General features: G+C 48.7%; 4 protein-coding genes across 8 annotated transcripts; all 4 read left to right on the top strand.

The window, feature by feature from the left end:
* The first annotated feature begins 5691 nt into the window (after positions 1–5691).
* Positions 5692–10621, top strand: LOC148813596 (uncharacterized). The gene is made up of 3 exons (XM_088908180.1): positions 5692–6662; positions 7573–7755; positions 9458–10621. The coding sequence occupies exons 1-3, from the start codon at positions 6524–6526 to the stop codon at positions 9757–9759; spliced, it is 624 nt and encodes a 207-aa protein (XP_088764306.1). The 5' UTR covers positions 5692–6523; the 3' UTR covers positions 9760–10621.
* Positions 10622–11629: 1008 nt separating this feature from the next.
* LOC148813597 (uncharacterized) lies at positions 11630–22628 on the top strand. 3 transcript variants are annotated; one of them, XM_088908163.1, is made up of 4 exons: positions 11630–11868; positions 18735–18798; positions 19446–19645; positions 20761–22628. In XM_088908163.1, the coding sequence occupies exons 2-4, from the start codon at positions 18746–18748 to the stop codon at positions 22626–22628; spliced, it is 2121 nt and encodes a 706-aa protein (XP_088764289.1). In that variant the 5' UTR covers positions 11630–11868; positions 18735–18745. The 3 variants fall into 3 exon arrangements, with proteins under 3 accessions (XP_088764289.1, XP_088764287.1, XP_088764288.1); XM_088908161.1 differs by lacking the exon at positions 11630–11868 and adding an exon at positions 17428–17512; XM_088908162.1 differs by lacking the exon at positions 11630–11868 and adding an exon at positions 18547–18607.
* On the top strand, positions 11796–16321 carry LOC148813598 (uncharacterized). 2 transcript variants are annotated; one of them, XM_088908177.1, is made up of 4 exons: positions 11796–11892; positions 13460–13501; positions 14146–14331; positions 15505–16321. In XM_088908177.1, exons 2-4 carry the CDS (start codon positions 13462–13464, stop codon positions 15849–15851), a joined length of 573 nt encoding a protein of 190 aa, XP_088764303.1. In that variant the 5' UTR covers positions 11796–11892; positions 13460–13461; the 3' UTR covers positions 15852–16321. The 2 variants fall into 2 exon arrangements, with proteins under 2 accessions (XP_088764303.1, XP_088764302.1); XM_088908176.1 differs by lacking the exon at positions 11796–11892 and having other exon boundaries at positions 12289–13501.
* A 3455-nt stretch (positions 22629–26083) lies between the features above and the next one.
* LOC148813599 (uncharacterized) lies at positions 26084–33682 on the top strand. 2 transcript variants are annotated; one of them, XM_088908164.1, is made up of 9 exons: positions 26084–26181; positions 26849–26928; positions 27776–27914; positions 28810–29727; positions 30340–30434; positions 30890–31039; positions 31840–31894; positions 32423–32605; positions 32941–33682. In XM_088908164.1, the coding sequence occupies exons 2-9, from the start codon at positions 26884–26886 to the stop codon at positions 33168–33170; spliced, it is 1815 nt and encodes a 604-aa protein (XP_088764290.1). In that variant the 5' UTR covers positions 26084–26181; positions 26849–26883; the 3' UTR covers positions 33171–33682. The 2 variants fall into 2 exon arrangements, with proteins under 2 accessions (XP_088764290.1, XP_088764291.1); XM_088908165.1 differs by having other exon boundaries at positions 30896–31039.
* Positions 33683–69455: the final 35773 nt, after the last annotated feature.

Consider the following 69455-nt stretch of genomic DNA (forward strand, 5'->3'; position numbering starts at 1 on the left):
TCCGAGGGGCAGGGCCAATCGCCCTGCTTGTGGGTAGAAGCTATTGAGGAGTCTGGTGGTCAGTGTCCGCATGCTCTTGTGTCTCTTGCCTGAGGGCAGTGGGCTGAAGGGCTCATGCCCGGGCTGGTGACGAAAGCATGTTTAGAGTTGTAGGTCATGTCGTGTCACCTAGGGTTCATATCGGTAAGACCACTAAGGTTACCTCCTAATTCACTACAGAGACGTGTTTCCTTCAGAGTCCTGTCCATCCTCTTCCTGGTGTACTCTAACCTTAGATCATCTCAGGACGCCACAACACTCCCAGTCCTACCCACTGAGAGACGGAGTCTGGGAACCAGTGACGGCACTGGGGTATTTGTAATGCTAAGCAGCAGAGATACATGTATTTAACCCAGCAGAGGAAGAGACGTACAGTACATATGCAGTCTAAAGAGTTCAGGAATACTGATCGATTGCTGAGAATACTGATATTCGCATGGCTTGCTGGTATTGTGCTACTGGAAAAGTCCCAGCGTGCACAGAGAGTGTTTAGTGGTCAGTGTGCTGCTTGTAGGATCTCTTCAGCGCATCATACAGTACGAGTTATATACAGAGGGGACGAGGCTCACTATGATGCTGTAGGCTGCACTGCGCACTGTTAGACACTGGGCCTGCTTTTCCCTTTTTCCCTTTTCTGGTTTTTCTTCCCACTTTTTTTAGGTTTTAAGGCTTTGGAGACCCATCTCACAGCCTGCTCATTGATGGGACAGCTGTCCAGCAGTCCCCCCACTGTCTCATGGAACAGACAGTCCACAGTCACTGTGTCTCTCCTGGTCACCAGTCTGCTGCTCTCAGCCACAACTGCCTCGGGGTTGTAGGTGTGGTGCATCACCACCAGGGCGGCGGGCTTGTCCCCTGTGGAGAGAGACAGAGACAGGGTCCTGATTGAGCACCTGCAGACTCTCCTGTCCTCTGAGAGCAGAGCTGTAGGACCTCAGAGCCCTGAGACGCAGACAGACGAGACTCTTCAACAGTGTCCACTCACCTGGCTCAGGTAAGTCCCAGGACACAGCACAGCGCCACGGTCTAGACAGGTGTGAGTCCTCACAATGGTCAAGATGGAGGGTTTCAATCTTGGAACCTCATTTTAATTGATTAGTCCCCCATCTGGATAATTAACCAAGCGATTAAAAGAACCACTTCACTAGGTGAAGGTTAAAAATGTATTTAATACGTTAAGTATGACGTCGCATCATCTAGGTGGGGCTGCACATTGGTGGAGACAGTGGGATCCCCGTCACCTGGAAAGCGCTTTGAGTGGAGTGTCCAGAACAGCGTGTATCTATACAAGTGTAAGACATTATTACTGCTATTAAGTAGTGCCCTCTTGGGGACATTTTGTGTAATGTTTGTGAGTCCCCATTTAATGCACTTTAATGCACAGACCTGCTGATCAGTGAACCTCATACCTCGTACACCTACAGCATTATCTGCTGAGCAGGCAGCAGCCAAGCTCTTGCAGTGCAGGGACTTTAGTTATGAGAGCAGGTTAGGGGTCTGGGCTCAGAACTGGAAAGCTCAAGTCCTTCACTCCAGGGAGGTGGGCGAATGATATCAGTCACTTTGGATAAAAGCGTCAAGCCGTTCAATTATCTTTATAGTGAAGGCATTTCTGTTTCCTGTCCATCACAGAGGAACACGTCTGTGCTTCTGTCTCTGAATGGGCAGAGAGCTTTCTGTCTTCTCCCATCTCTTCTAGAAAAGGGTCCCTGATCCCTTCGAATTCAATTTTACCTGGAATCATCTGGAGGGCGTGGTCGATATCAGTCCCTATCCGAGAGCTGAGAGGACAGAAAGTCACGATGGCGTCACACTGACTCTGAACTGAACATTCGCTTTCAATGAGTAAGTCTCAGCACACTCCTGCCCCTCACTGAGAGCAGCCCAACACCGACCTGCCCTGTAATCACACACACACACCTCGACCACAGTCACACACACTGCTGCTCACACACAGGTCCTGAGAGGAGCTGTCCTGTTAAACACACACACACCTCGACAACAGTCACACACACTGCTGCTCACACACAGGTCCTGAGAGGAGCTGTCCTGTTAAACACACACACACACACCTCGACAACAGTCACACACACTGCTGCTCACACACAGGTCCTGAGAGGAGCTGTCCTGTTAAACACACACACACACCTCGACAACAGTCACACACACTGCTGCTCACACACAGGTCCTGAGAGGAGCTGTCCTGTTAAACACACACACACACACCTCGACAACAGTCACACACACTGCTGCTCACACACAGGTCCTGAGAGGAGCTGTCCTGTTAAACACACACACACACACCTCGACAACAGTCACACACACTGCTGCTCACACACAGGTCCTGAGAGGAGCTGTCCTGTTAAACACACACACACACACCTCGACAACAGTCACACACACTGCTGCTCACACACAGGTCCTGAGAGGAGCTGTCCTGTTAAACACACACACACACCTCGACAACAGTCACACACACTGCTGCTCACTCACAGGTCCTGAGAGGAGCTGTCCTGTTAAACACACACACACCTCGACAACAGTCACACACACTGCTGCTCACACACAGGTCCTGAGAGGAGCTGTCCTGTTAAACACACACACACACACCTCGACAACAGTCACACACACTGCTGCTCACACACAGGTCCTGAGAGGAGCTGTCCTGTTAAACACACACACACACACACCTCGACAACAGTCACACACACTGCTGCTCACACACAGGTCCTGAGAGGAGCTGTCCTGTTAAACACACACACACACACCTCGACAACAGTCACACACACTGCTGCTCACACACAGGTCCTGAGAGGAGCTGTCCTGTTAAACACACACACACACACCTCGACAACAGTCACACACACTGCTGCTCACACACAGGTCCTGAGAGGAGCTGTCCTGTTAAACACACACACACACACCTCGACAACAGTCACACACACTGCTGCTCACACACAGGTCCTGAGAGGAGCTGTCCTGTTAAACACACACACACACCTCGACAACAGTCACACACACTGCTGCTCACTCACAGGTCCTGAGAGGAGCTGTCCTGTTAAACACACACACACACCTCGACAACAGTCACACACACTGCTGCTCACACACAGGTCCTGAGAGGAGCTGTCCTGTTAAACACACACACACACCTCGACAACAGTCACACACACTGCTGCTCACACACAGGTCCTGAGAGGAGCTGTCCTGTTAAACACACACACACACCTCGACAACAGTCACACACACTGCTGCTCACACACAGGTCCTGAGAGGAGCTGTCCTGTTAAACACACACACACACCTCGACAACAGTCACACACACTGCTGCTCACACACAGGTCCTGAGAGGAGCTGTCCTGTTAAACACACACACACACACCTCGACAACAGTCACACACACTGCTGCTCACACACAGGTCCTGAGAGGAGCTGTCCTGTTAAACACACACACACACACCTCGACAACAGTCACACACACTGCTGCTCACACACAGGTCCTGAGAGGAGCTGTCCTGTTAAACACACACACACACCTCGACAACAGTCACACACACTGCTGCTCACACACAGGTCCTGAGAGGAGCTGTCCTGTTAAACACACACACACACCTCGACAACAGTCACACACACTGCTGCTCACACACAGGTCCTGAGAGGAGCTGTCCTGTTAAACACACACAAACACCTCGACAACAGTCACACACACTGCTGCTCACACACAGGTCCTGAGAGGAGCTGTCCTGTTAAACACACACACACACACCTCGACAACAGTCACACACACTGCTGCTCACACACAGGTCCTGAGAGGAGCTGTCCTGTTAAACACACACACACACCTCGACAACAGTCACACACACTGCTGCTCACACACAGCCCCACTGCACACAGGTGCTGTCAGGACTGGGAGAAAAAGGCGATTTATTCCCAAGATCAGTAAAAACAGGAAGAAGTGAAGAATTTCCGCGACTCCAAACGAAAGTAAAACTTCAAGCCGAAGCAACAAGACGGACGACCCCCGCGTGTCTCTCCCGGTCACAGTCCCTGGAGGGACAGGAGCGCCGCCTGCCGGCCGAGCCGGGTCTCGCTTTCGGTTTCGCTCGGCTCGGCTCGGCTCGGCTCGGCTCGGCGGGGTGTCTGCGCAGGCGCAGCTGCTTCCGGGTCCCGGTCCGGCTCTGCGTGTTCTCGGCTGAATGACAGTGAGATTCGCTGGTTTACAGACCTCATCTGGCCTATAGACCTATCGACCGTGACCCCCCTCACGCCCGCTTAACCTCTGAACGACTGAGACGGTCGTTTTGGGTTTTTTTCCTGTGTCGTGACATCTGTCCCTGGACTCCCTAGTCTGTTCTATCTTCCCTGTTGTTTTTTTTTTATATAAAAATAAAGAAATAAAGATATTTTAAAAATCCGTATCCCACCTTCTACCCACAAGCGGGGCGATTGGCGAACACACCTGCACCCTCTCCCTCATGATGATCACATCTCCAGTCATTGTTTACGTTCAGGCTGTTTACTTGTTGACTTCAAGGTGCAGTATATAAATAGGACAGAAGATAAGACAGCAGACAGTAACACAATAGCAAGAACAGTAACATGTAATAACATAACATAAATAACATGTAATCAAGTCATCACAACTGTGCAAAATTCCGCAAACAGAGAAAATATAACAGGACAAAAACAGTGCAAGGTAATTCTTGGAACAGTGAAAAAATGTTTTTTTTTTTGCACCTTGTCTGCTGTTAGTTTGTCTGTTGTCTTGATGCGCTGTCTGCCCTCTGTGTTTTTACTCTTGTTTTAACAATCGGGAGACTCTCTGTAAGTAAGAATTCCATCGTACCAGCACACGTACCGGTTACATATGGCAGGAAAGTTCAAGTTCAAGTTGTGCGGAGAACTTTTTTATTTATCACTGTGTCGGAACCAGTCGGTCTCGGAACCGCACACACTCAGAGAGAGAGAGAGAGAGAGAGAGAGAGTCTCCCAATAATGCTCCAGCCGCCTACAGTATATGGCAATATTTTATAATATGTCTTTGTTGTAAATGTCTGTAACACGTCTGTAGATTTTATTTTACTTCTATTTTTTGTTGTGTTTAATGTAAATATCATTACTTTCATTTGCTTTGGCAACACTGATTGTACCCATCGGTCATGCTGATAAAGCACCTTGAATTGAAATTGAGAGAGAGAGGAGGGTGGGGTGCCCGTACCCGAGTCTGGTCCGGACGCCCTGTCGTACCCCAGAGCGAGCGCCAGGTGGCGCTGCGGAGCACGGCGTGAGGTGCCCGGGACTTCACCAGACTGGACGTGTCGCGGCCGCACCAGGCTCAGGTACGGGCACCCCCCCTCCGTCCCTTTCTCCCTCTCTCTCTCTCTGAGTGTGTGCGGTTCCGAGACCGACTGGTTCCGACACAGCCCGGCCCAAGAGGAAAGCCAGCCCGAGCGGACCGGCGCTCCCGGTTTCTCCTCCACAAGGAGCTCCGCCTCTGGCTGCGGTTTTCCACCGGTGTGAAACCCCCCGGCTCCTCGCTCCCGGCGCTGTCAGGAGACGGGTGGTTTTATTTTTTTTGGGGGGGGGGTCGTTATCAAGTGCTGAGGCACGAGTCTGTTTCCACTCATCCCGAAAGCTGGGCCGAAGTGGAAGTGAAACTGGCTCCCAGTCCGGTGGTGGTGGTGGTGGGGGGAGGCGGAGGCGTCCTTTCCAGAGTCGGGACGAGTTCAGAGACGTGGTTTGTGACGTCTCGGGCCGAGCGCGTGTTGGTTGGTTTGTTTGTTTGTTATTTTGTGTTGTTGTTGTTGTTTCTGATGACCGCTCACACTAGCCGGATTTGTTCCGCGCTGAATCCGAGTCCCGGTGGAGCTCCTTCGCCTCCGAGGACTCCCGCGGCGCCGAGCTCGTCGGCCTGTCGGGCTCCGGGGATATCGGGGTTCGGGGTTCGGGGTTCGGGCCTCCCCCCCCCTCCGTCGGAGGGCGACAGAGGGGTGCGATCGCGGCTCCGAGGACGAATCTCGCTCAGGCGCCCCGTGAGAGTCGCTGTCGTCCCGGTCCGAGAGCCAGTCGGTTTCCAGAAACACAAGCAGCACAGCCGGGAGGTGGAGACTGAGGAGGGACAGGAGAGACAGGAGACACATGGACCCAGGGGGAGAGACAGGAGACACAGTGGACACAGGGGAGTGACAGGAGACAGTGGGCACGTGGACACAGGGGAGTGACAGGAGACACAGTGGAGTGACAGGAGACACAGTGGACAGAGAAGAGGGACAGGAGACACACGGGATACGTGGACACAGGGGAACGACAGGAGACACAGTGGACACAGAATAGGGACAGGAGACACAGGGGAGTGACAGGAGACACAGTGGACACAGAAGAGGGACAGGAGACACACGGGATATGTGGACACAGGGGAACGACAGGAGACACATGGACACAGAAGAGGGACAGGAGACAGTGGGCACATGGACACAGGAGCGCAATGGGAGACACAGTGGACAGGGCACTGTGGTCTTCAGGAAGATTAAATCATCACCCTGGTTCACATCCCTCATTTTCCTCCTTCCCTGCTGTTCCAGAGTCTGCATCAATGTTCAGCTGTTGGAAGAAAAAATCAGCCCGTAAGTTACTCTTTTTCTGGCTGTTTCTCTGCTCTGTTTACAAACGTGCATTTGTACAGATATGCCTGAAAAAAAAATATCCAACTTACACTTTCTTGCAAAAATTCTAGTCCCTGCTCATCACACTGTTCCTAGAGGCGCAGCACTTTACAGACGCTGTGTAGTCAGGTGCCACTGTGTCAGTCTGTCACTTCACAGACGCTCCCTGACAAGGCTGGCCGCTGTGTAGTCAGGTGCCACTGTGTCAGTCTGTCACTTCACAGACGCTCCCTGACAAGGCTGGCCGCTGTGTAGTCAGGTGCCACTGTGTCAGTCTGTCACTTCACAGACGCTCCCTGACAAGGCTGGCCGCTGTGTAGTCAGGTGCCACTGTGTCAGTCTGTCACTTCACAGACGCTCCCTGACAAGGCTGGCCGCTGTGTAGTCAGGTGCCACTGTGTCAGTCTGTCACTTCACAGACGCTCCCTGACAAGGCTGGCCGCTGTGTAGTCAGGTGCCACTGTGTCAGTCTGTCACTTCACAGACGCTCCCTGACAAGGCTGGCCGCTGTGTTGTCAGGTGCCACTGTGTCAGTCTGTCACTTCACAGACGCTCCCTGACAAGGCTGGCCGCTGTGTAGTCAGGTGTGTAGTTCTGCCTGCCTTGTGTGCAGTGTGTGTCCCTGCCTCTGCATGGAGCTCCTGTCTGGGCAGTAACAGGCTACAGGAAGCCTGCTGTTTGTACATTAATCCCATTATAGATGATCCTTGTGTTTCCATCACTATTTGTCATGTGGTGGGTGGGATGTACGGTATACAACAGACATATTTTCCCGTTAATTAGAATAATTAAAAATGCCTTATTCAAGCTTTAAATTGTCAAACGGGTGACATGTCGCCCACTTGCATATCTCTGTTTTATATCTGTCCAGTTAAAGTCCACTTCCTGGTCACTGGAAAAGCCCTGGGTGCTGACCAGGTGTTCAAAGACAAGCTGATGAAGAGCACTGGGATTGAAGAGAGCACTGAGGAAGAGTGTGATGCGCTCGTAGTCTTCTGTCCCGTCAGCTCTCGGATAGGGACTGACATCGACGCCGCCCTCCGGAACATTCCAGGTGAGGGGTTACAAAGACATCAACCAAACCTCACACTAACCCCACCTCAACTTGAACCCCAACCCTGACACAGGTCTGACACAGGTCTGACACAGCTCTGACACAATTACAAGAAAAAGTTAATGAATAATGTCTTACACTTATATAGCGCCTTTCTGGACACTCCACTCAAAGCGCTGTACAGGTCATGGGGATCCCCTCCACCCCCACCAGTGTGTACCCCACCTGCATGATGCTCCAGTCCGCTCCCCACACACCAGCTCTCAGTGGGGAGGAGAGCAGTGGGATGAGGCCAGTTCAGAGAGGGGGGTGATCAGGAGGCCATGATGGGTCAAGACCAGGGGGGTAATTGGGGCAGGACACTGGGGTAACACCCCTACTCTTCTCGAGAGACACCCCGGGATTGTCAATGACCACAGAGAGTCAGGACCTCGGTTTGACATCTCATCCGAAGGACGGCGCCTGTTTACGGTCCAGTGTCCCCCGTCACTATACTGGGGCATCAGGACCCACACAGACCGCAGGGTGAGAGCGCCCCCTGCTGGCCCCACTGACACCTCCTCCAGCAGCAGCCTCAGCTCTCCTCCCAGGAGTCTCCCCTCCAGGTACTGGCCAGGCTCCCCCTGCTGGGCTCCAGTGGGGCTGTGAGCTGGGTGAGAGCGCCCCCTGCTGGCCCCACTCACACCTCCTCCAGCAGCAGCCTCAGCTCTCCTCCCAGGAGTCTCCCCTCCAGGTACTGACCAGACTCCCCCTGCTGGGCTCCAGTGGGGCTGTGAGCTGGGTGAGAGCGCCCCCTGCTGGCCCCACTTACAGCTCTCACAGGAGTCTCCCCTCCAGGTACAGGCCAGACTCCCCCAGCTGGGCTCCAGTGGGCTGTGAGCTGGGTGAGAGCGCCCCCTGCTGGCCCCACTCACACCTCCTCCAGCAGCAGCCTCAGCTCTCCTCCCAGGAGTCTCCCCTCCAGGTACTGGCCCAGGCACCCCCTGCTGGGCTCCAGTGGGGCTGTGAGCTGGGTGAGAGCGCCCCCTGCTGGCCCCACTCACACCTCCTCCAGCAGCAGCCTCAGCTCTCCCAGGAGTCTCCCCTCCAGGTACTGGCCAGGCTCACACCTGCTGGGCTCCAGTGGGGCTGTGAGCTGGGTGAGAGCGCCCCCTGCTGGCCCCACTCACACCTCCTCCAGCAGCAGCCTCAGCTCTCCCAGGAGTCTCCCCTCCAGGTAGAAGCTTGTGAGCCCTTTGGAATTGATGGGAACACCCGACTCCAGTTAGCTTTGGGAGAAGTCCATAGCCAAGCCTGGACTGTGGATGTTTAGACGATGTGTGTTCAGTACCGACAGGAAGAAGTACAAGTGTTTGTGTCTTATTAGTTTAAGCAAATTGTGACTAAGTTAATAGTTGTTTTTGACTTGGTTGTTTTTATGGGTCATTAATGCAGAAATCCAGGTAATTCCAAAGGGTATCACACACTTTTTCTTGCAACTGTATGTATGTGCAGTAATATGTTGTCAGCAGCTGTCTAAATCATGTTGCCCGATGTATTTGGGTCCTGAGAAATTCGGCTGATCAGGGCTCAGGGGAGGTGACAGTCTCACCTATTAAACCTCCATTCTGACTGATGACTGTCTGTGCTTCAGTACTGCTGTACTACTCACTCAGACCCTGCAGGTGCTCAGTCAGGACCCTGTCTCTGTCTGTCTCCACAGGGGACAAGCCCGCTGTCCTGGTGGTGATGCACCACACCTACAACCGTGAGGCAGTTGTGGCTGAGAGCAGCAGACTGGTGACCAGGAGAGACACAGTGACTGTGGACTGTCTGTTCCATGAGACAGTGGGGGGACTGCTGCGCAACTGTCCCACCAATAAGCAGGCTGTGAAACAGGTCTCCAAAGCCTTAAAACCTAAAAAAAGTGGGAAGAAAAACCAGAGAAAGGGAAAAGTAGGCCCAGTGTCTAACAGTGTGAGCCTCGTCCCCTCTGTATATAACTCGTACTGTATGATGCGCTGAAGAGATCCGACAGGCAGCACACTGACCACTAAACACTCTCACTCTCTGTGCACGCTGGGACTTTTCCAGTAGCGCAATACCGGCAAGCCATGCGAACATCAGCACATCAGACGTGAATTCGGGGACTTTTACCAGACGTTTCAGAAAATCCTCTAATTAAATCCCCCCCATCCACCCCCCAAAAACAGGACAGGCTTGGGGGAACCGACACGCGGGCAGCTGGGTGAGTTTTCTGGACCGAGGCTCCTTGTGTGAGGAGTTTGCATGTGCTGCTCTCCAGAGTACACGGTCCATCGCGTTACATAGCGCCACAACTTCCTCCTGGTCGATCCCGAGCCCTCGGGCGTTCTGGGTCTGGCAGAGTGATCTCCTGCCGAGCTGCAGCCTGGGCCCCTGTCAGATATCTGGGGCCCCCGTGATCAGATCAGGCTCTCCTTCCAGAAATAACCCCCACGCGACGTCATGAAGCTTCATAACCATGTGTGGCGCCGTGAAGGCCGTTCAGAACAGCAGTGCTGCTGTAAAACCCGGTCCCTGGCCCTCCCTGGCACTCAGGGCGTGTCTAGACATCAGCTCAACACTAACAGAAGCAGCAGACTGCGTGGGGCTTTGCTCTTGAAGCCTTTACAAGACCTGCTGTTGTTAAATCTGTTCATTTCTTGTGTGTTTTTTTTTTTATAAATCAGATCGATGGCTGATTGTAAAGAGTCTTCTCACTGGACTTGTGGTCTCACTAAAAAAAAGTGATGAAATGAGACTATTGTCATCGTGTTTGTGTCTAATACAGTGTCATACTGGAGAAGTGTGTTTATTGTCATTGTGCAGACTTATTGGACACACACACTCCTGTACAGACTCTTATTGGACACACTGTATAGACACACACTCTCCTGTACAGACTCTTATTGGACACACTGTATAGACACACACACTCTCCTGTACAGACTCTTATTGGACACACTGTATAGACACACACACACACTCATGTACAGACTCTTATTGGACACACTGTAGAGACACACTGTATAGACACACACTCCTGTACAGATTCTTATTGGACACACTGTATAGACACACACACACTCCTGTACAGACTCTTATTGGACACACTGTATAGACAAACACACTCCTGTACAGACTCTTATTGGACACACTGTATAGACACACACACACTCCTGTACAGACTCTTATTGACACACTGTATAGACACACACACACTCCTGTACAGACTCTTATTGGACACACTGTATAGATGTGCACACACACACACTCCTGTACAGACTCTTATTGGACACACTGTATAGACACACACACCTGTACAGACTCTTATTGGACACACTGTATAGAAACACACACGCTCCTGTACAGACTCTTATTGGACACACTGTATAGACACACACACACACCTGTACAGACTCTTACTGGACACACTGTATAGACACACACACACTCCTGTACAGACTCTTATTGGACACACTGTATAGATGCGCACACACACACACCTGTACAGACTCTTATTGGACACACTGTATAGACACACACACCTGTACAGACTCTTATTGGACACACTGTATAGACACACACACTCCTGTACAGACTCTTATTGGACACACTGTATAGACACACACACACACACTCCTGTACAGACTCTTATTGGACACACTGTATAGACACACACACACTCCTGTACAGACTCTTATTGACACACTGTATAGACACACACACACTCCTGTACAGACTCTTATTGGACACACTGTATAGACACACACACTCCTGTACAGACTCTTATTGGACACACTGTATAGACACACACACCTGTACAGACTCTTATTGGACACACTGTATAGACACACACACACACACTCCTGTACAGACTCTTATTGGACACACTGTACAGACACACACTCCTGTACAGACTCTTATTGGACACACTGTATAGACACACACACCTGTACAGACTCTTATTGGACACACTGTATAGATGCGCACACACACACACACCTGTACAGACTCTTATTGACACACACTTTTACTTTCGTTATCACTGCTCTGGGACTGCACGTCGTCGCCTGAGCTTCACAACCTCGTCTCACTTTCTTCCGACGTGAAGTGCGTTTATTTTCATTTATCTGGGTGAGTATGGCGGCCAGTTTATAGCGATGCCCGCAGCCTGCAAGGCTGAGAGCCCTTGGTTTGTGTATTTCATCTCAACAAATGACCCCTGTCTCCATCTGTGGGGATTCTCCTGTATGCATGTACAGCTGTCCGCTGCCCTTTCGTTTACTTCACCGGGTTAATCCGGTTTCGGGGGCTCGGCCGGGCGTGGACCCCCGTGAGTCTGGGCCGTGAAGACATTTATTCCTAACAAATCGCAAACAGCGCTCCGACACGTTTCCGGCCTCTCGGGTCGTGTTTTTGCGGTCTTTTCGAGTCACGGAAGTTCTGTATCCGGCCGACAGCAGGGCGCTTCAGAGTTCAGCGAGTTTGCAAGACTGCGCAGCAGCCGCGGTTTCTCTCTCTCTCTCTCCTGCGGCAGGCCGGACTTCGGCTCTCGTCGTCATCATGGCTTCTCGGAAACTGAAACCGAGTTTAAACTCGGCTCAGCCCCACCTCGGTCCTGACGGAGCTCCCGTGTTGGTCAGACAGAAAGCGAGGGCCGTTTCCCCGCTTGTGTGAGTGTGTGTGTGTGTGAGATTTGGCTGTTCGGAACCGCCTTCTCTTTCCACAGAGATCCACACGACAGCAGTCCTTCCGTGAATACTGTGTGTGCTTACCTGCAGCCGTGGGCAGTTTGCGAGCGCCTGTCGCTAAGGTTAAAGAAACGTGTTTTACCACCGGTACATCACGATGAGGACTGCTGTCCAGGTGCGTTCTCTCGCGTCCTCCTGAATCGCTTCCCCAAAAAAAAGGACTAAAAGCGATTTCCCCCCCCCCCCCCTTACATGCTCATCCCTATCCCAGGTTCTTGAGATCCAGTTCTGTCGTCGGTTTTCCTCTCTCCGGACCGGAACCTCGATGCCCTTGAGCTACAAGCCCGACAAAGTGTGTGTGTGTGTGTGGGGCGGGTTCGGGTCGGTTTTGTACTGTACGACTAAGGGTTCGGGTTTTTGTTTTCTAATAAGTCCGAATGAATTATTGCTGGTGGGTGTTTTACATTTATTTTTAGTAGCAGACATTTGTAACTCCTTATGTACTCTCTCTCTCTCCCCCCCCTCCTATGGGCGAAACAAAGCCCACCTAGCTAACAGTTATCAGCCGTTCTCCACTTGAAAACGTATCACAGGTTTATCAAACTCTGCTTTGAACACCCCCTCCCCATGTTCCTCGCCCTCCAGGGGGCGCCCTATCCACTGCCCGCTAGTGTAGTAGGGCACGGGTGGGGGTGCAGGGGGTCAGTGTTACTGCCTCACGGTGCTGGGGCCCCGCGTTCGGCTCCATTCCAGACCTGGGGGGGATGCTGTCTGGGTGGAGTCTGCGTGTTCCCCCTGTGTGTGTATGGGTGACCTCCGGGTGCTCCTCGGCCCACACTCACACTGGCGGGTGAACTGGCCTTTGGAAAAGACCGGCGCAGGTGAGAGTGAGTGCCTGTGTGTGCTTTGCGTGAGCTCTGCTCCTGGGGCTTGCTGGGATAGGCCCCAGTACCCCGTACTGGGTAGATGGTTCTTGACAGCGAACCTTGAGCGTCTTTTCACTTTTCCAGGTATGGCCCTGAAACACAGAAAACTCGGCCTCAGACCGAAAGGTAAGCTCCCGATGCGTCGATACGAACAGACCAGCTGAACTCCCACGGCGGGACCAACGTTTTTAATGTCAGGCCAGCGTCTCGAGATGCATAACGGTCTCGGGCTTAATTGTTATTTTTACTCATTCAGAGAGGGTATTCTGGGATCTTGAGTTGTCTAGAGACGAGTCCCCCTGTGACTTGGCTGGGAGTCCAGACTGACGACGGAGACGTTTTTTTAAGAAACTTGACGGGTATTTTTAATGGCGGATCAACACTCTCCTTCAGGTTCTGAGGTGGAAAAGTCGCGGAGTTTTTAGACTCTCTGGCTCAGAAACGAGGAGCCCTGTGACGTAGCACAGTAACATTTCTTTGGGAATGACCGGGATGATTCTGTCAGCTCTTGGCTGTTCTTGAACGCCTCCGTCTTTGGTTATCAGAGGGCGGTTTGTGTAGGAAAGGGTTCGCACACTCTCTGACATTTGGTGTCAGCGGTGGGATGTGTAAATCAGCGTTCGATTTTTCCAGTGAGTAAGAATATTTCAATGTTTCAGACTTTTGCCTTGGTGAGCTTCACATCTCCCAGACTATCACCTGTTGCAGGACAGAGAGATATATATATATGTATTCTCTCCACTGTTCCTCTCTGCTTTACATCCGTGCAGTCAAAATCCACTTCCAGAAAGCTGGGGTTACCCATGAAGCCGACCAGCAGTTCAAGGAAAAGCTCGGGAAGTCCATCAAGTTCAGAGAGTGTGAACAACAAGAAGACTGTCAAGCAGTCGTGGTCTTCTGTCCGGTCAGCTCTCGGATCGGGACCGACATCGACGCAGCCCTCCAGCAGATTCCAGGTGAGGGGTGACAAAGATATATGCATATATGTGTAAGAAGACATTGGGAAAGACACCCGAAACCAAGACGATCCTGAAGCTAGGATCACACCTCCCTCCTTCTCTCAACGACAGACCCGCTTCCTCCTAATCCTCTCTGCTCTCATGCAGGTGTCGACTTCACCCCTCTCACCACCTGAGTGCCCACTCTGCCCCCCCCCGCTCCTGCCTCCTCCTCCTCTCTCCTGCCTCCCCCTGCTCCCGCCTCCTTCTCCTCTCTCCTGGCTCCCCCTGCTCCCGCCTCCTTCTCCTCTCTCCTGGCTCCCCCTGCTCCTGCCTCCTCCTCCTCTCTCCTGCCCCCCCCCCTGCTCCTGCCTCCTCCTCCTCTCTCCTGCCTCCCCCTGCTCCCGCCTCCTTCTCCTCTCTCCTGGCTCCCCCTGCTCCTGCCTCCACCTCCTCTCTCCTGCCCCCCCTGCTCCTCCTCCTCCTCTCTCCTGCCTCCCCCTGCTCCCGCCTCCTCCTCCTCTCTCCTGCCTCCCCCTGCTCCTGCCTCCTCCTCCTCTCTCCTGCCTCCCCCTGCTCCTGCCTCCTCCTCCTCTCTCCTGCCTCCCCCTGCTCCTCCTTCTCCTCTCTCCTGCCTCCCCCTGCTCCTCCTTCTCCTCTCTCCTGCCTCCCCCTGCTCCTGCCTCCACCTCCTCTCTCCTGCCCCCCCCTGCTCCTCCTTCTCCTCTCTCCTGCCTCCCCCTGCTCCTGCCTCCACCTCCTCTCTCCTGCACCCCCCTGCTCCTGCCTCCTCCTCCTCTCTCCTGCCCCCCCTGCGCCTGCCTCCACCTCCTCTCTCCTGGCTCCTCCTGCTCCCACCTCCTCCTCCTCTCTCCTGACCCCCTGCTCCTGCCTCCTCCTCTCTCCTGACTCCTCCTGCTCCCACCTCCTCCTCCTCTCTCCTGACTCCTGTTCTCCAGGGCTGTATAATCTCTGTCCTTCTCATGCCTGAAGAGTAAGGCTCCACAGTTGAAACGTTGTGGTTCCTGTCTTGTCTTTCCAGCCTGGAATAAACTCTTCACTTGCTCCTCTGCAGCCTGTGCCTGCCGACGCAGCTGCCTGCTTGAACTTCTATATATGTGCAGTAATATGTTGTCAGCAGCTGACCCTGCAGGTGCTCAATCAGGACCCTGTCTCTGTCTGTCTCCACAGGGGACAAGCCCGCTGTCCTGGTGATGATGCACCACACCTACGACCGTGAGGCAGTTGTGGCTGAGAGCAGCAGACTGGTGAGCAGGAGTGACACTGTGACTGTGGACTGTCTGTTCCATGAGACAAAGGGGGGGTTGCTGGAGAAGTGTCCCATCAATAAGGAGGCTGTGAGATCAGCCAAAATAAATTTAAAGAAAATGAAGAAGAAGGTGAAGAAGAGGGAGAAGGATGAGAAAAAGAAGAGGACGAAGGAGGAGAAGAAGAGGAAGGAGGTGGAGAAGAAGAGGGAGAAGGAGGAGAAAAAGAAGAGGAAGAGGGAGAAGAAGAAGGGGAAGAAGGAGAAATAGTCCCAGATTACACTGCTCAGTGCAGGGTCACTGTTCTCCTCTCCACACCTCCTTGGTGTTCCCCAGGGCTCCATCCTGGGTCCCCTCCTGTTCTCCTGTAGCCCTCTCACCTGGCTCCTCTCCACTGTCTTCCTGCTGATGGTTCTCCAGTGTCTCTCTGCCCCCTCCTCTGATGCCCAGGTCTCCTCCTCAACACAGACGAGATGGGCTGTTGGTGCCCTCCACTCACCCTTCATCCCTTCCTGTTGTCGCAGTTAGATACTTCACAGATACACCCACACCAGGCTGGAGATGAATGTCATCACATCTTTAACCCTTTAGCTGCTTCACGAGTGTGCTGGCGGTACCAGGTCGCTTATACAGTGTCTGATGCCCCAGTGATGTACTGTGCTCCAGTCTATCACATTGTTATGATTTGTACAAATCGCAAAATCTGTGTAAGCATATGACAATAAAGCTTTGGGTTTGAATCTGGTGTTGAATTCGATATTTTTAAGAGCTTTGCGCCCCAATACAGATCCCTGTGGAACACCACTAATATCACTCTCTCCAACAGAAACACACACCACTGAACACACACCGCAGTGCTCAGGCCTGTGAGATTCCTGTCTCTGACAAGAACACTCTGACACTGAACAGACACCGCAGTGCTCAGGCCTGTGAGATTCCTGTCTCTGACAAGAACACTCTGACTCTTATTGGACACACTGTATAGACACACACACCCCTGTACAGACTCTTATTGGACACACTGTATAGACACACACACACTCCTGTACAGACTCTTATTGGACACACTGTATAGACACACACACACACTCCTGTACAGACTCTTATTGGACACACTGTATAGACACACACACACTCCTGTACAGACTCTTATTGGACACACTGTATAGACACACACACACACTCCTGTACAGACTCTTATTGGACACACTGTATAGACACACACACTCCTGTACAGACTCTTATTGACACACTGTATAGACGCACACACACACACACTCCTGTACAGACTCTTATTGGACACACTGTATAGACACACACATACTCCTGTACAGACTCTTATTGGACACACTGTATAGACACACACATACTCCTGTACAGACTCTTATTGGACACACTGTATAGACACACACACTCCTGTACAGACTCTTATTGGACACACTGTATAGACACACACACACTCCTGTACAGACTCTTATTGGACACACTGTATAGACGTACACACACACTCCTGTACAGACTCTTATTGACACACTGTATAGACGCGCACACACACACTCTCCTGTACAGACTCTTACTGACACACTGTATAGACACACACACACTCCTGTACAGACTTATTGACACACTGTATAGACGCACACACACACTCCTGTACAGACTCTTATTGGACACACTGTATAGACACACACATACTCCTGTACAGACTCTTATTGGACACACTGTATAGACACACACACACTCCTGTACAGACTCTTATTGGACACACTGTATAGACACACACACACTCTTACTGGACACACTGTATAGACACACACACACACACTTTTACTTTCGTTATCACTGCTCTGGGACTGCACGTCGTCGCCTGATCTTCACAACCTCGTCTCACTTTCTTCTGACGTGAAGTGCGTTTATTTTCATTTATCTGGGTGAGTATGGCGGTCAGTTTTTAGCGATGCGCGCAGCGCGCAAGGCTGAGAGCCTTGGTTTGTGTATTTCATCTCAACAATGACCCTGTCTCCATCTGTGGGGGTTCTCCTGTATGCATGTACAGCTGTCCGCTGCCCTTTCGTTTACTTCACCGGGTTAATCGGTTTCGGGGGCTCGGCCGGGCCGTGGACCCCCGTGAGTCGGGCCGTGAAGACATTTATTCCTAACAAATCGCAAACAGCGCTCCGACACGTTTCCGGCCTCTCGGGTCGTGTTTTTACGGTCTTTTCGAGTCACTGCAGTTCTGTATCCGGCCGACAGCAGGGCGCTTCAGAGTTCAGCGAGTTTGCAAGACTGCGCAGCAGCGCGGTTTCTCTCTCTCTCTCTCCCCTGCGGCAGCCGGACTTCGGCTCTCGTCATCATCATGTCTTCTCGGAAACTGAAACCCGACAAAGTGTGTGTGTGTGTGGGGGGGGGGGGGTCGGTTTTTTCATGTACTGTACGACTAAGGGTTCGGGTCGGTTCGGGTTTTTGTTTTCTAATAAGTCCGAATGAATTATTGCTGGTGGGTGTTTTACATTTATTTTTATTAGCAGAAATGTGTGACTCCTTTTGTACTCTCTCTCTCTCTTTCTCTCCCCCTCCTATGGGCGAAACAGAGCCCACCTACTGTAGCAAACAGTTGTCAGCCGTTCCCCACTTGAAAACGTATCACAGGTTTATCAAACACCCGTTTTTCTCAGCCCAAGCTCTGTAACACCGCGTCTGTGAGAATCCCTCTCTCCGCGTGTGCCTGTGTGTGACGCAGTCCGAGAGGAGGAGAGGGGCACCGGTTTCGGGTTCGGGCTTCAGTTTCATACGGTGCAGTCCTCTTTATCAAACTCTGCTTTGAACACCCCCTCCCCATGTTCCTCGCCCTCCAGGGGGCGCCCTATCCACTGCCCGCTAGTTCCCCTGCGTTCGGCTCCGTTCCAGATCTGGGGGGGATGCTGTCTGGGTGGAGTCTGCGTGTTCCTCTGTGTGTATGGGGTGACCTCCAGGTGCTCCTCGGCCCACAGGTAGCCGGGCGGGTGAACTGGAAAAGACCGGCGCAGGTGAGAGTGAGTGCTCGTGTGTGCTTTCTGTGAGCTCTGCTCCTAGGGCTTGCTGGATAGGCCCCAGTACCCGTACTGGGTAGATGGTTCTTGACAGCGAACCTTGAGTGTCTTTTCACTTTTCCAGGTCTGGACGCGATGTGCTTCAATCTCGGCTTCAATCTCAGCTGGAAACTCAGCCTCAGACCGAAAGTAAGCTCCCGATGCGTTGATACGAACAGACCAGCTGAACTCCCATGGCGGGACCAACGTTTTTTAATGTCAGGCCAGCGTCTCGAGATGCATAACGGTCTCGGGGCTTAATTGTTATTTTTACTCATTCAGAGAGGGTATTCTGGGATCTTGAGATGTCTAGAGAAGAGTCCCCCTGTGACTTGGCTGGGAGTCCAGACTGACGACGGAGACGTTTTTTAAGAAACTTGGCGGGTATTTTTAATGGCGGATCAACACTCTCCCTTCAGTTTCTGAGGTGGAAAAGTCGCGGAGTTTTTTAGACTCTCTGGCTCAGAAACGGGGAGCCCTGTGACGTAGCACAGTAACATTTCTTTGGGAATGACCGGGATGATTCTGTCAGCTCTCGGCTGTTCTTGAACGCCTCTGTCTTTGGTTATCAGAGGGCGGTTTGTGTAGGAAAGGGTTCGCACACTCTCTGACATTTGGTGTCAGCGGTGGGATGTGTAAATCAGCGTTCGATTTTTCCAGTGAGTAAGAATATTTCGATGTTTCAGGACTTTTGCCTTGGTGAGCTTCACATCTCCCAGACTATCGCCTGTTGCAGGACAGAGATATATATATATATGTATTTTCTCCACTGTCCCTCTCTGCTTTACATCCGTGCAGTCAAAATCCACTTCCAGAAAGCTGGGGTTACCCATGAAGCCGACCAGCAGTTCAAGGAAAAGCTCAAGAGAAAGTTCGGACTCTTCATCAACATGAAAGAGGAGACAAATGATAAAGAATTGCACGCAGTCGTAGTCTTCTGTCCAGTCAGCTCTCGGATCGGGACCGACATCGACGCCGCCCTCCAGAGCATTCCGGGTAACGTTTTGATATTTATGTGCCAAGCCTGTAGTCTTCTGAAAAGATTCATGTCCCTGGCCTCAGCTCTTACATCTGGTTTTGATCTCTATTCGGACAAATTCCTCTGAGCAGACGCACACCTGCCTGTCTGATTATGATTATGAACAGTGACCTCTGAGCAGATGTGATCGTGGTCACTTAAAATATACGACTAGCTACAGTACTGGAGTCTGTATATATGTGTTAGAAGACACCCGAAACCAAGACGATCCTGAAGCTAGGATCACACCTCCCTCCTTCTCTCAACGACAGACCCGTTTCCTCCTAATCCTCTCTGCTCTCATGCAGGTGTCGACTTCACCCCTCTCACCACCTGAGTGCCCACTCTGCCCCCCCTGCTCCTGCCTCCTCCTCCTCTCTCCTGCCTCCCCCTGCTCCTGCCTCCTCCTCCTCTCTCCTGCACCCCCCTTGCTCCTGCCTCCTCCTCCTCTCTCCTGCCTCCCCCTGCTCCTGCCTCCTCCTCCTCTCTCCTGGCTCCTCCTGCTCCTGCCTCCTCCTCCTCTCTCCTGCCCCCCCCTGCTCCTGCCTCCTCCTCCTCTCTCCTGCCTCCCCCTGCTCCTGCCTCCTCCTCCTCTCTCCTGACTCCCCCTGCTCCTGCCTCCTCCTCCTCTCTCCTGCCTCCCCCTGCTCCTGCCTCCACCTCCTCTCTCCTGCACCCCCCTGCTCCTGCCTCCTCCTCCTCTCTCCTGCCCCCCCTGCGCCTGCCTCCACCTCCTCTCTCCTGGCTCCTCCTGCTCCCACCTCCTCCTCCTCTCTCCTGACCCCCTGCTCCTGCCTCCTCCTCTCTCCTGACTCCCCCTGCTCCCACCTCCCCCTCTCTCTCCTGGCTCCTGTTCTCCAGGGCTGTATAATCTCTGTCCTTCTCATGCCTGAAGAGTAAGGCTCCACAGTTGAAACGTTGTGGTTCCTGTCTTGTCTTTCCAGCCTGGAATAAACTCTTCACTTGCTCCTCTGCAGCCTGTGCCTGCCGACGCAGCTGCCTGCTTGAACTTCTATATATGTGCAGTAATATGTTGTCAGCAGCTGACCCTGCAGGTGCTCAATCAGGACCCTGTCTCTGTCTGTCTCCACAGGGGACAAGCCCGCTGTCCTGGTGATGATGCACCACACCTACGACCGTGAGGCAGTTGTGGCTGAGAGCAGCAGACTGGTGAGCAGGAGTGACACTGTGGCTGTGGACTGTCTGTTCCACGAGACAGAGGGGGGACTGCTGCGCAACTGTCCCACCAATGAGCAGGCTATAAGATCAGCCAAAATAAATTTAAAGGAAATGAAGAAGAAGGTGAAGAAGAGGAAGAGGGAGATGGAGGAGAAGGAGAAAGGGAAGAAGGAGAAGGAGGTGGAGGAGAGGAAGAAGGAGAAAGAGATGAAGGAGGAGGAGGTGGAGGAGAAGGAGGAGAGGAAGAAGGAGAAAGAGATGAAGGAGGAGGAGGTGGAGGAGAAGGAGGAGGAGGAGAGGAAGAAGGAGAAAGAGATGAAGGAGGAGGAGGTGGAGGAGAAGGAGGAGGAGGAGAGGAAGAAGGAGAAAGAGATGAAGGAGGAGGAGGTGCAGGAGAAGGAGGAGGAGGAGAGGAGGAAGGAGAAAGAGATGAAGGAGGAGGAGGTGGAGGAGAAGGAGGTGGAGGAGAGGAAGAAGGAGAAAGAGATGAAGGAGGAGGAGGTGAAGGAGAAGGAGGAGGAGGAGAGGAAGAAGGAGAAAGAGATGAAGGAGGAGGAGGTGGAGGAGAGGAAGAAGGAGAAAGAGATGAAGGAGGAGGAGGTGGAGGAGAAGGAGGAGGAGGAGAGGAAGAAGGAGAAAGAGATGAAGGAGGAGGAGGTGGAGGAGAAGGAGGAGGAGGAGAGGAAGAAGGAGAAAGAGATGAAGGAGGAGGAGGTGGAGGAGAAGGAGGAGGAGGAGAGGAAGAAGGAGAAAGAGATGAAGGAGGAGGAGGTGGAGGAGAAGGAGGAGGAGGAGAGGAAGAAGGAGAAAGAGATGAAGGAGGAGGTGGAGGAGAAGGAGGAGGAGGAGAGGAAGAAGGAGAAAGAGATGAAGGAGGAGGAGGTGGAGGAGAGGAAGAAGGAGAAAGAGATGAAGGAGGAGGAGGTGGAGGAGAAGGAGGAGGAGGAGAGGAAGAAGGAGAAAGAGATGAAGGAGGAGGAGGTGGAGGAGAAGGAGGAGGAGGAGAGGAAGAAGGAGAAAGAGATGAAGGAGGAGGAGGTGGAGGAGAAGGAGGAGGAGGAGAGGAAGAAGGAGAAAGAGATGAAGGAGGAGGAGGTGGAGGAGAAGGAGGAGGAGGAGAGGAAGAAGGAGAAAGAGATGAAGGAGGAGGAGGTGGAGGAGAAGGAGGAGGAGGAGCGGAAGAAGGAGAAAGAGATGAAGGAGGAGGAGGTGGAGGAGAAGGAGGAGGGGGAGAGGAAGAAGGAGAAAGAGATGAAGGAGGAGGAGGTGGAGGAGAAGGAGGAGGAGGAGAGGAAGAAGGAGAAAGAGATGAAGGAGGAGGAGGTGGAGGAGAAGGAGGAGGAGGAGAGGAAGAAGGAGAAAGAGATGAAGGAGGAGGAGGTGGAGGAGAAGGAGGAGGAGGAGAGGAAGAAGGAGAAAGAGATGAAGGAGGAGGAGGTGCAGGAGAAGGAGGAGGAGGAGAGGAAGAAGGAGAAAGAGATGAAGGAGGAGGAGGTGGAGGAGAAGGAGGAGGAGGAGAGGAAGAAGGAGAAAGAGATGAAGGAGGAGGAGGTGGAGGAGAAGGAGGAGGAGGAGAGGAAGAAGGAGAAAGAGATGAAGGAGGAGGAGGTGGAGGAGAAGGAGGAGGAGAGGAAGAAGGAGAAAGAAATGAAGGAGGAGGAGGTGGAGAAGGAGAAAGAGGAGGAGGAGGAGGAGGTGGAGGAGAAGGAGAAGGAGAAGGAGGACAAGGAGGAGGAGGAGAATGAGGAGAAGGAGAAAGAGGAGGAGGAGGAGGAGAAGTAGTCCCAGATTACACTGCTCAGTGCAGGGTCACTGTTCTCCTCTCCACACCTCCTTGGTGTTCCCCAGGGCTCCATCCTGGGTCCCCTCCTGTTCTCCTGTAGCCCTCTCACCTGGCTCCTCTTCACTGTCTTCCTGCTGACTCATGTTCTCCTCTCACCTGTCCAGACAGGTAGATCAGTCGTGTTCCTCCTCTCGCCTGTCCAGACAGGTAGTTCAGTCGTGTTCCTCCTCTCGCCTGTCCAGACAGGAAGATCAGTCATGTTCTTCTCTCACCTGTCCAGACAGGTAGATCAGTCGTGTTCCTCCTCTCGCCTGTCCAGACAGGTAGATCAGTCATGTTCTTCTCTCATCTGTCCAGACAGGTAGATCAGTCATGTTCCTGTCTTGCCTGTCCAGACAGGTAGATCAGTCAGGTTCTTCTCTCACCTGTCCAGACAGGTAGTTCAGTCGTGTTCCTCCTCTCGCCTGTCCAGACAGGTAGTTCAGTCGTGTTCCTCCTCTCGCCTGTCCAGACAGGTAGATCAGTCGTGTTCTTCTCTCACCTGTCCAGACAGGTAGATCAGTCATGTTCTTCTCTCACCTGTCCAGACAGGTAGATCAGTCGTGTTCCTCCTCTCGCCTATCCAGACAGGAAGATCAGTCATGTTCCTCCTCTCGCCTGTCCAGACAGGTAGATCAGTCATGTTCTTCTCTCATCTGTCCAGACAGGTAGATCAGTCATGTTCCTGTCTTGCCTGTCCAGACAGGTAGATCAGTCAGGTTCTTCTCTCACCTGTCCAGACAGGTAGTTCAGTCGTGTTCCTCCTCTCGCCTGTCCAGACAGGTAGATCAGTCATGTTCTTCTCTCACCTGTCCAGACAGGTAGATAGTCATGTTCCTCTCTCGCCTGTCCAAACAGGAAGATCAGTCATGTTCCTGTCTTGCCTGTCCAGACAGGTAGATCAGTCATATTCTTCTCTCACCTGTCCAGACAGGTAGATCAGTCATGTTCTCCTCTCACCTGTCCAGACAGGTAGATCAGTCATGTTCTCCTCTCACCTGTCCAGACAGGTAGATCAGTCATGTTCTTCTCTCACCTGTCCAGACAGGTAGATCAGTCATGTTCTTCTCTCACCTGTCCAGACAGGTAGATCAGTCATGTTCTCCTCTCACCAGTCCAGACAGGTAGATCAGTCATGTTCCTCCTCTCACCTGTCCAGACAGGTAGATCGGTCATGCTCTTCTCTCGCCTGTCCAGACAGGTAGATCGGTCATGTTCTTCTCTCACCTGTCCAGACAGGTAGATCAGTCATGTTCCTCTCTCGCCTGTCCAGACAGGTAGATCAGTGCTTCTCGCTGAACAGACATAGACCCGCGTGTTGGTGGGTCTGCAGAAACACTTTAACTCCAGGCTGCCTTTATAAATATTTGAATGTTTTCCCCATTGTTGTCGCAGTTAGATACTTCACAGATACACCCACACCAGGCTAAAGATGAACGTCATCACATCTTTAACCCTTTAGCTGCTTCACGAGTCTGCTGGCGGTACCAGGTCGCTTCTACAGTGTCTGATGCCCCAGTGATGTACTGTGCTCCAGTCTATCACATTGTTATGATTTGTACAAATCGCAAAATCTGTGTAAGCATATGACAATAAAGCTTTGGGTTTGAATCTGGTGTTGAATTAGATATTTTTAAGAGCTTTGCGCCCCAATACAGATCCCTGTGGAACACCACTAACATCTCTCTCTCCAACAGAAACACACACCACTGAACACACACCGCAGTGCTCAGGCCTGTGAGATTCCTGTCTCCGACAGTAACACTCTGACACTGAACACACACCGCAGTGCTCAGGCCTGGGAGATTCCTGTCTCCGACAGTAACACTCTGACACTGAACACACACCGCAGTGCTCAGGCCTGTGAGATTTCTGTCTCTGACAAGAACATTCTGACACTGAACACACACCGCAGTGCTCAGGCCTGGGAGATTCCTGTCTCTGACAAGAACACTCTGACACTGAACACACACCGCAGTGCTCAGGCATGTGAGATTCCTGTCTCTGACAAGAACACTCTGACACTGAACACACACCGCAGTGCTCAGGCTTGTGAGATTCCTATCTCTGACAAGAACACTCTGACACTGAACACACACCGCAGTGCTCAGGCTTGTGAGATTCCTGTCTCTGACAAGAACACTCTGACACTGAACACACACCGCAGTGCTCAGGCTTGTGAGATTCCTGTCTCTGACAAGAACACTCTGACTCTGAACAGACACCGCAGTGCTCAGGCCTGTGAGATTCCTGTCTCTGACAAGAACACTCTGACACTGAACACACACCGCAGTGCTCAGGCCTGGGAGATTCCTGTCTCTGACAAGAACACTCTGACACTGAACACACACCGCAGTGCTCAGGCCTGTGAGATTCCTGTCTCCGACAAGAACACTCTGACACTGAACACACACCGCAGTGCTCAGGCCTGTGAGATTCCTGTCTCCGACAGTAACACTCTGACACTGAACACACACCGCAGTGCTCAGGCCTGGGAGATTCCTGTCTCTGACAAGAACACTCTGACACTGAACACACACCGCAGTGCTCAGGCCTGTGAGATTCCTGTCTCCGACAAGAACACTCTGACACTGAACACACACCACAGTGCTCAGGCCTGTGAGATTCCTGTCTCCGACAAGAACACTCTGACACTGAACACACACCGCAGTGCTCAGGCATGTGAGATTCCTGTCTCCGACAGTAACACTCTGACACTGAACACACACCGCAGTGCTCAGGCATGTGAGATTCCTGTCTCCGACAGTAACACTCTGACACTGAACACACACCGCAGTGCTCAGGCCTGTGAGATTCCTGTCTCTGACAAGAACACTCTGACACTGAACACACACCGCAGTGCTCAGGCCTGTGAGATTCCTGTCTCCGACAGTAACACTCTGACACTGAACACACAGATGCTCAGGCATCTGTGATGCCCTGATTTCTCTGTCTGACAGGCGTAATCATTACAGTTATTGTTATTAAAATCATGGCGTGCCTGCTGAGGAGTGCTGTATAATTTAGAAAGTGCTCGGTTATAAATTAGTCACCGGTAGTATTTTGTTGGTGTGATAGTTTTATAGAACATAATTTGTACCCTTTCCTACAGCAAAACGTCTTACTGGGAGCACTCTGAGAGACGTGTTTTGAACACGGGCGTGACTGCAGTGTCTTATCTCAGAGTTTAACCCCAGAACTCGCCGTTATGACTTCTGAAGAGGAGCAGCTCTGCGGTCTTACTCTGTGGAAGACGGCGGCTGACGAAGCATGTGAGAGAGAGCTCAAGCACAGGCGCCCTCTTGTGGCAGAGAGAGGAAAACCAGCCCGGAAGACCAGCGTGACCCTACGCAGCCAATCCGTCAGTGACACCCAAAAACAGAACTGAAACCGAAAGTTTCTCCGCTCTCGAACAGACTCTCCACACGGTCTCTAACGCGGCGGTTACAGAGCTGAGACTCTGAGGTTTTTCTTTTCTGCGAAGCTGAGGGGAGGCAGCGGTCGAGATACCAGGTAAGGCAAATAATACTGTCAGTTACTCACGTCTTACCGTAAATACTGTAGCAGAGGTGTACAGTTCAATACTCACACCGTACCGTAAATACTATAGGAGAGCTGTACAGACAGATCAATACACATTACTGTACATACTGTAGCAGAGCTGTACAGACTGATCAATACACCTTACTGTACATACTGTAGAAGAGCAGTCCAGACTGATCAATACACATTACTGTACATACTGTAGCAGAGCTGTCCAGACTGATCAATACACCTTACTGTACATACTGTAGAAGAGCAGTCCAGACTGATCAATACACATTACTGTACATACTGTAGCAGAGCTGTACAGACTGATCAATACACCTTACTGTACATACTGTAGCAGAGCAGTCCAGACTGATCAATACACCTTACTGTACATACTGTAGAAGAGCAGTCCAGACTGATCAATACACATTACTGTACATACTGTAGCAGAGCTGTACAGACTGATCAATACACCTTACTGTACATACTGTAGAAGAGCTGTACTGTAAAGACATGTGCTGAATGGGAGTCAGACAGGGGACTGGGGGCGGACAGGCAGGGTGAGACGAGAGACAGGTTGCAGGCAGGGGCAGCTGTGTCTGGAATACACCTGTCCAGAGTCCAGCTTGTCTCTCTCTGTTTCTGCCAGAGCAAGGGAGAGCTGTGCTGGGGGAGATCGCAGACATGTCCTGGTGGGGATCCCAGCAGCACAGGAGCAGCCCCTGTAAGGTGAGTGTCCCGGGACAGAGGGGGGCGTCCCTCAGCAGGGCCAGTCCACTGTGTCCACAAGAGCTGCAGGAGTGACCGAGACTCCGACTCATCCGTGAGATAATACTGTTCGCAGTGAATGTAGACTGGTCACCACAGCACAGACTGGACACACTGACCACACACAGACTGGACACACTGACCACAGCACAGACTGGACTGGACACCACAGAGCCACACCGCTTTCTAGAGGTACTGATCAATCACACTGACCACAGCACAGACTGGACACACTGACCACAGCACAGACTGGACTGGACACCACAGAGCCACACCGCTTTCTAGAGGTACTGATCAATCACACTGACCACAGCACAGACTGGACACACTGACCACAGCACAGACTGGACACAGTGACCACAGCACAGGCTGGACATGTCAATCACAGCACAGGCTGGACACACTGATCACAGCACAGGCTGGACCCACTGACCACAGTACAGACTGGACACACTGACCACAGCACAGACTGGACTGGACACCACAGAGCCACACCGCTTTCTACAGTACTGATCAATCACACTGACCACAGCACAGACTGGACACACTGACCACAGCACAGACTGGACTGGACACCACAGAGCCACACCGCTTTCTACAGTACTGATCAATCACACTGACCACAGCACAGACTGGACACACTGACCACAGCACAGGCTGGACATGTCAATCACAGCACAGGCTGGACACACTGATCACAGCACAGGCTGGACCCACTGACCACAGTACAGACTGGACACACTGACCACAGCACAGGCTGGACACACTGACCACAGCACACACTGGACATGTCGAGTTGTTTCCACAGGTCCACAGTGATGTGACGGAGAGGAGGAAGAAGGTGGAGGAGGAGAGGAAGGAGGTGGACAGAGAGAGGAGGAGGGTGGAGGAGGAGAGGAGGAGCGTGGAGGAGGAGAGGAGGAGTGTGGAGGAGGAGAATGAGAAAGGTGAGCAGGAGAAGAGTCCCACCAGACTCAATCACTGGCTGGCCGCTCGCTCGGTCAGGAGGTCAGCACGGTTAACTGGACACGGGGGGCAGGGGTCACAGGTCCTGGGGGTGCGGTCTGTGTGGAGTCTGCATGTTCTTCCTGTGTCTGCCTGGGATTCCTCCAGGGGCTCTGGTTTCCTGCCACAGTCCAGAGTCTGGCTGGGGGGTTAATGGGCTTCTGGGACAACACTGGCTCTGGTGTGGGTGTGTGTCCTATGATGGACTGGTGTCCTGTCCAGTGTGTGTGTGTGTGTGTGTGTGTGTGTGTGTGTGTGCGTGCGTCCTGTGATGGGCTAGTGTCCTGTCCAGGGTGTGTGTGTGAGTGTGTGTGTCCTGTGATGGACTGGTGTCCTGTCCAGGGTGTGTGTGTGTGTGTGTCCTGTGATGGGCTGGTGTCCTGTCCAGGGTGTGTGTGTCCTGTGATGGAGTGGTGTCCTGTCCAGGGTGTGTGAGTGTGAGTGTGTCCTGTGATGGACTGGTGTCCTGTCCAGGGTGTGTGTGTCCTGTGATGGAGTGGTGTCCTGTCCAGGGTGTATGTTTGAGTGTGTGTGTGTCCTGTGATGGACTGGTGTCCTGTCCAGGGTGTGTGTGTATGTGTGAGTGTGTCCTGTGATGGACTGGTGTCCTGTCCAGGGTGTGTGTGAGTGTGTGTGTGTGTCCTGCTATGGACTGGTGTCCTGTCCAGGGTGTGTGAGTGTGTGTGTGTCCTGTGAAGGACTGGTGTCCTGTCCAGGGTGTGTGAGTGTTTCCTGTGATGGACTGGTGTCCTGTCCAGGGTGTGTGAGTGTGTGTGTCCTGTGATGTGGTATCTTCATGAAAAGAGAGGTGCTGACTCCCGACGGGTGTCCCCGCAGGCCGTGTGTGTCTCCGGAGGCTGGTGCTGGTGGGGGAGGCCGGGGCGGGGAAGAGCTCCACAGGCAACACCATCCTGGGCAGACAGGAGTTCGCACCCGGCCCCAGCCCCTCCTGCGCGGGGGCGGCGGCGGAGGTCGGCGGGACCCTGGTGTTCGTCACCGACACCCCCGGCCTGTCCCCCGGCTGCAGCCTGGCGGAGTTCGGCCCCGAGCTCTCGTCCACGGAGCCCGACGTGTTCCTGCTGGTCACCCAGGTCGGGGCGGCGGGCGCGGGCGCGGGGGGCACCGCGGACGCCCTGCGGGGGGTCTTCGGGGAGGAGGTGCTGCGCCGCACGGTGGTCCTGTTCACCCACGGGGACGAGCTGGGGGGGGTCGGCCTCGAGGACGTCCTGCGGGGCGCCCAGCCCGAGCTGAGGGCGCTGCTGGAGCATTGTGGGAACAGGTACCACCTCTTCAACAACAGAGACGCCAGCGACCGCCGGCAGGTGGCCCGGCTGCTGGACACAGTCGACAGGGTGGTGCGGGAGAACGGAGGGGGGGGCCACACCCAGGACACCCAGAGGGAGACACGGAGGAGGAGGAGGAGGAGGAGGCTGGAGGAGGAGGAGAGGAGGCTGAAGGAGGAGAGGAGCAGGCTGGAGGAGGAGAGGAGGAGACTGGCGGAGGAGAGGGGGAGGCTGGAGGAGGAGCTGGAGGAGGAGGAGAGGAGGAAGAGAGGGGAGGAGGAGAGGAGGCGACAGCAGGAGAAGAGGCGGAGGGAGGAAGAGGAGAGGAGGCGAGAGCAGGAGGAGAGGAGGCGACAGCAGGAGAAGAGGAAGAGGGAGGAAGAGGAGAGGAGGAGACCGCAGGAGGCCAGGAATGCGGGCAGCAGGAGCGCCAGCCTTCAGCAGGAGAGGAGACACGGCAGCAGCACAGGAGGTAAGGGGAGCGGGCGATGGGGTCCTGTTGATGAGCAGGGTGAGATACGTGGGCATCGCCGCGCAGGAAGGTGAAAGAGCCGGGCAGGCTGCGTCTGTGTCCAGGGTGTGAGTGTGCTGGTGTCCTGTGAGGGGCTGGTGTCCTGTCCAGGGTGTGTGTGTGTGTGTGTGTGTGTCCTGTGATGGACTGGTGTCCTGTCCAGGGTGTGTGAGTGTGTGTGAGTGTGTCCTGTGATGGACTGGTGTCCTGTCCAGGGTGTGTGAGTGTGTGTGTGTGTGTGTCCTGTGAGGGACTGGTGTCCTGTCCAGGGTGTGTGTGTGTGTCCTGTGATGGACTGGTGTCCTGTCCAGGGTGTGTGTGTGTGTGTGTGTGTGTGTGTCCTGTGATGGACTGGTGTCCTGTCCAGGGTGTGTGAGTGTGTGTGTGTCCTGTGATGGACTGCTGTCCTGTCCAGGGTGTGTGAGTGTGTGTGTCCTGTGATGGACTGCTGTCCTGTCCAGGGTGTGTGTGTGTCCTGTGATGGACTGGTGTCCTGTCCAGGGTGTGTGTGTGTCCTATGATGGACTGGTGTCCGAGAGATTCGCTGGGTTTCTGTCTGTGTTCCCTTTCCAGCAAGGGAGCGATACAGAGTCGTCGTCCCGTACGAAGCCAGTCCCGGGGACGAGCTGACGATCAGAGTAGGGGACGTCGTGGAGGTTGTCGGCAAGGTGAGTGGGGCTGGGCGCTGAGCCGCTGTTCGCCGCGGGCTGTGTGCAGCAGTGGCTGATGTGTCGCTGCAGCCCCTGTACAGCAGGTGGCGCCGTTCGCAGTGAGGCGGAGCTCTGCCGCCAGGCGGCGAGCCCGGGAGCGCTCGGACCCTTTCTGAAATTCACCTAGTCGCCTCGGGGGGGGGGGGGGGGGGGGTCGGGTCGTCTGGATGAGCCCCTCCAATCGGGGACACTTCTGTACACAAAGAGTGGTGGGGGGGGGGTGTCTCTCAAGACACAGCCATAGGCCCTGGAATCAAGTGACTACTAACCGTCCGGCCCGGCGGTCTGCAGACACGAGGGTAAGACAATGAAGGGGTGACCAGCCCTGCGGAAGACCCGACACGGATCGCAGTGTTGTCCCTGGAGCTGACGGAGTGTGTGTGTGTGTGTGTGCTGTCTGTGCTCTGCCTCAGGAGCAGGAGGATTCCGGCTGGTGGCGTGGGCAGCGGAACGGACGGACGGGGCTGTTCCCCAAGAATTTTGTGGAGCCCCTCGCAGACCAGGCAGAGGAGGTGGGATCGCTGAGGACTCCTCCCAGCTCAGCGGGCGCAGACCCTTATGGGGTACGTGCACATGTACACCACCCTGGTATGGTACTGTTCTGGATTACTGGTAGGGCAGTACAGTGGCACAGGGGTCAGCACAGTCCACAGGCAGGCTGGTAGGCGAACTGGCTTCTGGGAACGCTGGCACTGGTGTGAGTGTGTGTGTGTGTGTCCTGTGATGGACTGGTGTCCTGTCCAGGGTGTGTGTGAGTGTGTGTGTGTCCTGTGATGGAGTGGTGTCCTGTCCAGGGTGTGTGTGAGTGTGTGTGTGTCCTGTGATGGAGTGGTGTCCTGTCCAGGGTGTGTGTGAGTGTGTGTCCTGTGATGGACTGGTGTCCTGTCCAGGCTGTGTGTGTGTGTGTGTCCTGTGATGGACTGGTGTCCTGTCCAGGGTGTGTGAGTGTGTGTGTGTGTCCTGTGATGGACTGGTGTCCTGTCCAGGGTGTGTGTGAGTGTGTGTGTGTCCTGTGATGGACTGGTGTCCTGTCCAGGGTGTGTGTGAGTGTGTGTGTGTCCTGTGATGGAGTGGTGTCCTGTCCAGGGTGTGTGTGAGTGTGTGTCCTGTGATGGACTGGTGTCCTGTCCAGGCTGTGTGTGTGTGTGTGTGTGTGTCCTGTGATGGACTGGTGTCCTGTCCAGGCTGTGTGTGTGTGTGTGTGTCCTGTGGTGGACTGGTGTCCTGTGCCTGATGCTTGCTGGGACAGACCCCAGCTCCCCTGTGACCCTGTACTGGGTACAGTGGTTATTGAAAGTGATGGTTGAGTCTCATGTGACACAGGGGTGCCGAGGTGTGAAACTCTCTTCCGTTGTCTTCCCAGAGGCCTGAGACACCCCAGGGGAGCACAGAACGCCCTCGCCTTCGAGCCCCAGCAGGTGACCCCTCTCTCTGCTTTCAGCCCAGCCAGGGGTTAATCTGCTCCTGCTTGAAACGTGTGCTGGACAGCAGCCCCCCCCCCCCCCCTCTGGAAACTGGGTGCTGTTCGATTCGATCTTTCCCCAGTGCAGACGTGTGAGCAGAATGGTGATTCTGTCAGAACGGTTTGGCTCCGTGCTCCGTGAACAGAATATTCCAGTGTCACAGTGAACGCTGGCGTTGTTGTGGTTTCATGGGGGAATTGTGGAGAACAGTTTGGAAAGATCATAGACGAAACGTTCAGGGTCATTTTAAAAGTGTTATGTTGTTCAGGTACGGTGAGTATATAGTACTGTGGTGTGAGCAGTGGGATAGGCATGTAGAGGGATGTTTCCTGTGAAACGCTTGATATCTTGTAAATGAAAATTCTTGACTGTTTACGCTTCAAGTATTTGAGTTTTGATGCTTTAAATTCTCAGCGACGTTGCAGATCACAAGTCTGCTGGCATTGACTCCACTGTGTGTCTGTTGTTTTTGTATCTGCCCAGTCAAAATCCACTTCCTGGCTGCTGGAGTTACCCTGGGAGCTGACAGGATGTTCAAGGAGAAACTGGGAAAGCGCATGAACTTTAAGGAGTGCCCCCTACAGGAGTGTGACGCCATCGTGACTTTCTGTCCTGTCAGCTCTCGGATAGGGACTGATATTGACCACGCCCTCCAGATGATTCCAGGTAAAATTGAATTCGAAGGGATTTAAGAAACTTCTTGAAAAGAAATAATTGATTGACAGGAAATAATTTGTTTGCTTGACACTTTTTTCCTCTGACGCAACAAGACACAGCTCTGACACAGCTAGTGTTAGCTAGTTAGCACACTAGTTAGCTTGTTAGTTAGCTCTAACTCTGCTGCCTGTCTGCTGTGTCCTGGGACTCACCTGAGCCGGGTGAGTGGACACTGTTGAAGAGTCTCGTCTGTCTGTGTCTCTGAGGTCCTACAGCTCTGCTTTCAGAGGACAGGAGAGTCTGCAGGTGCTCAATCAGGACCCTGTCTCTGTCTCTCTCCACAGGGGACAAGCCCGCCGTCCTGGTGGTGATGCACCACACCTACAACCCCAAGGCAGTTGTGGCTGAGAGCAGCAGACTGGTGACCAGGAGACACACAGTGACTGTGGACTGTCTGTTCCATGAGACAGTGGGGGGACTGCTGGACAGCTGTCCCATCAATGAGCAGGCTGTGGGATCAGTGCGTGACATGCTGAGAGGCTTACCCACAGCGAAGCAGAAGACAGCAGAGTGAGAGAGGTGCCCAGGCAGGGCGCTGAGGGAGAGGAGAGAGGGGGGTTTGTCTCCTCTTCCTGCAGTGGAATAGGAGGGCATGTGAGTGAATGGAGGGGTAGATGGGTGGATGAGAGGCATCCGGTCATTGTCGTCCAGCTGCTCTGACCCGCAGCCTGGCTGTCCAGGTGCTGAAACAGGTCGTTCTCTTTCAAGAGCCCCCCCAGCTGTGGCCACACCCACCGCCTTCCGGTCACTCTCCAGAAGAGGAAACCCGATTAATTAAAAATAAACAGAGTTTAACGACAGGAAATTGATTTCAATTGTCAGATCACGTATACGCATACCTTAGCTTTGTGCAACAACCTGAAACTTCCAGGTACCATAAATAATATTATTGCTAAACATATGCCATTCTAATCTGCAAGCGACCAGAATATAGAATACGAATTTTTGTATAAAAATGCATTAACGAAACGTGTCTTCACTGCTCACCAGCTGTTTAAATCAGCGCATATTAAAACATTAAAGCACTTTGTCACTGTACAGCGTTTTGAATTTTGTTTACAGGGGACCGCGATTGTACAACACGCAAGAACACGTTTGTGTACACTCCGTGTGGCACTAGTGGTTCTGTGGATATTCCAGACCCTAGTAAGGTCGTCCAGTTCGATTTCAGACTGCATGGACTGGGAAAATATCACCGGAGTGTCGTGTCATCTGCTGAACTGGGATGCTGTCGTGAAAATCAGGTTTCGCAGCTGGGTTTGCCAATCAAATATAGTTACAACAGGGCTGAAATAAACCGCGGACTCCCGGACGAACCAGCCGCTGTCGTCAGCATCATGATTTCTTGGAAGACGCGCCCCTCTTCCGGGATCGGAAGCTGCCCCGCCCCCCCTTCCGAAGTGCGCAGGCGCGATGGAAATCTGCGGCGTGATTCGTCAGTTCGCCCGTGGGCCGTATTACCTGTAGAAAACGCGCTATTATCACGTCTACTTTCGCATTGTGATAATAATTGCTTACACTTATATAGAAAAGCGAGGGGTCTGGTCATTCTTGCCCAGTGGCTTTGACACACAACCCCAGGACCTGAAAGGGCGCTTGTGTGGCCTTTTTCCCCCAGCTTGTTCGGGACCTGTAAGTCAGTACAATCAGGTCAGCCCGAACAGCAGGGGTTGCGCGTTTACTACAGACAGTACGGCGCCCGGGTCCCCCCTCCCGAACTCCTCCGCGCAAGCGCACAAGGACAGGCACGGGCGGGGGGAGACAAATTGGCTGTGGAGATTTAAAAAAAAATACTTTTTAAATTTATTTTTGTACACAAAAAGGAAACATACAACAACCAAGGGTGTGCACAGACAAATGTCATCACAGTGGAGCAAAGGCAACGTCAGGTGAATGAAACAGACAAAAACAAACCACTTTGTCAACAGTGCAGATCTTAGGGGTCACAGTAAATGAGTTTATCTGCCCGGAGAGGTCTGTAAACCAGCTCACCCAGCTTGTTTTTTCAACATGTTTAGTCAGGACTGGGGCCCGGGAGCAGCTGCGCCTGCGCAGACACCCCGCCGAGCCGAGCCGAGCGAAACCGAAAGCGAGACCCGGCTCGGCCGGCAGGCGGCGCTGTGGAGCTGCTCCGGTACCGAGTCCACCCCCCGCAGTCTGGCGCTGGAGTTTCAGCTGACACCAGGTACGTGTCCTGTCCCTCCCTGTCTCTCTCTCCTGTCCCTCCAGGGACTGTGACCGGGAGAGACACGCGGGGGTCGTCCGTCCTGTTGCTTCTGCTTGAAGTTTTACTTTCGGTTGGAGCCGCGGAAATTCTTCACTTCTTCCTGCTCTTACTGATCTTGGGAATAAATCGCCTTTTTCTCCAAGTCCTGACAGCACCTGTGTGCAGTGGGGCTGTGTGTGAGCAGCGGTGTGTGTGACTGTTGTCGAGGTGTGTGTGTGTGTTTAACAGGACAGCTCCTCTCAGGACCTGTGTGTGAGCAGCAGTGTGTGTGACTGTTGTCAAGGTGTGTGTGTGTTTAACAGGACAGCTCCTCTTGGGACCTGTGTGTGAGCAGCAGTGTGTGTGACTGTTGTCGAGGTGTGTGTGTGTGTTTAACAGGACAGCTCCTCTCAGGACCTGTGTGTGAGCAGCAGTGTGTGTGACTGTTGTCGAGGTGTGTGTGTGTGTTTAACAGGACAGCTCCTCTCAGGACCTGTGTGTGAGCAGCGGTGTGTGTGACTGTTGTCGAGGTGTGTGTGTGTGTTTAACAGGACAGCTCCTCTCAGGACCTGTGTGTGAGCAGCAGTGTGTGTGACTGTTGTCAAGGTGTGTGTGTGTTTAACAGGACAGCTCCTCTTGGGACCTGTGTGTGAGCAGCAGTGTGTGTGACTGTTGTCGAGGTGTGTGTGTGTGTTTAACAGGACAGCTCCTCTCAGGACCTGTGTGTGAGCAGCAGTGTGTGTGACTGTTGTCGAGGTGTGTGTGTGTGTTTAACAGGACAGCTCCTCTCAGGACCTGTGTGTGAGCAGCAGTGTGTGTGACTGTTGTCGAGGTGTGCGTGTGTGTGTGTTTAACAGGACAGCTCCTCTCAGGACCTGTGTGTGAGCAGCAGTGTGTGTGATTGTTGTCGAGGTGTGTGTGTGTGTGTGTGTGTTTAACAGGACAGCTCCTCTCAGGACCTGTGTGTGAGCAGCAGTGTGTGTGATTGTTGTCGAGGTGTGTGTGTGTGTTTTTAACAGGACAGCTCCTCTCAGGACCTGTGTGTGAGCAGCAGTGTGTGTGACTGTTGTCGAGGTGTGTGTGTGTGTGTTTAACAGAACAGCTCCTCTCAGGACCTGTGTGTGAGCAGCAGTGTGTGTGACTGTTGTCGAGGTGTGTGTGTGTGTGTTTAACAGAACAGCTCCTCTCAGGACCCGTGTGTGAGCAGCAGTGTGTGTGACTGTTGTCGGGGTGTGTGTGTGTGTGTTTAACAGGACAGCTCCTCTCAGGACCTGTGTGTGAGCAGCAGTGTGTGTGACTGTTGTCGAGGTGTGTGTGTGTGTTTAACAGGACAGCTCCTCTCAGGACCTGTGTGTGAGCAGCAGTGTGTGTGACTGTTGTCGAGGTGTGTGTGTGTGTTTAACAGGACAGCTCCTCTCAGGACCTGTGTGTGAGCAGCAGTGTGTGTCAAGGTGTGTGTGTGTGTTTAACAGAACAGCTCCTCTCAGGACCTGTGTGTGAGCAGCAGTGTGTGTGACTGTTGTCGAGGTGTGTGTGTGTTTAACAGGACAGCTCCTCTCAGGACCTGTGTGTGAGCAGCAGTGTGTGTGACTGTTGTCGAGGTGTGTGTGTGTGTTTAACAGGACAGCTCCTCTCAGGACCTGTGTGTGAGCAGCAGTGTGTGTGACTGTTGTCGAGGTGTGTGTGTGTTTAACAGGACAGCTCCTCTCAGGACCTGTGTGTGAGCAGCAGTGTGTGTGACTGTTGTCGAGGTGTGTGTGTGTTTAACAGGACAGCTCCTCTCAGGACCTGTGTGTGAGCAGCAGTGTGTGTGACTGTTGTCGAGGTGTGTGTGTGTGTTTACCAGGACAGCTCCTCTCAGGACCTGTGTGTGAGCAGCAGTGTGTGTGTTTAACAGGACAGCTCCTCTCAGGACCTGTGTGTGAGCAGCAGTGTGTGTGACTGTTGTCGAGGTGTGTGTGTGTGTTTAACAGGACAGCTCCTCTCAGGACCTGTGTGTGAGCAGCAGTGTGTGTGACTGTTGTCGAGGTGTGTGTGTGTGTTTAACAGGACAGCTCCTCTCAGGACCTGTGTGTGAGCAGCAGTGTGTGTGACTGTTGTCGAGGTGTGTGTGTGTTTAACAGGACAGCTCCTCTCAGGACCTGTGTGTGAGCAGCAGTGTGTGTGACTGTGGTCGAGGTGTGTGTGTGTGTTTAACAGAACAGCTCCTCTCAGGACCTGTGTGTGAGTAGCAGTGTGTGTGACTGTTGTCGAGGTGTGTGTGTGTGTGTTTAACAGGACAGCTCCTCTCAGGACCTGTGTGTGAGCAGCAGTGTGTGTGACTGTTGTCGGGGTGTGTGTGTGTTTAACAGGACAGCTCCTCTCAGGACCTGTGTGTGAGCATCAGTGTGTGTGACTGTTGTCGGGGTGTGTGTGTGTTTAACAGGACAGTTCCTCTCAGGACCTGTGTGTGAGCAGCAGTGTGTGTGACTGTTGTCGAACTGTGTGTGTGTGTTTAACAGGACAGCTCCTCTCAGGACCTGTGTGTGAGCAGCAGTGTGTGTGACTATTGTCGAGGTGTGTGTGTGTTTAACAGGACAGCTCCTCTCGGGACCTGTGTGTGAGCAGCAGTGTGTGTGACTGTTGTCGAGGTGTGTTTGTGTGTGTGTTTAACAGGATAGCTCCTCTCAGGACCTGTGTGTGAGCAGCAGTGTGTGTGACTGTTGTCGAGGTGTGTGTGTGTTTAACAGGACAGCTCCTCTCAGGACCTGTGTGTGAGCAGCAGTGTGTGTGACTGTTGTCGAGGTGTGTGTGTGTGTTTAACAGGACAGTTCCTCTCAGGACCTGTGTGTGAGCAGCAGTGTGTGTGACTGTTGTCGAACTGTGTGTGTGTGTTTAACAGGACAGCTCCTCTCAGGACCTGTGTGTGAGCAGCAGTGTGTGTGACTATTGTCGAGGTGTGTGTGTGTTTAACAGGACAGCTCCTCTCGGGACCTGTGTGTGAGCAGCAGTGTGTGTGACTGTTGTCGAGGTGTGTTTGTGTGTGTGTTTAACAGGATAGCTCCTCTCAGGACCTGTGTGTGAGCAGCAGTGTGTGTGACTGTTGTCGAGGTGTGTGTGTGTTTAACAGGACAGCTCCTCTCAGGACCTGTGTGTGAGCAGCAGTGTGTGTGACTGTTGTCGAGGTGTGTGTGTGTGTTTAACAGGACAGCTCCTCTCAGGACCTGTGTGTGAGCAGCAGTGTGTGTGACTGTTGTCGAGGTGTGTGTGTGTGTGTTTAACAGGACAGCTCCTCTCAGGACCTGTGTGTGAGCAGCAGTGTGTGTGACTGTTGTCGAGGTGTGTGTGTGTTTAACAGGACAGCTCCTCTCAGGACCTGTGTGTGAGCAGCAGTGTGTGTGACTGTTGTCGAGGTGTGTGTGTGTGTTTAACAGGACAGCTCCTCTCAGGACCTGTGTGTGAGCAGCAGTGTGTGTGACTGTTGTCGAGGTGTGTGTGTGTGTTTACCAGGACAGCTGCTCTAACAGACCTCAGTGAACGAGGATCTCAGATACGACCCTGTGTTGTGTTGTGTTGTGTTGTGTTGTGTTGTTCAGATTGGTATTTCGGAGAACCGGACAGGACAGAGTGTGACGTCACCTCTGTCCGGGGTGTGTGTTTCTCCGAACGCTTCACTCGTGACAGGAACTCGCAGGAAGAGGCCCAGCTGTCAGTGAAAGTGAAAGTCCGGAGACTCTGCTGTGTCATTTTTGCAGCTCTCACTCCTGGGGTCTGTTGCGTTTTGCTACTTCGATTGTGTTGTGTAGCTCTGGGGTGATTTGTTTATTACTCTGATGAGTTGTGCAGCGGTGTTGCAGTGTGTTGTGTCGCCGTGGTGAGTTGTGTAGCTCTGGAGTGCTGTATTACTGTGGATTGTTGTGCAGCAGTGATGCAGTATGTTGTGTCGCTGTGGTGAGTTGTGTAGCTCAGGAGTGCAGTATCATGTACTCTGGATAGTTGTGTAGCAGTGCTGCAATGTGTGTAGCTCTGTAGTGCTGTATTACTCTGGAGTGTTGTGTAGCTCTGGAGTGCTGTATTACTCTGGAGGGTTGTGTAGCTCTGGAGTGCTGTATTACTCTGGAGGGTTGTGTAGCAGTGCTCCAGTGTGTTGTGTCACTGTGATGAGTTGCGTAGCTCAGGAGTGCTGTATCATGTACTCTGGAGAGTTGTGTAGCAGTGCTGTGGTGTGTTCTGTAGCTCTGGAGTGCTGTATTACTCTGGAGTGTTGTGTAGCTCTGGAGTGCTGTATTACTCTGGAGGGTTGTATAGCAGTGCTGCAGTGTGTTGTGTCACTGTGATGAGTTGTGTTGCTCCAGTGTGCTGTGTAGCATTGTTCCATTGTGTTGTGTTGCTGTGATGAGTTGCGTAGCTCAGGAGTGCTGTGTCATGTACTCTGGAGAGTTGTGTAGCAGTGCTGCAGTATGTTGTGTAGCTCTGGGGTGCTGTATTACTCTGGAGTGTTGTGTAGCTCTGGGGTGCTGTATTACTCTGGAGTGTTGTGCTGCAGTGTGTTGTGTAGCTCTGGAGTGCTGGATTACTCTGGAGAGTTGTGTAGCAGTGCTCCAGTGTGTTGTGTCGCTGTGATGAGGTGTGATGCTGTGATGAGTTGTGTTGCTGTGATGAGTTGTGTAGCCCAGCAGACCTGTTGTCCAGAGGTGATCTGATCCTGACTGGATCTTCACTCCTGTTGTTCCAGCAGCTCAGATCTTCTCAGACACTGATCCTGCAGCCCAGAGGAGACCAGTCCCTGACCCCAGGACAGATGTTCCAGAGGTGACCAGTCCCCTGACCCCAGGACAGATGTTCCAGTGGTGACCAGTCCCCTGACCCCAGGACAGATGTTCCAGTGGTGACCCATCCAGCCCTCTCTGTGCTCCAGCTGTGACATCAGGAGAAGTCTCACTGTCACCATGGCCACAGGTAACTCTGACTCCCAGCAGGGGGCGCTGGTGTCCCTGCCCTGGGGGTAGGTCGCTTCTCTCCTGCTGGAGTACAGTCTTCTGGAGAAACACTTCTCTCCTGCTGGAGTACAGTCTTCTGGAGAAGGACGCTTCTCTCCTGCTGTAGTACAGTCGTCTGGAGAAGAATGCTTCTCTCCTGCTGTAGTACAGTGGTCTGGAGAAGGACGCTTCTCTCCTGCTGTAGTACAGTCGTCTGGAGAAGGACGCCTCTCTCCTGCTGTAGTACAGTCGTCTGGAGAAGAACGCTTCTCTCCCGCTGTAGTACAGTCGTCTGGAGAAGGACGCTTCTCTCCCGCTGTAGGACAGTCGTCTGGAGAAGGACGCTTCTCTCCCGCTGTAGTACAGTCGTCTGGAGAAGGACGCTTCTCTCCCGCTGTAGGACAGTCGTCTGGAGAAGGACGCTTCTCTCCCGCTGTAGGACAGTCGTCTGGAGAAGAACCTGGTTTGAGGTTCGATCTGAATAAATACAGTGGTCAGTGTTTTTTTCCTGTGTCCTGTGGTCTCCTGTGAAGTGACACAGCTGTGAGTGAGTGTCCTCTGTTTCCTTGCAGGTCCTGACCGAGGCAACGAGCTCCCAGTGCCCAGTGTAGGGGCTGCTGCTTCCAGTCACAGTGTTTCCAGTGTTCCCAGTGAGCTGTGTCTGGTGCTGCTGGGTGGGAGAGGCGCTGGGAAGAGCTCCTCACCGAGGACCCTGCTGTGTGGCTCTCCGTTTGAGCTCCTGGACGCTGAGTCAGCCCCACGACAGTGTGTGAAGAGAGAGGGGGATGTGGGGGGCCGGCGAGTGATCGTGGTCAAGACCCCTGACCTGCTGGACCCCCAGCTCTTCTCCACCCAGACCGCGGCCCGTTGTTTACAGCTCTCGAACCCGGGACCCCACGCCTTCCTGTTCGCGCTGCCAGTCTACGAGTTCGCCAGTGAGCACCAGGGGGCGCTGGACTCCGTCAGGAGGCTGTTCGGGGAGGGAGCTGTCCGGCGCACTCTGGTGGTGTTGACTCCTGGGGACCCAGGGGGGCAGAGTGTGGAGTCCCACCCTGAGCTGCGCCACCTGCTGGAGAAGTCTGGGATCTGCTACCATGAGCTGGACACCACGGACCCCAGCGAGGACACGCAGGGGACACGGCTGCTGGAGGAGATCGACAGGATGGTGGCCAAGTGCGGAGGAGGTGTCTACCAGGGTGAGCTGGGGGGGAGACAGAGCGAGATGAAGACAGGGGACACAGCAGTGGACAGCAGGTCTGCTGTCCTGTATCAGTCTGCTCTACAAGCTGTTGTCCACACAGAGAGCTCTGAAAGACAGGAGCCAGCTGGAGTGTCACCACCCTCTTCATCATCATCACTCCATCAGCAAGAAGGCTTGTGTCTGATCTCTCAAGTCAGTCAGTCTGACGAGAGACAGACGCCCACCTGCTCTTAGGACAGTCCCCAGTAAAACTGTATGCTGATAGAGCAGAAATGTGCTGTTCCCCTTCCCATTATTATAATGTTCATAAAAATCTGATGGCCTCACAGGAAGTCAGGTGATGCCCACAGGTGTGTCATTAAAATTAAACTCTGCATTGACCTGAGATTAACTCAACTGACCTCTCTCTGTTCCAGGTCCCTTTCCTCCTAAAACCCTGAGGGTGACCTCTGTGACCTCCAGCAGTGTCTCTCTCAGCTGGGACAGGCCTGACAACATGATCACTGATCTACACAAGGAGTTTAAGATCAAGTACAGAGATACTAGAGGAGATCAGAGTAAAACCATCAGCTGGGACACAAGAGCTACAGACATGACTGGTCTCAGTCCAGGAAGAGAATATACATTCACACTCTGCACTGCTGTGGGAGACAGTGTTGAGAGCAGTGGTGTGTCAGTCAGGGTCTGTACAGGTGAGGAGTCAGTCTGTGTCCCAGGAGTGTCCAGTCTTACAGTTGTGTCTGTGAAGTTCTGTTACACTTCTGCTACTAATTGTTCTGAATGTATTGAAAGAGGATGACAATGAGGCTGTTTGACACAGTATTGATCTGTTAAAATGACTGTGTTCTTGTAATAATCCAACTGTTTGGTGGGACTAGTAAACTGGACCACTCGCTAGAGAAAGGGGAAACTGTACAGGTCAGGATTATTCCTGGAGCATGCTGACAGGAGAGCAGAGCAGCGCTGCACACAGACAGCCTGGCGCTGCACTCCAGTGACTCAGAGGCCGAAGGGCTTCACAGAGCAGTAGTGAGGAACCCGACTAAGCACAGGAGAAAAGAGAACTAGAGACTCAGAGAAAACAAGCTGGAGGGACTCAGGGGCTCAGCTCAATAGCAGAGCGCAGAGTGGAGGCAGAGCTGCCCTTGAACTGCTCTGTGCCACCTGAGGTGGGTGAGGTACTGTAGTCAACTACCTCCAGGTGATCCAGGTCTCCAGTCGAGTCTGTGTCCATGGCAACCTGCGCTGAGCGACAGGGGGGTGGAGCAGAGGCCGGCTTCCATGGCAACGCTAGCAGAACAGCAGGGCTGGGCATGACAGGACTTAGCAGATTTGAGGGACTGATTTGCAGATAACAATAGCATTGGTGGAAAACCTCATATCAGTGACAATCAATTTGCTGTTCAATTAAACTGATTTCTACTGTTGATTTAATATGTTGTGTAGAGATGAGCACAAATATCACCTGGACTGTCAGTCTGATCTCACTGTACCTTTCTCTTCCTCAGCTCCTCTTCCTCCTGATAATCTCAGGGTGACCACTGTGACCTCCAGCAGTGTCTCTCTCAGCTGGGACAGGCCTGACAACATGATCACTGATCTACACAAGGAGTTTAAAATAAATTCCGAAAGTGCTGAATTATTAGTAACACAGAAACTCAGCTGGGACACAAGAGCTACAGACATGACTGATCTGAGTCCAGGAAGAGAATATACATTCACACTCTGCACTGTTGTGGGAGACAGTGTTGAGAGCAGTGGTGTGTCAGTCAGGGTCTGTACAGGTGAGGAGTATTGCTGGAGTCAGTCTGTGTCCCAGGAGAGTTCAGTGTTGATGCTGTATATGTTACTGGTGATGATGGTGTCACTGGTACTGGTACATTGGTCAGTAGGGGGATCTGGGGGTGAAAGGGATTGTGGGTTTGTGGAGGACGTTGTTGATATCACTGTGTTCATTACAGGTTTCACAGAACACCAGACTGTTCAAGAAAGATATTTTACCTTTGATTGACTAGATGAAATAACTGAAAAACAGCCAGAACATTAATACAATGAATAAATATACAGTATGTCTCCTTTTTGTAATCAGTATCTCAGTATGTGTCAGAGATCTCTGGGACTGTCAGTCTGATCTCACTGTACCCTTCTCTTCCTCAGCTCCTCTTCCTCCTCAGAATCTCAGGGTGACCACTGTGACCTCCAGCAGTGTCTCTGTCAGCTGGGACAGGCCTGACAACATGATCACTGATCTACACAAGGAGTTTAAGATCAAGTACAGAGATACTGGAGGAGATCAGAGTAAACCCATCAACTGGGACACAAGAGCTACAGACATGACTGGTCTGAGTCCAGGAAGAGAATATACATTCACACTCTGCACTGCTGTGGGAGACAGTGTTGAGAGCAGTGGTGTGTCAGTCAGGGTCTGTACAGGTGAGGAGTATTCCTGGCGTCAGTCTGTGTCCCAGGAGTGTCCAGTGTTGATGCTGTATCAATAGCTGATAACAATTTACTACCATTACATTATCAATAATATTGAAAATCTTCAATATTAGTTAAAGACATGAGCCACTGGACGTGTGATTGATTTGTCATTTCACTATAAGCTCTAAATGATTTAAACAGTGAGTTAGTGATAATGTCAGATTGTATAAAGTAACTTGAAATGTTGAAAAAAAACTAGGTTCTTCAATAAGACCAGTTTTAAAAAACTGAATGAAATGATAAAATAATTTCTACAGGGATGTTCATATCAGTGTGTAGAGATGTGTCAGAGATCACTGGGAGTGTCTCTCTGATCTCACTACCTTTCTCTTCCTCAGTTCCTCTTCCTCCTCAGAATCTCAGGGTGACCTCTGTGACCTCCAGCAGTGTCTCTCTCAGCTGGGACAGGCCTGTCGACATGATCACTGATCTACACAAGGAGTTTAAGATCAAGTACAGAGATACTGGAGGAGATCAGAGTAAACCCATCAGCTGGGACACAAGAGCTACAGACATGACTGGTCTGAGTCCAGGAAGAGAATATACATTCACACTCTGCACTGCTGTGGGAGACAGTGTTGAGAGCAGTGGTGTGTCAGTCAGGGTCTGTACAGGTGAGGAGTATTCCTGGAGTCAGTCTGTGTCCCAGGAGTGTCCAGTGTTGGTGCTGTATCAATAGCTGATAACAATTTACTACCATTACATTATCAATAATATTGAAAATCTTCAATATTAGTTAAAGACATGAGCCGCTGGACGTGTGATTGATTTGTCATTTCACTATGAGCTCTAAATGATTTAAACAGTGAGTTAGTGATAATGTCAGATTGTATAAAGTAACTTAAAATGTTGAAAAAAAACTAGGTTCTTCAATAAGACCAGTTTTAAAAAACTGAATGAAATGATAAAATAATTTCTACAGGGATGTTCATATCAGTGTGTAGAGACGTGTCAGAGATCACCGGGACTATCAATCTGATCTCACTGTACTCTCCTCTTCCTCAGCTCCTCTTCCTCCTCAGAATCTCAGGGTGACCTCTGTGACCTCCAGCAGTGTCTCTCTCAGCTGGGACAGGCCTGACAACATGATCACTGATCTACACAAGGAGTTTAAGATCAAGTACAGAGATACTGGAGGAGATCAGAGTAAACCCATCAGCTGGGACACAAGAGCTACAGACATGACTGGTCTGAGTCCAGGAAGAGAATATACATTCACACTCTGCACTGCTGTGGGAGACAGTGTTGAGAGCAGTGGTGTGTCAGTCAGGGTCTGTACAGGTGAGGAGTATTCCTGGAGTCAGTCTGTGTCCCAGGAGAGTCCAGTGCTTATGGTGCATGTGACTAATAATAATTAATTGTTGTTGTTGTTGTTGTTGTTCTTATTATTATTGGTTAATTCTTTTAATTTTTGCTAGAATGTTGATTTCAATTCTTCTCAAAGTGACAGTAGTGAGGGAAAATATGGTTATTTAAAGTAGTATTAATTAATTTAATTATGCATTTTAAAGGTTGCAAAAAAGTTTTGCAGTTCCTAATTGAAATCATTTTTAATATGGAGTGCTTTGCATCATTCAAGAACAGATACTGTAGGTTATTCAATAAAACATTAAATGATATCTACAGTTGTATTAAGATCAGTGTGTAAAATTGAGATCAGAGATCACCTGGACTGTCAGTCTGATCTCACTGTACCCTTCTCTTCCTCAGCTCCTCTTCCTCCTCAGAATCTCAGGATGACCTCTGTGACCTCCAGCAGTGTCTCTCTCAGCTGGGACAGGCCTGACAACATGGAGACTGATCTACACAAGGAGTTTAAGATCAAGTACAGAGATACTGGAGGAGATCAGAGTAAACCCATCAGCTGGGACACAAGAGCTACAGACATGACTGGTCTGAGTCCAGGAAGAGAATATACATTCACACTCTGCACTGCTGTGGGAGACAGTGTTGAGAGCAGTGGTGTGTCAGTCAGGGTCTGTACAGGTGAGGAGTATTCCTGGAGTCAGTCTGTGTCCCAGCAGTGTCCAGTGTTGATGCTGTATGTGTTAGTGACAAAAAGCTCTGTCATAATGTCAGGCTGTCAGTTACAGGAATGTCATTTTACAAGTCTCCTGATATTGCTGTGAAGGCTGCTGTACAGGTGAGACACAGAGACCAGCAGTTCTGACTCCTCTGGACTGTGATCACTCTCTCTCTTCAATCTGACTAGCGCTTTTGGTGTCCACAGGAGTGTTCACAGAAATGTGCAGCTCTGAGTTCAGGAATAATGAGACAATTGGTCTGATCCAACTGACCTCTCTCTGTTCCAGGTCCCTTTCCTCCTAAAAACCTGAGGGTGACCTCTGTGACCTCCAGCAGTGTCTCTCTCAGCTGGGACTGGCCTGACGACATGGAGGCTGAGACACAGAAGGAGTTTAAGATCAAGTACAGAGATACTGGAGGAGATCAGAGTAAACCCATCAGCTGGGACACAAGAGCTACAGACATGACTGGTCTGAGTCCAGGAAGAGAATATACATTCACACTCTGCACTGTTGTGGGAGACAGTGTTGAGAGCAGTGGTGTGTCAGTCAGGGTCTGTACAGGTGAGGAGTATTCCTGGAGTTAGTCTGTGTCCAAGGAGAGTCCAGTGTTGATGCTGTATCTGTGTCTCGTGATGATGGTGTCACTGATACTGGTACAGTGGTCAGCAGGGGGGTCTGGGAGTGAAGTGGATTGTGGGTGTGAGAGGGAAGTCACTGAGAGCACTGTGTTCATTACATAGTTTAGAGCAAATTTTAAGTTTTTATGAGTGACCTAATAGTTCATATAGAACAGATACCATCACTGACAAGAGCTAGGTTGTTATACAAGATCAATGCCATGATCTCTTAAAGTTTGTTAATGTCAGTGTCTCAGGATGTGTCAGAGATCTCTGGGGCTGTCATTCTGATCTCACTGTACTCTCCTATTCCTCAGCTCCTCTTCCTCCTCAGAATCTCAGGATGACCTCTGTGACCTCCAGCAGTGTCTCTCTCAGCTGGGACAGGCCTGACAACATGATCACTGATCTACACAAGGAGTTTAAGATCAAGTACAGAGATACTGGAGGAGATCAGAGTAAACCCATCAGCTGGGACACAAGAGCTACAGACATGACTGGTCTGAGTCCAGGAAGAGAATATACATTCACACTCTGCACTGCTGTGGGAGACAGTGTTGAGAGCAGTGGTGTGTCAGTCAGGGTCTGTACAGGTGAGGAGTATTCCTGGAGTCAGTCTGTGTCCCAGCAGTGTCCAGTGTTGATGCTGTATCTGTGACCTGTCACATTAAATATGTTATAAATATGTCTGAATATTCTGAACCATTGGACTGATTGCTAGGATTGAGTTACATCCTAATGCCTGTTAATCAGAGACAAATCGCTGTTGTGTCCAGTGTTAATGCCACATCTCTGACCAATAATTATAATAGTACTTATTATCAGTTGTTAGTTCTTTTTATTTTTACTAGAACATTGATTTCAATTCTTCTCAAAGTGATAGTAGTGAGGAGAAATATGGTTATTTAAAGTAGTGTTGATTAATTATGCATTTGTAATGTTGCATAATTTTATTGCAGTTTCAATTTGAAATCATATGAAAGATGAACCACCTCTTATCACTCAAAAACATTGTTATTCAATAAAACATTCAATGCCATCTGCAGTTGTGTGCAGTTGTGGTTGTACAAGATCAGTGTGTAGACTTGAGTTCAGAGATCACCTGGACTGTCAGTCTGATCTCACTGTACCCTTCTCTTCCTCAGTTCCTCTTCCTCCTCAGAATCTCAGGATGACCTCTGTGACCTCCAGCAGTGTCTCTCTCAGCTGGGACAGGCCTGACAACATGATCACTGATCTACACAAGGAGTTTAAGATCAAGTACAGAGATACTGGAGGAGATCAGAGTAAACCCATCAGCTGGGACACAAGAGCTACAGACATGACTGGTCTGAGTCCAGGAAGAGAATATACATTCACACTCTGCACTGCTGTGGGAGACAGTGTTGAGAGCAGTGGTGTGTCAGTCAGGGTCTGTACAGGTGAGGAGTATTCCTGGAGTCAGTCTGTGTCCCAGGAGAGTCCAGTGCTTATGGTGCATGTGACTAATAATAATTAATTGTTGTTGTTGTTCTTATTATTATTGGTTAATTCTTTTAATTTTTGCTAGAATGTTGATTTCAATTCTTCTCAAAGTGACAGTAGTGAGGGAAAATATGGTTATTTAAAGCAGTATTAATTAATTTAATTATGCATTTTAAAGGTTGCAAAAAAGTTTTGCAGTTCCTAATTGAAATCATTTTTAATATGGAGTGCTTTGCATCATTCAAGAACAGATACTGTAGGTTATTCAATAAAACATTAAATGATATCTACAGTTGTATTAAGATCAGTGTGTAAAATTGAGTTCAGAGATCACCTGGACTGTCAGTCTGATCTCACTGTACCCTTCTCTTCCTCAGCTCCTCTTACTCCTGCAAATCTCAGGATGACCTCTGTGACCTCCAGCAGTGTCTCTCTCAGCTGGGACAGGCCTGACAACATGATCACTGATCTACACAAGGAGTTTAAGATCAAGTACAGAGATACTGGAGGAGATCAGAGTAAACCCATCAGCTGGGACACAAGAGCTACAGACATGACTGGTCTGAGTCCAGGAAGAGAATATACATTCACACTCTGCACTGGTGTGGGAGACAGTGTTGAGAGCAGTGGTGTGTCAGTCAGGGTCTGTACAGGTGAGGAGTATTCCTGGAGTCAGTCTGTGTCCCAGGAGTGTCCAGTGTTGATGCTGTATCTGTGACCTGTCACATTAAATATGTTATAAATATGTCTGAATATTCTGAACCATTGGACTGATTGCTAGGATTGAGTTACATCCTAATGCCTGTTAATCAGAGACAAATCGCTGTTGTGTTCAGTGTTAATGCCACATCTCTGACCAATAATTATAATAGTAGTTATTATCAGTTGTTAGTTCTTTTCATTTTTACTAGGACATTGATTTCAATTCTTCTCAAAGTGACAGTAGTGAGGAGAAATATGGTTATTTAAAGTAGTATTGATTAATTATGCATTTGTAATGTTGCATAATTTTATTGCAGTTTCAATTTGAAATCATATGAAAGATGAACCACCACTTATCACTCAAAAACATTGTTATTCAATAAAACATTCAATGCCATCTGCAGTTGTGTGCAGTTGTGGTTGTACAAGATCAGTGTGTAGACTTGAGCTTAGAGATCACAGGGGCTGTCAGTCTGATCTCACTGTACTCTCCACTTCCTCAGCTCCTCTTCCTCCTCAGAATCTCAGGATGACCTCTGTGACCTCCAGCAGTGTCTCTCTCAGCTGGGACAGGCCTGACAACATGATCACTGATCTACACAAGGAGTTTAAGATCAAGTACAGAGATACTGGAGGAGATAACAGTAAACCCATCAGCTGGGACACAAGAGCTACAGACATGACTGGTCTGAGTCCAGGAAGAGAATATACATTCACACTCTGCACTGCTGTGGGAGACAGTGTTGAGAGCAGTGGTGTGTCAGTCAGGGTCTGTACAGGTGAGGAGTATTCCTGGAGTCAGTCTGTGTCCCAGGAGAGTCCAGTGCTTATGGTGCATGTGACTAATAATAATTAATTGTTGTTGTTGTTGTTGTTCTTATTATTATTGGTTAATTCTTTTAATTTTTGCTAGAATGTTGATTTCAATTCTACTCAAAGTGACAGTAGTGAGGGAAAATATGGTTATTTAAAGTAGTATTAATTAATTTAATTATGCATTTTAAAGGTTGCAAAAAAGTTTTGCAGTTCCTAATTGAAATCATTTTTAATATGGAGTGCTTTGCATCATTCAAGAACAGATACTGTAGGTTATTCAATAAAACATTAAATGATATCTACAGTTGTATTAAGATCAGTGTGTAAAATTGAGTTCAGAGATCACCTGGACTGTCAGTCTGATCTCACTGTACCCTTCTCTTCCTCAGCTCCTCTTCCTCCTCAGAATCTCAGGGTGACCTCTGTGACCTCCAGCAGTGTCTCTCTCAGCTGGGACAGGCCTGACAACATGATCACTGATCTACACAAGGAGTTTAAGGTCAAGTACAGAGATACTGGAGGAGATCAGAGTAAACCCATCAGCTGGGACACAAGAGCTACAGACATGACTGGTCTGAGTCCAGGAAGAGAATATACATTCACACTCTGCACTGCTGTGGGAGACAGTGTTGAGAGCAGTGGTGTGTCAGTCAGGGTCTGTACAGGTGAGGAGTATTCCTGGAGTCAGTCTGTGTCCCAGCAGTGTCCAGTGTTGATGCTGTATGTGTTAGTGACAAAAAGCTATGTCATAATGTCAGGCTGTCAGTTACAGGAATGTCATTTTACAGGTCTCCTGATATTGCTGTGAAGGCTGCTGTACAGGTGAGACACAGAGACCAGCAGTTCTGACTCCTCTTGGCTGTGATCACTCTCTCTCTTCAATCTGACTAGCGCTTTTGGTGTCCACAGGAGTGTCCACAGAAATGTGCAGCTCTGAGTTCAGGAATAATGAGACAATTGGTCTGATCCAACTGACCTCTCTCTGTTCCAGGTCCCTTTCCTCCTAAAAACCTGAGGGTGACCTCTGTGACCTCCAGCAGTGTCTCTCTCAGCTGGGACTGGCCTGACGACATGGAGGCTGAGACACAGAAGGAGTTTAAGATCAAGTACAGAGATACTGGAGGAGATCAGAGTAAACCCATCAGCTGGGACACAAGAGCTACAGACATGACTGGTCTGAGTCCAGGAAGAGAATATACATTCACACTCTGCACTGCTGTGGGAGACAGTGTTGAGAGCAGTGGTGTGTCAGTCAGGGTCTGTACAGGTGAGGAGTATTCCTGGAGTCAGTCTGTGTCCAAGGAGAGTCCAGTGTTGATGCTGTATCTGTGTCTCGTGATGATGGTGTCACTGATACTGGTACAGTGGTCAGCAGGGGGGTCTGGGAGTGAAGTGGATTGTGGGTGTGAGAGGGAAGTCACTGAGAGCACTGTGTTCATTACATAGTTTAGAGCAAATTTTAAGTTTTTATGAGTGACCTAATAGTTCATATAGAACAGATACCATCACTGACAAGAGCTAGGTTGTTATACAAGATCAATGCCATGATCTCTTAAAGTTTGTTAATGTCAGTGTCTCAGGATATGTCAGAGATCTCTGGGGCTGTCATTCTGATCTCACTGTACTCTCCTATTCCTCAGCTCCTCTTCCTCCTCAGAATCTCAGGATGACCTCTGTGACCTCCAGCAGTGTCTCTCTCAGCTGGGACAGGCCTGACAACATGATCACTGATCTACACAAGGAGTTTAAGATCAAGTACAGAGATACTGGGGGAGATCAGAGCAAACCCATCAGCTGGGACACAAGAGCTACAGACATGACTGGTCTGAGTCCAGGAAGAGAATATACATTCACACTCTGCACTGCTGTGGGAGACAGTGTTGAGAGCAGTGGTGTGTCAGTCAGTGTCTGTACAGGTGAGGAGTATTCCTGGAGTCAGTCTGTGTCCCAGGAGTGTCCAGCGTGATGCTGTATCTGTGACCTCTCACATTAAATATGTTATAAATATGTCTGAATATTCTGAACCATTGGACTGATTGCTAGGATTGAGTTACATCCTAATGACTGTTAATCAGAGACAAATCGCTGTTGTGTCCAGTGTTAATGCCACATCTCTGACCAATAATTATAATAGTACTTATTATCAGTTGTTAGTTCTTTTAATTTTTACTAGAACATTGATTTCAATTCTTCTCAAAGTGACAGTTGTGAGGAGAAATATGGTTATTTAAAGTAGTATTGATTAATTATGCATTTGTAATGTTGCATAATTTTATTGCAGTTTCAATTTGAAATCATATGAAAGATGAACCACCTCTTATCACTCAAAAACATTGTTATTCAATAAAACATTCAATGCCATCTGCAGTTGTGGTTGTACAAGATCAGTGTGTAGACTTGAGCTCAGAGATCACAGGGGCTGTCAGTCTGATCTCACTGTACTCTCCTCTTCCTCAGCTCCTCTTCCTCCTCAGAATCTCAGGGTGACCTCTGTGATCTCCAGCAGTGTCTCTCTCAGCTGGGACAGGCCTGACAACATGATCACTGATCTACACAAGGAGTTTAAGATCAAGTACAGAGATACTGGAGGAGATAACAGTAAACCCATCAGCTGGGACACAAGAGCTACAGACATGACTGGTCTGAGTCCAGGAAGAGAATATACATTCACACTCTGCACTGCTGTGGGAGACAGTGTTGAGAGCAGTGTTGTGTCAGTCAGGGTCTGTACAGGTGAGGAGTATTCCTGGAGTCAGTCTGTGTCCCAGGAGAGTCCAGTGCTTATGGTGCATGTGACTAATAATAATTAATTGTTGTTATTGTTGTTGTTGTTCTTATTATTATTGGTTAATTCTTTTAATTTTTGCTAGAATGCTGATTTCAATTCTTCTCAAAGTGACAGTAGTGAGGGAAAATATGGTTATTTAAAGCAGTATTAATTAATTTAATTATGCATTTTAAAGGTTGCAAAAAAGTTTTGCAGTTCCTAATTGAAATCATTTTTAATATGGAGTGCTTTGCATCATTCAAGAACAGATACTGTAGGTTATTCAATAAAACATTAAATGATATCTACAGTTGTATTAAGATCAGTGTGTAAAATTGAGATCAGAGATCACCTGGACTGTCAGTCTGATATCACTGTACAGTACTCTCCTCTTCCTCAGCTCCTCTTCCTCCTGAGAATCTCAGGGTGACCTCTGTGACCTCCAGCAGTGTCTCTCTCAGCTGGGACAGGCCTGACAACATGATCACTGATCTACACAAGGAGTTTAAGATCAAGTACAGAGATACTGGAGGAGTTCAGAGTAAACCCATCAGCTGGGACACAAGAGCTACAAACATGACTGGTCTGAGTCCAGGAAGAGAATATACATTCACACTCTGCACTGCTGTGGGAGACAGTGTTGAGAGCAGTGGTGTGTCAGTCAGGGTCTGTACAGGTGAGGAGTATTCCTGGAGTCAGTCTGTGTCCCAGGAGAGTCCAGTGTTGATGCTGTATCTGTGACCTGTCACATTAAATATGTTTTAAATATGTCTGAATATTCTGAACCATTGGACTGATTGCTAGGATTGAGTTACATCCTAATGCCTGTTAATCAGAGACAAATCGCTGTTGTGTCCAGTGTTAATGCCACATCTCTGACCAATAATTATAATAGTACTTATTATCAGTTGTTAGTTCTTTTAATTTTTACTAGAACATTGATTTCAATTCTTCTCAAAGTGACAGTAGTGAGGAGAAATATGGTTATTTAAAGTAGTATTGATTAATTATGCATTTGTAATGTTGCATAATTTTATTGCAGTTTCAATTTGAAATCATATGAAAGATGAACCACCTCTTATCACTCAAAAACATTGTTATTCAATAAAACATTCAATGCCATCTGCAGTTGTGTGCAGTTGTGGTTGTACAAGATCAGTGTGTAGACTTGAGCTTAGAGATCACAGGGACTGTCAGTCTGATCTCACTGTACCCTTCTCTTCCTCAGTTCCTCTTCCTCCTCAGAATCTCAGGGTGACCTCTGCGAACTCCAGCAGTGTCTCTCTCTTCTGGGACAGGCCTGACAACATGATCACTGATCTACACAAGGAGTTTAAGATCAAGTACAGAGATACTGGAGGAGATCAGAGTAAACCCATCAGCTGGGACACAAGAGCTACAGACATGACTGGTCTGAGTCCAGGAAGAGAATATACATTCACACTCTGCACTGCTGTGGGAGACAGTGTTGAGAGCAGTGGTGTGTCAGTCAGGGTCTGTACAGGTGAGGAGTATTCCTGGAGTCAGTCTGTGTCCCAGGAGAGTCCAGTGCTAATGGTGCATGTGACTAATAATAATTAATTGTTGTTGTTGTTGTTCTTATTATTATTGGTTAATTCTTTTAATTTTTGCTAGAATGTTGATTTCAATTCTTCTCAAAGTGACAGTAGTGAGGGAAAATATGGTTATTTAAAGTAGTATTAATTAATTTAATTATGCATTTTAAAGGTTGCAAAAAAGTTTTGCAGTTCCTAATTGAAATCATTTTTAATATGGAGTGCTTTGCATCATTCAAGAACAGATACTGTAGGTTATTCAATAAAACATTAAATGATATCTACAGTTGTATTAAGATCAGTGTGTAAAATTGAGTTCAGAGATCACCTGGACTGTCAGTCTGATCTCACTGTACCCTTCTCTTCCTCAGCTCCTCTTCCTCCTCAGAATCTCAGGGTGACCTCTGTGACCTCCAGCAGTGTCTCTCTCTTCTGGGACAGGCCTGACAACATGATCACTGATCTACACAAGGAGTTTAAGATCAAGTACAGAGATACTGGAGGAGATCAGAGTAAACCCATCAGCTGGGACACAAGAGCTACAGACATGACTGGTCTGAGTCCAGGAAGAGAATATACATTCACACTCTGCACTGCTGTGGGAGACAGTGTTGAGAGCAGTGGTGTGTCAGTCAGGGTCTGTACAGGTGAGGAGTATTCCTGGAGTCAGTCTGTGTCCCAGCAGTGTCCAGTGTTGATGCTGTATGTGTTAGTGACAAAAAGCTCTGTCATAATGTCAGGCTGTCAGTTACAGGAATGTCATTTTACAGGTCTCCTGATATTGCTGTGAAGGCTGCTGTACAGGTGAGACACAGAGACCAGCAGTTCTGACTCCTCTGGACTGTGATCACTCTTTCTCTTCAATCTGACTAGCGCTTTTGGTGTCCACAGGAGTGTTCACAGAAATGTGCAGCTCTGAGTTCAGGAATAATGAGACAATTGGTCTGATCCAACTGACCTCTCTCTGTTCCAGGTCCCTTTCCTCCTAAAAACCTGAAGGTGACCTCTGTGACCTCCAGCAGTGTCTCTCTCAGCTGGGACTGGCCTGACGACATGGAGGCTGAGACACAGAAGGAGTTTAAGATCAAGTACAGAGATACTGGAGGAGATCAGAGTAAACCCATCAGCTGGGACACAAGAGCTACAGACATGACTGGTCTGAGTCCAGGAAGAGAATATACATTCACACTCTGCACTGCTGTGGGAGACAGTGTTGAGAGCAGTGGTGTGTCAGTCAGGGTCTGTACAGGTGAGGAGTATTCCTGGAGTCAGTCTGTGTCCAAGGAGAGTCCAGTGTTGATGCTGTATCTGTGTCTCGTGATGATGGTGTCACTGATACTGGTACAGTGGTCAGCAGGGGGGTCTGGGAGTGAAGTGGATTGTGGGTGTGAGAGGGAAGTCACTGAGAGCACTTGTTCATTACATAGTATAGAGCAAATTTTAAGTTTTTATGAGTGACCTAATAGTTCATATAGAACAGATACCATCACTGACAAGAGCTAGGTTGTTATACAAGATCAATGCCATGATCTCTTAAAGTTTGTTAATGTCAGTGTCTCAGGATGTGTCAGAGATCTCTGGGGCTGTCATTCTGATCTCACTGTACTCTCCTATTCCTCAGCTCCTCTTCCTCCTCAGAATCTCAGGATGACCTCTGTGACCTCCAGCAGTGTCTCTCTCAGCTGGGACAGGCCTGACAACATGATCACTGATCTACAGAAGGAGTTTAAGATCAAGTGCAGAGATACTGGAGGAGATCAGAGTAAACCCATCAGCTGGGACACAAGAGCTACAGACATGACTGGTCTGAGTCCAGGAAGAGAATATACATTCACACTCTGCACTGTTGTGGGAGACAGTGTTGAGAGCAGTGGTGTGTCAGTCAGGGTCTGTACAGGTGAGGAGTATTCCTGGAGTCAGTCTGTGTCCCAGGAGTGTCCAGTGTTGATGCTGTATCTGTGACCTGTCACATTAAATATGTTATAAATATGTCTGAATATTCTGAACCATTGGACTGATTGCTAGGATTGAGTTACATCCTAATGCCTGTTAATCAGAGACAAATCGCTGTTGTGTCCAGTGTTAATGCCACATCTCTGACCAATAATTATAAAAGAAGTTATTATCAGTTGTTAGTTCTTTTAATTTTTACTAGAACATTGATTTCAATTCTTCTCAATGTGACAGTTATGAGGAGAAATATGGTTATTTAAAGTAGTATTGATTAATTATGCATTTGTAATGTTGCATAATTTTATTGCAGTTTCAATTTGAAATCATATGAAAGATGAACCACCACTTATCACTCAAAAACATTGTTATTCAATAAAACATTCAATGCCATCTGCAGTTGTGTGCAGTTGTGGTTGTACAAGATCAGTGTGTAGACTTGAGCTCAGAGATCACAGGGGCTGTCAGTCTGATCTCACTGTACTCTCCTCTTCCTCAGCTCCTCTTCCTCCTCAGAATCTCAGGGTGACCTCTGTGATCTCCAGCAGTGTCTCTCTCAGCTGGGACAGGCCTGACAACATGGAGACTGATCTACACAAGGAGTTTAAGATCAAGTACAGAGATACTAGAGGAGATCAGAGTAAACGCATCAGCTGGGACACAAGAGCTACAGACATGACTGGTCTGAGTCCAGGAAGAGAATATACATTCACACTCTGCACTGCTGTGGGAGACAGTGTTGAGAGCAGTGGTGTGGCAGTCAGGGTCTGTACAGGTGAGGAGTATTCCTGGAGTCAGTCTGTGTCCCAGGAGAGTCCAGTGCTTATGGTGCATGTGACTAATAATAATTAATTGTTGTTGTTGTTCTTATTATTATTGGTTAATTCTTTTAATTTTTGCTAGAATATTGATTTCAATTCTTCTCAAAGTGACAGTAGTGAGGGAAAATATGGTTATTTAAAGCAGTATTAATTAATTTAATTATGCATTTTAAAGGTTGCAAAAAAGTTTTGCAGTTCCTAATTGAAATCATTTTTAATATGGAGTGCTTTGCATCATTCAAGAACAGATACTGTAGATTATTCAATAAAACATTAAATGATATCTACAGTTGTATTAAGATCAGTGTGTAAAATTGAGTTCAGAGATCACCTGGACTGTCAGTCTGATCTCACTGTACCCTTCTCTTCCTCAGCTCCTCTTCCTCCTCAGAATCTCAGGGCGACCTCTGTGACCTCCAGCAGTGTCTCTCTCAGCTGGGACAGGCCTGACAACATGATCACTGATCTACACAAGGAGTTTAAGATCAAGTACAGAGATACTGGAGGAGATCAGAGTAAACCCATCAGCTGGGACACAAGAGCTACAGACATGACTGGTCTGAGTCCAGGAAGAGAATATACATTCACACTCTGCACTGCTGTGGGAGACAGTGTTGAGAGCAGTGGTGTGTCAGTCAGGGTCTGTACAGGTGAGGAGTATTCCTGGAGTCAGTCTGTGTCCCAGGAGTGTCCAGTGTTGATGCTGTATCTGTGACCTGTCACATTAAATATGTTATAAATATGTCTGAATATTCTGAACCATTGGACTGATTGCTAGGATTGAGTTACATCCTAATGCCTGTTAATCAGAGACAAATCGCTGTTGTGTCCAGTGTTAATGCCACATCTCTGACCAATAATTATAATAGTAGTTATTATCAGTTGTTAGTTCTTTTCATTTTTACTAGGACATCGATTTCAATTCTTCTCAAAGTGACAGTAGTGAGGAGAAATATGGTTATTTAAAGTAGTATTGATTAATTATGCATTTGTAATGTTGCATAATTTTATTGCAGTTTCAATTTGAAATCATATGAAAGATGAACCACCACTTATCACTCAAAAACATTGTTATTCAATAAAACATTCAATGCCATCTGCAGTTGTGTGCAGTTGTGGTTGTACAAGATCAGTGTGTAGACTTGAGCTTAGAGATCACAGGGGCTGTCAGTCTGATCTCACTGTACCCTTCTCTTCCTCAGTTCCTCTTCCTCCTCAGAATCTCAGGGTGACCTCTGTGATCTCCAGCAGTGTCTCTCTCAGCTGGGACAGGCCTGACAACATGATCACTGATCTACACAAGGAGTTTAAGATCAAGTACAGAGATACTGGAGGAGATCAGAGTAAACCCATCAGCTGGGACACAAGAGCTACAGACATGACTGGTCTGAGTCCAGGAAGAGAATATACATTCACACTCTGCACTGCTGTGGGAGACAGTGTTGAGAGCAGTGGTGTGTCAGTCAGGGTCTGTACAGGTGAGGAGTATTCCTGGAGTCAGTCTGTGTCCCAGGAGAGTCCAGTGCTAATGGTGCATGTGACTAATAATAATTAATTGTTGTTGTTGTTGTTGTTCTTATTATTATTGGTTAATTCTTTTAATTTTTGCTAGAATGTTGATTTCAATTCTTCTCAAAGTGACAGTAGTGAGGGAAAATATGGTTATTTAAAGTAGTATTAATTAATTTAATTATGCATTTTAAAGGTTGCAAAAAAGTTTTGCAGTTCCTAATTGAAATCATTTTTAATATGGAGTGCTTTGCATCATTCAAGAACAGATACTGTAGGTTATTCAATAAAACATTAAATGATATCTACAGTTGTATTAAGATCAGTGTGTAAAATTGAGTTCAGAGATCACCTGGACTGTCAGTCTGATCTCACTGTACCCTTCTCTTCCTCAGCTCCTCTTCCTCCTCAGAATCTCAGGGTGACCTCTGTGACCTCCAGCAGTGTCTCTCTCAGCTGGGACAGCCCTGACAACATGATCACTGATCTACACAAGGAGTTTAAGATCAAGTACAGAGATACTGGAGGAGATCAGAGTAAACCCATCAGCTGGGACACAAGAGCTACAGACATGACTGGTTTGAGTCCAGGAAGAGAATATACATTCACACTCTGCACTGGTGTGGGAGACAGTGTTGAGAGCAGTGGTGTGTCAGTCAGGGTCTGTACAGGTGAGGAGTATTCCTGGAGTCAGTCTGTGTCCAAGGAGAGTCCAGTGTTGATGCTGTATCTGTGTCTCGTGATGATGGTGTCACTGATACTGGTACAGTGGTCAGCAGGGGGGTCTTTGAGTGAAGTGGATTGTGGGTGTGAGAGGGAAGTCACTGAGAGCACTGTGTTCATTACATAGTTTAGAGCAAATTTTAAGTTTTTATGAGTGACCTAATAGTTCATATAGAACAGATACCATCACTGACAAGAGCTAGGTTGTTATACAAGATCAATGCTATGATCTCTTAAAGTTTGTTAATGTCAGTGTCTCAGGATGTGTCAGAGATCTCTGGGGCTGTCATTCTGATCTCACTGTACTCTCCTATTCCTCAGCTCCTCTTCCTCCTCAGAATCTCAGGATGACCTCTGTGACCTCCAGCAGTGTCTCTCTCAGCTGGGACAGGCCTGACAACATGATCACTGATCTACACAAGGAGTTTAAGATCAAGTACAGAGATACTGGAGGAGATCAGAGTAAACCCATCAGCTGGGACACAAGAGCTACAGACATGACTGGTTTGAGTCCAGGAAGAGAATATACATTCACACTCTGCACTGCTGTGGGAGACAGTGTTGAGAGCAGTGTTGTGTCAGTCAGGGTCTGTACAGGTGAGGAGTATTCCTGGAGTCAGTCTGTGTCCCAGGAGTGTCCAGTGTTGATGCTGTATCTGTGACCTGTCACATTAAATATGTTATAAATATGTCTGAATATTCTGAACCATTGGACTGATTGCTAGGATTGAGTTACATCCTAATGCCTGTTAATCAGAGACAAATCGCTGTTGTGTCCAGTGTTAATGCCACATCTCTGACCAATAATTATAAAAGAAGTTATTATCAGTTGTTAGTTCTTTTAATTTTTACTAGAACATTGATTTCAATTCTTCTCAAAGTGACAGTTGTGAGGAGAAATATGGTTATTTAAAGTAGTATTGATTAATTATGCATTTGTAATGTTACATAATTTTATTGCAGTTTCAATTTGAAATCATATGAAAGATGAAGCACCTCTTATCACTCAAAAACATTGTTATTCAATAAAACATTCAATGCCATCTGCAGTTGTGTGCAGTTGTGGTTGTACAAGATCAGTGTGTAGACTTGAGCTCAGAGATCACAGGGGCTGTCAGTCTGATCTCACTGTACTCTCCTCTTCCTCAGCTCCTCTTCCTCCTCAGAATCTCAGGGTGACCTCTGTGACCTCCAGCAGTGTCTCTCTCAGCTGGGACAGGCCTGACAACATGATCACTGATCTACACAAGGAGTTTAAGATCAAGTACAGAGATACTGGAGGAGATCAGAGTAAAACCATCAGCTGGGACACAAGAGCTACAGACATGACTGGTCTGAGTCCAGGAAGAGAATATACATTCACTCTCTGCACTGCTGTGGGAGACAGTGTTGAGAGCAGTGGTGTGTCAGTCAGGGTCTGTACAGGTGAGGAGTATTCCTGGAGTCAGTCTGTGTCCCAGGAGAGTCCAGTGCTTATGGTGCATGTGACTAATAATAATTAATTGTTGTTGTTGTTCTTATTATTATTGGTTAATTCTTTTAATTTTTGCTAGAATGTTGATTTCAATTCTTCTCAAAGTGACAGTAGTGAAGGAAAATATGGTTATTTAAAGCAGTATTAATTAATTTAATTATGCATTTTAAAGGTTGCAAAAAAGTTTTGCAGTTCCTAATTGAATTCATTTTTAATATGGAGTGCTTTGCATCATTCAAGAACAGATACTGTAGGTTATTCAATAAAACATTAAATGATATCTACAGTTGTATTAAGATCAGTGTGTAAAATTGAGTTCAGAGATCACCTGGACTGTCAGTCTAATCTCACTGTACCCTTCTCTTCCTCAGCTCCTCTTCCTCCTCAGAATCTCAGGGTGACCTCTGTGACCTCCAGCAGTGTCTCTCTCAGCTGGGACAGGCCTGACAACATGATCACTGATCTACACAAGGAGTTTAAGATCAAGTACAGAGATACTGGAGGAGATCAGAGTAAACCCATCAGCTGGGACACAAGAGCTACAGACATGACTGGTCTGAGTCCAGGAAGAGAATATACATTCACACTCTGCACTGCTGTGGGAGACAGTGTTGAGAGCAGTGGTGTGTCAGTCGGGGTCTGTACAGGTGAGGAGTATTCCTGGAGTCAGTCTGTGTCCCAGGAGTGTCCAGTGTTGATGCTGTATCTGTGACCTGTCACATTAAATATGTTATAAATATGTCTGAATATTCTGAACCATTGGACTGATTGCTAGGATTGAGTTACATCCTAATGCCTGTTAATCAGAGACAAATCGCTGTTGTGTCCAGTGTTAATGCCACATCTCTGACCAATAATTATAATAGTACTTATTATCAGTTGTTAGTTCTTTTAATTTTTACTAGAATGTTGATTTCAATTCTTCTCAAAGTGATAGTAGTGAGGAGAAATATGGTTATTTAAAGTAGTATTGATTCATTATGCATTTGTAATGTTGCATAATTTTATTGCAGTTTCAATTTGAAATCATATGAAAGATGAACTACCTCTTATCACTCAAAAACATTGTTATTCAATAAAACACTCAATGCCATCTGCAGTTGTGTGCAGTTGTGGTTGTACAAGATCAGTGTGTAGACTTGAGCTCAGAGATCACAGGGGCTGTCAGTCTGATCTCACTGTACTCTCCTCTTCCTCAGCTCCTCTTCCTCCTGAGAATCTCAGGATGACCTCTGTGACCTCCAGCAGTGTCTCTCTCAGCTGGGACAGGCCTGACACCATGGAGACTGATCTACACAAGGAGTTTAAGATCAAGTACAGAGATACTGGAGGAGATCAGAGTAAACCCTTCAGCTGGGACACAAGAGCTACAGACATGACTGGTCTGAGTCCAGGAAGAGAATATACATTCACACTCTGCACTGCTGTGGGAGACAGTGTTGAGAGCAGTGGTGTGTCAGTCAGGGTCTGTACAGGTGAGGAGTATTCCTGGAGTCAGTCTGTGTCCCAGGAGAGTCCAGTGCTTATGGTGCATGTGACTAATAATAATTAATTGTTGTTGTTGTTGTTGTTCTTATTATTATTGGTTAATTCTTTTAATTTTTGCTAGAATGTTGATTTCAATTCTTCTCAAAGTGACAGTAGTGCGGGAAAATATGGTTATTTAAAGTAGTATTAATTAATTTAATTATGCATTTTAAAAGTTGCACAAAAGTTTTGCCGTTCCTAATATTAATCATTTTTAATATGGAGTGCTTTGCATCATTCAAGAACAGATACTGTAGGTTATTCAATAAAACATTAAATGATATCTACAGTTGTATTAAGATCAGTGTGTAAAATTGAGTTCAGAGATCACCTGGACTGTCAGTCTGATCTCACTGTACTCTCCTCTTCCTCAGCTCCTCTTCCTCCTCAGAATCTCAGGGTGACCTCTGTGACCTCCAGCAGTGTCTCTCTCAGCTGGGACAGGCCTGACAACATGATCACTGATCTACACAAGGAGTTTAAGATCAAGTACAGAGATACTGGAGGAGATCAGAGTAAACCCATCAGCTGGGACACAAGAGCTACAGACATGACTGGTCTGAGTCCAGGAAGAGAATATACATTCACACTCTGCACTGCTGTGGGAGACAGTGTTGAGAGCAGTGGTGTGTCAGTCAGGGTCTGTACAGGTGAGGAGTATTCCTGGAGTCAGTCTGTGTCCCAGCAGTGTCCAGTGTTGATGCTGTATGTGTTAGTGACAAAAAGCTCTGTCATGATGTCAGGCTGTCAGTTACAGGAATGTCATTTTACGGGTCTCCTGATATTGCTGTGAAGGCTGCTGTACAGGTGAGACACAGAGACCAGCAGTTCTGACTCCTCTGGGCTGTGATCACTCTCTCTCTTCAATCTGACTAGCGCTTTTGGTGTCCACAGGAGTGTTCACAGAAATGTGCAGCTCTGAGTTCAGGAATAATGAGACAATTGGTCTGATCCAACTGACCTCTCTCTGTTCCAGGTCCCTTTCCTCCTAAAAACCTGAGGGTGACCTCTGTGACCTCCAGCAGTGTCTCTCTCAGCTGGGACTGGCCTGACAACATGGAGGCTGAGACACAGAAGGAGTTTAAGATCAAGTACAGAGATACTGGAGGAGATCAGAGTAAACCCATCAACTGGGACACAAGAGCTACAGACATGACTGGTCTGAGTCCAGGAAGAGAATATACATTCACACTCTGCACTGCTGTGGGAGACAGTGTTGAGAGCAGTGGTATGTCAGTCAGGGTCTGTACAGGTGAGGAGTATTCCTGGAGTCAGTCTGTGTCCCAGGAGTGTCCAGTGTTGATGCTGTATCTGTACATGACAAACTCTCTCTCTTTAATCTGACTAGTGCTTTTATCTTGTGAACTGTGTTAGACCTGTTATCTCAGTTGTGTTTGCCTTAACGTTTGATTGAACCAGTATTTCTCTCTACTTCACACTGAATAGCATAAAGACAGTTATAAGAACACTGGAGTTTTAATATCTGTTTAAACTTTGTATTTGTATTTTTAAATACTTGTCATTTCTGTGCAACCTGTGATTGAGCACAATTCTTAATCTGTCATGGGACTGCAATACAGCTTGATTGTGCTGTCTGATTCCTGAAGAAGGATCAGAACAAGAGATCAAGGAGATCTCACTCTCCAATTTCTTTCAAATCTCAGAAAGGCAAGGTTTAAAAAGTGAATTCCCTTTATATTGTCCAGCTGTGAAGCTCAGAGGTATTATCCTAGGTGCCAAAGACTGAATACAGTTTGTGAGACACCAGAACCTGTTTCAAGTTCATCACATCATGACTGAAATCCAGATTGCTGCTTAGATGTTTCAAGATGGTGTCCACAGCAGTGTTCACAGACATGTGCAGCTCTGAGTTCAGGGATTAATGAGACCGTTGGTGTGATCCAACTGACCTCTCTCTGTTCCAGGTCCCTTTCCTCCTAAAACCCTGAGGGTGACCTCTGTGACCTCCAGCAGGGTCTCTCTCAGCTGGGACAGGCCTGACAACATGGAGGCTGAGACACAGAAGACATTTAAGATCAAGTACAGAGATACTGGAGGAGATCAGAGTAAACCCATCAGCTGGGACACAAGAGCTACAGACATGACTGGTCTGAGTCCAGGAAGAGAATATACATTCACACTCTGCACTGCTGTGGGAGACAGTGTTGAGAGCAGTGGTGTGTCAGTCAGGGTCTATACAGGTGAGGAGTATTCCTGGAGTCAGTCTGTGTCCCAGGAGTGTCCAGTGTTGATGCTGTATCTGTGAATTAATGTTCCTGTTTTTCTAAACATATTGAAAGCTGGTGATAATATATGTGGCAGTTTAATTCAGAACTGATTTGGTATTTTATTGTGTTCTTCATAGAATTTGATAAATAATTTACTGATAAAACTAAAATTGAAAAAGGAACTCATCAAATTTTGCTGGTCAGTTAGACAAATTGTTTTCTACTGTGTTTTTAATAGCAGTGTGTACAGATTAGCTCAGAAATCACCTGGATTGTCAGTCTGATCTCACTACACTCTCCTCTTCCTCAGCTCCTCTTCCTCCTCAGAATCTCAGGGTGACCTCTGTGACCTCTAGCAGGGTCTCTCTCAGCTGGGACAGGCCTGACAACATGATCACTGATCTACACAAGGAGTTTAAGATCAAGTACAGTGATACTGGAGGAGATCAGAGTAAACCCATCAGCTGGGACACAAGAGCTACAGACATGACTGGTCTGAGTCCAGGAAGAGAATATACATTCACACTCTGCACTGCTGTGGGAGACAGTGTTGAGAGCAGTGTTGTTTCAGTCAGGGTCTGTACAGGTGAGGAGTATTCCTGGAGTCAGTCTGTGTCCCAGGAGTGTCCAGTGTTGATGCTGTATCTGTGACCTGTCACATTAAATATGTTATAAATATGTCTGAATATTCTGAACCATTGGACTGATTGCTAGGATTGAGTTACATCCTAATGCCTGTTAATCAGAGACAAATCGCTGTTGTGTCCAGTGTTAATACCACATCTCTGACCAATAATTATAAAAGAAGTTATTATCAGTTGTTAGTTCTTTTAATTTTTACTAGAACATTGATTTCAATTCTTCTCAAAGTGACAGTTGTGAGGAGAAATATGGTTATTTAAAGTAGTATTGATTAATTATGCATTTGTAATGTTGCATAATTTTATTGCAGTTTCAATTTGAAATCATATGAAAGATGAACCACCTCTTATCACTCAAAAACATTGTTATTCAATAAAACATTCAATGCCATCTGCAGTTGTGTGCAGTTGTGGTTGTACAAGATCAGTGTGTAGACTTGAGCTCAGAGATCACAGGGGCTGTCAGTCTGATCTCACTGTACTCTCCTCTTCCTCAGCTCCTCTTCCTCCTCAGAATCTCAGGGTGACCTCTGTGACCTCCAGCAGTGTCTCTCTCAGCTGGGACAGGCCTGACAACATGGAGACTGATCTACACAAGGAGTTTAAGATCAAGTACAGAGATACTAGAGGAGATCAGAGTAAACCCATCAGCTGGGACACAAGAGCTACAGACATGACTGGTCTGAGTCCAGGAAGAGAATATACATTCACACTCTGCACTGCTGTGGGACACAGTGTTGAGAGCAGTGTTGTGTCAGTCAGGGTCTGTACAGGTGAGGAGTATTCCTGGAGTCAGTCTGTGTCCCAGGAGAGTCCAGTGCTTATGGTGCATGTGACTAATAATAATTAATTGTTGTTGTTGTTGTTGTTCTTCTTCTTATTATTGGTTAATTCTTTTAACTTTTGCTAGAATGTTGATTTCAATTCTTCTCAAAGTGACAGTAGTGAGGGAAAATATGGTTATTTAAAGCAGTATTAATTAATTGAATTATGCATTTTAAAGGTTGCAAAAAAGTTTTGCAGTTCCTAATTGAAATCATTTTTAATATGGAGTGCTTTGCATCATTCAAGATCAGATACTGTAGGTTATTCAATAAAACATTAAATGATATCTACAGTTGTATTAAGATCAGTGTGTAAAATTGAGTTCAGAGATCACCTGGACTGTCAGTCTGATCTCACTGTACCCTTCTCTTCCTCAGCTCCTCTTCCTCCTGAGAATCTCAGGATGACCTCTGTGACCCCCAGCGGTGTCTCTCTCAGCTGGGACAGGCCTGACAACATGATCACTGATCTACACAAGGAGTTTAAGATCAAGTACAGAGATACTGGAGGAGATCAGAGTAAACCCATCAGCTGGGACACAAGAGCTACAGACATGACTGGTCTGAGTCCAGGAAGAGAATATACATTCACACTCTGCACTGCTGTGGGAGACAGTGTTGAGAGCAGTGGTGTGTCAGTCAGGGTCTGTACAGGTGAGGAGTATTCCTGGAGTCAGTCTGTGTCCCAGGAGTGTCCAGTGTTGATGCTGTATCTGTGACCTGTCACATTAAATATGTTATAAATATGTCTGAATATTCTGAACCATTGGACTGATTGCTAGGATTGAGTTACATCCTAATGCCTGTTAATCAGAGACAAATCGCTGTTGTGTCCAGTGTTAATGGCACATCTCTGACCAATAATTATAATAGTAGTTATTATCAGTTGTTAGTTCTTTTCATTTTTAGTAGGACATTGATTTCAATTCTTCTCAAAGTGACAGTAGTGAGGAGAAATATGGTTATTTAAAGTAGTATTGAATAATTATACATTTGTAATGTTGCATAATTTTATTGCAGTTTCAATTTGAAATCATATGAAAGATGAACTACCTCTTATCACTCAAAAACATTGTTATTCAATAAAACATTCAGTGCCATCTGCAGTTGTGTGCAGTTGTGGTTGTACAAGATCAGTGTGTAGACTTGAGCTTAGAGATCACAGGGACTGTCAGTCTGATCTCACTGTACCCTTCTCTTCCTCAGTTCCTCTTCCTCCTCAGAATCTCAGGGTGACCTCTGTGACCTCCAGCAGTGTCTCTCTCAGCTGGGACAGGCCTGACAACATGATCACTGATCTACACAAGGAGTTTAAGATCAAGTACAGAGATACAGGAGGAGATCAGAGTAAACCCATCAGCTGGGACAGAAGAGCTACAGATATGACTGGTCTGAGTCCAGGAAGAGAATATACATTCACACTCTGCACTGCTGTGGGAGACAGTGTTGAGAGCAGTGGTGTGTCAGTCAGGGTCTGTACAGGTGAGGAGTATTCCTGGAGTCAGTCTGTGTCCCAGGAGAGTCCAGTGCTTATGGTGCATGTGACTAATAATAATTAATTGTTGTTGTTGTTCTTATTATTATTGGTTAATTCTTTAAATTTTTGCTAGAATGTTGATTTCAATTCTTCTCAAAGTGACAGTAGTGAGGGAAAATATGGTTATTTAAAGTAGTATTAATTAATTTAATTATGCATTTTAAAGGTTGCAACAAACTTTTGCAGTTCCTAATTGAAATCATTTTTAATATGGAGTGCTTTGCATCATTCAAGAACAGATACTGTAGTTTATTCAATAAAACATTAAATGATATCTACAGTTGTATTAAGATCAGTGTGTAAAATTGAGATCAGAGATCACCTGGACTGTCAGTCTGATCTCACTGTACCCTTCTCTTCCTCAGCTCCTCTTCCTCCTCAGAATCTCAGGGTGACCTCTGTGACCTCCAGCAGTGTCTCTCTCTTCTGGGACAGGCCTGACAACATGATCACTGATCTACACAAGGAGTTTAAGATCAAGTACAGAGATACTGGAGGAGATCAGAGTAAACCCATCAGCTGGGACACAAGAGCTACAGACATGACTGGTCTGAGTCCAGGAAGAGAATATACATTCACACTCTGCACTGCTGTGGGAGACAGTGTTGAGAGCAGTGGTGTGTCAGTCAGGGTCTGTACAGGTGAGGAGTATTCCTGGAGTCAGTCTTTGTCCAAGGAGAGTCCAGTGTTGATGCTGTATCTGTGTCTCGTGATGATGGTGTCACTGATACTGGTACAGTGGTCAGCAGGGGGGTCTGGGAGTGAAGTGGATTGTGGGTGTGAGAGGGAAGTCACTGAGAGCACTGTGTTCATTACATAGTTTAGAGCAAATTTTAAGTTCTTATGAGTGACCTAATAGTTCATATAGAACAGATACCATCACTGACAAGAGCTAGGTTGTTATACAAGATCAATGCCATGATCTCTTAAAGTTTGTTAATGTCAGTGTCTCAGGATGTGTCAGAGATCTCTGGGGCTGTCATTCTGATCTCACTGTACTCTCCTATTCCTCAGCTCCTCTTCCTCCTCAGAATCTCAGGATGACCTCTGTGACCTCCAGCAGTGTCTCTCTCAGCTGGGACAGGCCTGACAACATGATCACTGATCTACAGAAGGAGTTTAAGATCAAGTACAGAGATACTGGAGGAGATCAGAGTAAACCCATCAGCTGGGACACAAGAGCTACAGACATGACTGGTCTGAGTCCAGGAAGAGAATATACATTCACACTCTGCACTGCTGTGGGAGACAGTGTTGAGAGCAGTGGTGTGTCAGTCAGGGTCTGTACAGGTGAGGAGTATTCCTGGAGTCAGTCTGTGTCCCAGGAGTGTCCAGTGTTGATGCTGTATCTGTGACCTGTCACATTAAATATGTTATAAATATGTCTGAATATTCTGAACCATTGGACTGATTGCTAGGATTGAGTTACATCCTAATGCCTGTTAATCAGAGACAAATCGCTGTTGTGTTCAGTGTTAATGCCACATCTCTGACCAATAATTATAATAGTAGTTATTATCAGTTGTTAGTTCTTTTCATTTTTACTAGGACATTGATTTCAATTCTTCTCAAAGTGACAGTAGTGAGGAGAAATATGGTTATTTAAAGTAGTATTGATTAATTATGCATTTGTAATGTTGCAAAATTTTATTGCAGTTTCGATTTGAAATCATATGAAAGATGAACCACCTCTTATCACTCAAAAACATTGTTATTCAATAAAACATTCAATGCCATCTGCAGTTGTGTGCAGTTGTGGTTGTACAAGATCAGTGTGTAGACTTGAGCTCAGAGATCACAGGGGCTGTCAGTCTGATCTCACTGTACTCTCCTCTTCCTCAGCTCCTCTTCCTCCTCAGAATCTCAGGGTGACCTCTGTGACCTCCAGCAGTGTCTCTCTCAGCTGGGACAGGCCAGACAACATGATCACTGATCTACACAAGGAGTTTAAGATCAAGTACAGAGATACTGGAGGAGATCAGAGTAAACCCATCAGCTGGGACACAAGAGCTACAGACATGACTGGTCTGAGTCCAGGAAGAGAATATACATTCACACTCTGCACTGTTGTGGGAGACAGTGTTGAGAGCAGTGGTGTGTCAGTCAGGGTCTGTACAGGTGAGGAGTATTCCTGGCGTCAGTCTGTGTCCCAGGAGTGTCCAGTGCTTATGGTGCATGTGACTAATAATAATTAATTGTTGTTGTTGTTGTTGTTCTTATTATTATTGGTTAATTCTTTTAATTTTTGCTAGAATGTTGATTTCAATTCTTCTCAAAGTGACAGTAGTGAGGGAAAATATGGTTATTTAAAGCAGTATTAATTAATTTAATTATGCATTTTAAAGGTTGCAACAAACTTTTGCAGTTCCTAATTGAAATCATTTTTAATATGGAGTGCTTTGCATCATTCAAGAATAGATACTGTAGGTTATTCAATAAAACATTAAATTATATCTACAGTTTTATTAAGATCAGTGTGTGAAATTGAGTTCAGAGATCACCTGGACTGTCAGTCTGATCTCACTGTACCCTTCTCTTCCTCAGCTCCTCTTCCTCCTGAGAATCTCAGGATGACCTCTGTGACCTCCAGCAGTGTCTCTCTCTTCTGGGACAGGCCTGACAACATGATCACTGATCTACACAAGGAGTTTAAGATCAAGTACAGAGATACTGGAGGAGATCAGAGTAAACCCATCAGCTGGGACACAAGAGCTACAGACATGACTGGTCTGAGTCCAGGAAGAGAATATACATTCACACTCTGCAC

The sequence above is a fragment of the Atractosteus spatula genome (genome assembly GCF_055471065.1).
Source record: "Atractosteus spatula isolate fAtrSpa1 chromosome 10 unlocalized genomic scaffold, fAtrSpa1.hap1 SUPER_10_unloc_1, whole genome shotgun sequence".
NCBI lineage: Eukaryota > Metazoa > Chordata > Actinopteri > Semionotiformes > Lepisosteidae > Atractosteus > Atractosteus spatula.

Coding starts and splice junctions, on each gene's coding strand:
- LOC148813597 (XM_088908163.1), top strand. CDS start 18,746: ATGTGCTTCAATCTCGGCTTCAATCTCAGCTGGAAACTCAGCCTCAGA. Junction 18,799..19,445: donor AAACTCAGCCTCAGACCGAA/AGTAAGCTCCCG, acceptor TTACATCCGTGC/AGTCAAAATCCACTTCCAGA. Junction 19,646..20,760: donor CGCCCTCCAGAGCATTCCGG/GTAACGTTTTGA, acceptor CTGTCTCCACAG/GGGACAAGCCCGCTGTCCTG.
- LOC148813598 (XM_088908176.1), top strand. CDS start 13,255: ATGGGTGACCTCCGGGTGCTCCTCGGCCCACACTCACACTGGCGGGTG. Junction 13,502..14,145: donor ACTCGGCCTCAGACCGAAAG/GTAAGCTCCCGA, acceptor ACATCCGTGCAG/TCAAAATCCACTTCCAGAAA. Junction 14,332..15,504: donor AGCCCTCCAGCAGATTCCAG/GTGAGGGGTGAC, acceptor CTGTCTCCACAG/GGGACAAGCCCGCTGTCCTG.
- LOC148813596 (XM_088908180.1), top strand. CDS start 6,524: ATGGGAGACACAGTGGACAGGGCACTGTGGTCTTCAGGAAGATTAAAT. Junction 6,663..7,572: donor TTGGAAGAAAAAATCAGCCC/GTAAGTTACTCT, acceptor ATATCTGTCCAG/TTAAAGTCCACTTCCTGGTC. Junction 7,756..9,457: donor CGCCCTCCGGAACATTCCAG/GTGAGGGGTTAC, acceptor CTGTCTCCACAG/GGGACAAGCCCGCTGTCCTG.
- LOC148813599 (XM_088908164.1), top strand. CDS start 26,884: ATGTCCTGGTGGGGATCCCAGCAGCACAGGAGCAGCCCCTGTAAG. Junction 30,435..30,889: donor TCGTGGAGGTTGTCGGCAAG/GTGAGTGGGGCT, acceptor GCTCTGCCTCAG/GAGCAGGAGGATTCCGGCTG. Junction 31,040..31,839: donor CGGGCGCAGACCCTTATGGG/GTACGTGCACAT, acceptor TTGTCTTCCCAG/AGGCCTGAGACACCCCAGGG.